Here is a 67534-nt window from a genome sequence, read left to right as displayed (position 1 = left end):
CCAGTTTCTTACGCAATAGGCCTCAAAGGACCGCTGTCGACAACAAACACTCTGAACTTTTGCTGTAGTAGCAGACATGAACAAGAAGGTCAAGTTTGACAGAGGTCAGATGGAGGAGAGGATTGTGGATATCTACGTCAGTGCAAACACCCTGAGAGACGGTGAGACCAGCACCAAGAGAGACGAGACAGCAGACACCGTTACAAATAATTTACCAACACAGCACACCACAAGTCTCTCTTATTTGTCTACAGAGCCTGATAGCTCAGGGAAGAGACCCTTCCTAGTTGCTACAGTGTGTCTGGGGATGCTGTGTGTTCTCCTACTGGCTGGGATCATAGGCATGTCTGTCCACTATGAGTATAAGTCCCTCATTACATTCACTAGACTTGTTGCTGTGTGTTCTCCTACTGGCTGGGATCATAGGCCTCTCTGTCTACTATGAGTATAAGGCCTCATTACATTCACTAGACTTGTTGCTGTGCCGTCTTCTTCACAGATCAGCAGATTTTCAAATTTTCTATTTACATCTTTGCCTTACATTTGGATGTGGCTTGGCAATGTGACATTCTTGCTGCGCAGCTCAAATTTACTGTAAATATTATAGATATTGTTCTTACTATTTTAGCAGTTCTGATGTTATCTAATTTTGTGAGCAACTTCTCTTTTTTTAGTTGTTACAGATAATGTAGGTCTTAAAGAGATTCTTAGCTTATGAAAACAAATGTAGTGCAGAGAGAGACCAACTACAGACAGAGAAATGTTCTCAGCGGGAGGCTAGTAAATCTACAGTAATACATGATTATGTCATTAATCACACACACCTGAGCATGTGTCTGTATTCGGTCATTAAGTGTACAGTGTAAGAAGTTGGACGTCAATTCATGTTTTCATCTTTCACAACAACCCTGTCCTGAAACCTGTCACAAGTTTGAATCCAGTTGGTACTTCCTGTCTACTGAGAATAAAACCTGGAAGGAGAGCAGAGAGGACTGTCTGGAGAGAGGAGCAGACCTGGTGATCAAAAGCCGCAATGTGGAACAGGTGAGAGAGAGAGAGAGAGAGAGAGAGAAAGAGAGAGAGATGATATGGGTGTGCAGGGATTAGATATAATCAAAACAGAATACGTACATATGTTTATCTTTTTCAAAAACAGAAAATTATCTTCAACCTCAACAAGAGAGTCTGGATTGGTCTGACTGACTTTGTTACTGAGGGGACCTGGAGATGGGTGGACGGTATCCCACTGACCACCCCAAGGTAATACACTACTGCTCTAATAACACTGACCACAGTGTAGGTCCTCCATTCACAAGTGGTTGACCAAGACTGACCACAGAGTAAGATCATAAAGAGCAGAGAGGAACAGGTAAAAGAGAGAGAATACATTTTAGTAGATGCTCTTATCCAGAACGACTTACAGGAGCAATTAGGGATAAGTGCCTCGCTCAAGGACACACCAATAGATTTTTCACCTTGTCGGCTCAGGGATTCAAACCAACAACCTTTCGGTTACTGGCCCAACACACTTATCCGCTATTCTAACTGCTACAGACATTGTATTGAATATGCATTATAAAGGTTTTGTATCATTTCAGCCAGTAGCTTTGATGGTAGCGCTCACTAGCCAAGACAGGTCCCCAAAATGTGGTGTCCATTTCGTATGATATGGATCAGATCCAAATGGATGAACCTGAATATATATCTTTTTCTGTGTAATTCCACCTTAGAATTCCTCCTGTTTATATAGTTCCTTAAACAGCAATGCAGAGAAAGTACCAGGCTGCGTTTACACAGGCAGCCCACTTCTGATTATTTTCCACTAATTGGTATTTGACCAATTAGATCAGATATTTTGCCACTTATTGGGCAAAAGATCAGAATTGGGTTGCCTGTGTAAACGTAGCCAGAGAGGCCTATTTCTCACAGATCCAATGAATTGCCCTGAGATGCTCAACATCCCACCATACTCTTTGGCTGACGAGAAGTAAGAAATATACCCACAGTTCTCCACTCCACCAATGTTACTGCGGGAACCTGGAAATGGGTGGACGTCACCCCACTGACCACCCCGAGGTAAAAGATTACTGCTCTAATAACACTGATCACAGTGTAAGGAGTAGGACGGATTCTCTGTGTTGTTCATACTCTAGGTTCTGAGAGGGTGACCAGTATAACTCTGTGTAGGTTCTACTGCAGGTACTGGGAGCGGAGAGCGTAATGGTGGTGGAGTGGAGAACTGTGGGTTTATTTTCTTACTTCTCATCAGCCAAATTTACATTTTAGTCATTTAGCAGGCACTTTTATCCAGAGCGATTTACAGGAGCCATTAGGGTTAAGTGCCTTGCTCCAGGGCAAATCAACCGATTTTTCATCTAGTCGGTCTGAGGAATCAAACCAGCGACCTTTTGGTTACTGGCCCAACACTCTTAACCGCTAGGATGCATAGAGTGAAGAGTTTTATGATGATATTGTTGTAGGGGGGCTCTGTTTTGATGAGGAATCCATGTTTGAAATATCCCTCTTGATTAATATCTTGACAAGGATTTGTAAAATGTACTATGTGCCTTGACAAAATGCATTTGTATATGTGTCATATTTGTCGTAATGATCGGACCAAACTGCAGCGGGTATGTGAAACATCTTGTTTTATTAAAGAAATGAACACTGAACAAAAGAACGACGAAAACAGTCCTGTAAGGTACACTGACTGTACATGGAACAACCACCCACAAACACAAGAGAAAATAAACCCACTTAAATATAGCCTCCAATTAGAAGCAACGACAACCAGCTGCTTCTAATTGGAGGTCGTTCCCAAAACCAACATAGAAATAGAAAACATAGAACATAAACCAAAACCCCCGAAACACACTAAACAAACACACCCTTGCCGCGTCCTGACCAACTACAATAACAAAATGACCCCTTTACTGGTCAGGACGTGACAGTACCCCCCCCAAAGGTCCAGACACCGAAGGCACCGAAACAAAAAACCCAACAAAAATAACCCCAAACTAAAGGGAGGGAAGGGAGGGTGGCTACCGTCACAGACGGCTCCCGTGCTACACCCCCCCCCCCCCCCCAATCCTCCATCTACGGAGGTGGCTCAGGCTCCGGCCTTAGTCCCCATCCTAACCTGCCCACCCCCCTTGAAGGCTCATGGCTGTAGACCACTGCTACAGGCTCTGGGCTAAGGTGTGTCGCTGGAGACCTCGGCTGAGGCGCGTCTCTGGAGACTCAGGGCTGAGGAGCGCCTCTGCAGGCTCCGGGCTGTGGGACGCCTCTGCAGGCTCCGGGCTGTGGGACGCCTCTGCAGGCTCCGGGCTGTGGGACGCCTCTGCAGGCTCCGGGCTGTGGGACGCCTCTGCAGGCTCCGGGCTGTGGGACGCCTCTGCAGGCTCCGGGCTGTGGGACGCCTCTGCAGGCTCCGGGCTGTGGGACGCCTCTGCAGGCTCCGGGCTGTGGGACGCCTCTGCAGGCTCCGGGCTGTGGGACGCCTCTGCAGGCTCCGGGCTGTGGGACGCCTCTGCAGGCTCCGGGCTGTGGGACGCCTCTGCAGGCTCCGGGCTGTGGGACGCCTCTGCAGGCTCCGGACTGTGGCACTGTCGCCGGAAGCTCTGGACGGGGCACTGTCGCCGGAAGCTCTGGACGGGGCACTGTCGCCGGAAGCTCTGGACGGGGCACTGTCGCCGGAAGCTCTGGACGGGGCACTGTCGCCGGAAGCTCTGGACGGGGCACTGTCGCCGGAAGCTCTGGACGGGGCACTGTCGCCGGAAGCTCTGGACGGGGAACTGTCGCCGGAAGCTCTGGACGGGGAACTGTCGCCGGAAGATCTGGACGGGGAACTGTCGCCGGAAGATCTGGACGGGGACTGCGCACTGAAGGCCTGATGCGTGGGGCTGGCTTTGGAGGCGCCAGACTAGTGACACACACCACAGGGCTAGTGCGAGGAGCAGGAGCAGGACGAACTGGACTGGGCAGGCGCACTAAAGGCCTGGTGCGTGGGGCTGGCTTTGGAGGCGCCAGACTAGTGACACGCACAACAGGGCTAGTGCAAGGAGCAGGGACAGGATACACGGGGCCTTGACTACGCACTGGAGGTCTGGAGCGTACAGCCTGCACAAGCCGTCCTGGCTGGATTTCTTCTGTAGCCCGGCACAGGTGGAGTACTGGCACAGGGCGAACTGGACTGTGCTGAGGCAAAATGGCTGCCGTGTGTAGAGCAGGCGCAGGGTAGCCTGGACCCAGGAGACGCACTGGTGGCCAGATGTATTGCGCAGGCATACTTCTCCCTGGCTGGATGCCCACTCTAGCACGGCACCTGCGGAGGGCTAGTATCGCTCGCACCAGACTGTGCGTGCAGATGGGCGAGACCGTGCGCACTTCCGCATAGAACGGTGCTCTTACCGCCAAACGCTCCCCATAATAAGCACGGGGAGTTGGCTCAGGTCTATTGCCTGACCTAGCCAATCTTCCCGTGTGCCCCCACCCAAATTTTTTTGGGGGCTGCCTCTCAGACTTCCTTGCCAGCCGTGTTCCCGCATAACATTCCCGGTCCTCTCCAGCCTTCCTCCATGGTCCTTCTTCTTATACTCCTCCTGCTGCTCCTTCCTCCGCTGCTTGGTCCTCTTATGGTGGGTGGTTCTGTCATATTCGTCATAATGATCGGACCAAACTGCAGCGGGTATGTGAAACATCTTCTTGTTTTATTAAAGAAATGAACACTGACCAAAATACCGGCAAAAACAGTCCTGTATGGTACCCACAAACACAAGAGAAAATAAACCCACTTAAATATGGCCTCCAATTAGAAGCAACGACAACCAGCTGCTTCTAATTGGAGGTCGTTCCCAAAACCAACATAGAAATAGAAAAACTAGAAAACCCACATAGAAATAGAAAACATAGAACATAAACCAAAAACCCCGAAACACACTAAACAAACACACCCCTGCCGCGTCCTGACCAACTACAATAACAAAATGACCCCTTTACTGGTCAGGACGTGACAATATGTATGTTTTTACAAAATAGAAAATAAAATAAACTTTGAATTAAAAATATATACACTGCTCAAAAAAATAAAGGGAACACTAAAATAACACATCCTAGATCTGAATGAATGAAATAATCTTATTAAATACTTTTTTCTTTACATAGTTGAATGTGCTGACAACAAAATCACACAAAAATAATCAATGGAAATCCAATTTATCAACCCATGGAGGTCTGGATTTGGAGTCACACTCAAAATTAAAGTGGAAAACCACACTACAGGCTGATCCAACTTTGATGTAATGTCCTTAAAACAAGTCAAAATGAGGCTCAGAAGTGTGTGTGGCCTCCACGTGCCTGTATGACCTCCCTACAACGCCTGGGCATGCTCCTGATGAGGTGGTGGATGGTCTCCTGAGGGATCTCCTCCCAGACCTGGACTAAAGCATCCGCCAACTCCTAGACTGTCTGTGATGCAACGTGGCATTGGTGGATGGAGCGAGACATGATGTCCCAGATGTGCTCAATTGGATTCAGGTCTGGGGAACGGGCAGGCCAGTCCATAGCATCAATGCCTTGCTCTTGCAGGAACTGCTGACACACTCCAGCCACATGAGGTCTAGCATTGTCTTGCATTAGGAGGAACCCAGGGAACCCAGGGTCTGAGGATCTCATCTCGGTACCTAATGGCAGTCAGGCTACCAGCACATGGAGGGCTGTGCGGCCCCCCAAAGAAATGCCACCCCACACCATGACTGACCCACCGCCAAACCGGTCATGCTGGAGGATGTTGCAGGCAGCAGAACGTTCTCCACGGTGTCTCCAGACTGTCACGTCTGTCACATGTGCTCAGTGTGAACCTGCTTTCATCTGTGAAGAGCACAGGGTGCCAGTGGCGAATTTGCCAATCTTGGTGTTCTCTGGCAAATGCCAAACGTCCTGCACGGTGTTGGGCTGTAAGCACAACCCCCACCTGTGGACGTCAGGCCCTCATACCACCCTCATGGAGTCTGTTTCTGACCGTTTGAGCAGACACATGCACATTTGTGGCCTGCTGGAGGTCATTTTGCAGGGCTCTGGCAGTGCTCCTCCTGCTCCTCCTTGCACAAAGGCGGAGGTAGCGGTCCTGCTGCTGGGTTGTTGCCCTCCTACGGCCTCCTCCACATCTCCTGATGTACTGGCCTGTCTCCTGGTAGCGCCTCCATGCTCTGGACACTACGCTGACAGCACAGCAAACCTTCTTGCCACAGCTCGCATTGATGTGCCATCCTGGATGAGCTGCACTATCTGAGCCACTTGTGTGGGTTGTAGACTCCGTCTCATGCTACCACTAGAGTGAAAGCACCGCCAGCATTCAAAAGTGACCAAAACATCAGCCAGGAAGCATAGGAACTGAGAAGTGGTCTGTGGTTACCACCTGCAGAACCACTCCTTTATTGGGGGTGTCTTGCTAATTGCCTATACTTTCCACCTGTTGTCTATTCCATTTGCACAACAGCATGTGAAATTTATTGTCAATCAGTGTTGCTTCCTAAGTGGACAGTTTGATTTCACAGAAGTGTGATTGACTTGGAGTTACATTGTGTTGTTTAAGTGTTTCCTTTATTTTTTTGAGCAGTATATATTCTTAACATGTGTGGTTGGCCTCAGTGAATTACCATTCAGGCTTTCCGACTTGTTGATCTTCTAGTAAAGATACTGAAGGAAGGTCTTGACATAATTAAAGTACTTTACACAGGGCCGGAGTTGGTGGGAGTCATATCATGTATTATAATATCAAACTAAGACTGGTGGGAGTCATTGCATATATTGTATTATCAAACTAAGGCTGGTGGGAGTCATATCATGTATTATATTATCAAACTAAGGCTGGTGGGAGTCATATAATGCATTATAATATCAAACTAAGACTGGTGGGAGTCATAGCATATATTGTATTATCAAACTAAGGCTGGTGGGAGTCATATCATGTATTATATTATCAAACTAAGACTGGTGGGAGTCATATCATGTATTATATTATCAAACTAAGACTGGTGGGATTCATATCATGTATTATAATATCAAAGTAAGACTGGTGGGAGTCATATCATGTATTATATTATCAAACTAAGGCTGGTGGGAGTGATATCATGTAGTATATTATCAAACTAAGACTGGTGGGAGTCATATCATGTATTATATTATCACACTAAGACTGGTGGGAGTCATATCATGTATTATATTATCACACTAAGGCTGGTGGGAGTCATATCATGTGTTATATTATCAAACTAAGGCTGGTGGGAGTCATATCATGTTGTATACTATCACTTCAATTGAATCACATGTTTAAAACAGAAGAGCACTTTGGGAAAGTCACATGGTGGCCAGTTTTGTGTTGATTTGACAGTTTCCTCTTCACTCTGGTTGAATGTTAAAAACATACTGTAACTACAGTGTCACACAGACGCAGGACAGTCCAGTGACAAGACACAGGAACACAGACGTATATTAGAGTTGAGGTTAGAAGTAGAAGTTACTGTATTTGACCACAAGTGTGTTAAGATGTCAGATAGGAGTCTATGAAAACCCAGATGGATTTGAAGATGATGAGCCTGATGCAATGAAGAACACAGACATTGATGGCCAATTATATTCCAACATAAGAGCCTTCAAGCCCAGTCCAAGAGATGGAGTTATTGCTTCAGGTAAGATTGCACGAACACACACACACACACACACACACACACACACACACACACACACACACACACACACACACACACACACACACACACACACACACACACACACACACACACACACACACACACACACACACACACACACACACAGAGGGAGAGAGCACTCCGGGAGTGGCAGCAGGTCAAGGAGACACAGGATGAGCAGTAGAGGGCGTTGCAGGAGCATATGTGACACACACACACACACACATAAATTACACACACAATAAATGAAACAGATTACCCTGTAGTACTATAGCTTTATTTGTCCCAATCCTGGATCATACAGTAAAACACATTACCAAAGATCTTACTTTTGTGATTCAGTACATTTTCAGTGGTGGAAGAGACCCTCTGGAGTTGCTGCAGTGTGTCTGGGGCTGCTGTGTGTTCTCCTACTGACTGGGATCATAGGCCTGTCGGTCTACTGTAAGTTTAGTATGTTGTCACTGAGACTTATATAGCCTACTTAAACATACTTAATCACCAATGGTGTGGTAGTTAGATGTTTGAATAACTCTTGCCTTTTATAGATGGAGTCATTGGTCATCACAACACAACAGAGGGAGACCAGCTACAGACCAGTTACAACACCCTGACTGAAGAGAGAGACCAGCTACAGACCAGTTACAACACCCTGACTGAAGAGAGAGACCAGCTACAGACCAGTTACAACAACCTGACTGAAGAGAGAGACCAGCTACAGACCAGATACAACAACCTGACTGAAGAGAGAGACCAGCTACAGTCCAGTTACAACAACCTGACTGAAGAGAGAGACCAGCTACAGTCCAGTTACAACAACCTGACTGAAGAGAGAGACCAGCTACAGTCCAGTTACAACAACCTGACTGAAGAGAGAGACCAGCTACAGTCCAGTTACAACAACCTGACTGAAGAGAGATACCAGCTACAGACAGAGAGATGTTACTAGCGGGAGGCTTACCAATCTCAGTGAGTAAACCTACAGTAATAAATTATCATTAATCCCAAGCACCTTATTGTATTGTATTGTATTCTGTCATTGTGTCCAGCATGATACATTGAAGGAAATACATGTTTTCATCTTTTATAACAAACCTGTCCTGAAGGCTGGCAGAAGTTTGAATCCAGTTGGTACTTCCTGTCTACTGAGACTAAAACCTGGAAGGAGAGCAGAGAGGACTGTCTGAAGAGAGGAGCAGACCTGGTGATCATAAACAGTGATAGACAACAGGTGAGGGTGAGAAAGACAGAGAGAGAGAGAGAGAGAGAGAGAGAGAGAGAGAGAGAGAGAGAGGGAGAGAGAGAGAGAGAGAGAGAGAGATACAGAAAGAGAGCGAGAAAGAGTTACAGAAAGAGAGCAAGAGAGAGAGAGAGAAGATATGGCTTTGCAGGGGTAGATATGATGAAACGTATAGGTATATTTTTTATCTTTCTCGATTTTTATCTTTCTGTCTTTCAACAGGAGTTTCTCTTCAAACTCAACAAGAGAGTCTGGATTGGTCTGACTGACTTAATGTGGGGACCTGAAGATGGGTGGACGACACCCCACTGACCACCCCAAGGTAATATACTACTGCTCTAATAACACTGACCACAGTGTAAGGAGTAGGACAGATTCTCTGTGTTGTTCATACTCTAGGTCCTCCACACTCAACTGGTGGACCAACACTGACCACAGAGTAAGAGATGATGACTACTCTGACAATAAGGCTCCAATTTTCAGTTCATCCAATTTTCAGTTCATTCAACCTCTATCCATACAGGTTATTGTCATTGATGGTAGTATTCAACAAAGTTGAATTTAAGCTGAAAAATGTCAGTATATTATTTAGGATTCTGATGTTCTAACCATGATATCTGTTTTTAACCCTGTAGGTACTGGTATTAACCATGATATCTGACTGTTTTTAACCCTGTAGGTACTGGTATTAACCATGATATCTGACTGTGTTTAACCCTGTAGGTACTGGTATTAACCATGATATCTGACTGTTTTTAACCCTGTAGGTACTGGAATGACAAACAGCCTGATAATACAGGTCCTACTGGGCAGAAGGACTGTGTTGAGATACACAAAGATCAGTGTCCTCTGGAGGCATGGAATGACTTGTCATGTGACAGCAAACTCAACTTGATTTGTGAGAAAGTGTTTTAACATCACAATGACAGCATACTGTAACACATACAGCAGCCTACAGTGTACACAACTTCTTCCTTCTCTCTCTCTGTCTCAAACCCATGAACACACGTTGTAATAGTGTATTAATATAAGTCTGACTTATTTCCAAACGTTGTAGCTTCTTGTTTAACAGAGTCAACATGAAGTTAGTACATTTGACTTAGTCCACACTCTGCATTCAGTACATTTCATCAATTCCAATTATAATACATTCTTCTCACTTGCTACAGATATTTACATTCTCCATTTTAGGCCTGGTGCAAACATTCTAGACTGTACCAAACTACCGTTACAGTCAACTCCTATACAGTGATTGTATCAGAAAATCAACGAGTGTAGTAGTGATATCAAAGGATGTTACTTAACTTGTTATGGATAGGGGGCAGTATTTTCACGGCCGGATAAAAAAACGTACCCGATTTAATCTGGTTATTACTCCTGCCCAGAAACTAGAATATGCATATAATTAGTAGCTTTGGATAGAAAACACTCCAAGGTTTCTAAAACTGTTTGAATGGTGTCTGTGAGTATAACAGAACTCAAATGGCAGGCCAAAACCTGAGAAGATTCTGTACAGGAAGTACCCTGTCTGACCATTTCTTGGCCTTTGTCATCTCTATCAAAAATAGAGGATCTCTGCTGTAACGTGACACTTTCTAAGGCTCTCAGAAGGCGCCAGAACAGGGAATGATGACTGAAAAACAGTAGCGCATTTGGATAGTGGTCGATCTGAGAACAATGAAACGGGTGCGCGCATGCACGTGAAGAGTCCATTTTAAATTTTCAGTCTTTGAACGAAAACGACGTCTCCCGGTTGGAAAATTATCGCTATTTTACGAGAAAAATCGCATAAAAATTGATTTTAAACAGCGTTTGACATGCTTTGAAGTACGGTAATGTAATATTTTGACATTTTTTGTCATGATACTCGCCGGCGCGTCACCCTTCGGATAGTGTCTTGAACGCAAGAACAATACGCCGCTATTTGGATATAACTATGGATTATTTGGAACCAAAACAACATTGGGTGTAAACTAGAAGTCCTGGGAGTGCATTCTGACGAAGAACAGCAAAGGTAATCCAATTTTTCTTATAGTAAATCTGAGTTTGGTGAGTGCCAAACTTGGTGGGTGTCAAAATAGCTAGCCATGATGGCCGGGCTATCTACTCAGAATATTGCAAAATGTGCTTTCACCGAAAAGCTATTTTAAAATCGGACATAGCGATTGCATAAAGGAGGTCTGTATCTATAATTCTTAAAAGAATTGTTATGTTTTTTGTGAACGTTTATCGTGAGTAATTTAGTAAATTCACTGGAAGTTTCGGTGGGTATGCTAGTTCTGAACGTCACATGCTAATGTAAAAAGCTGTTTTTGATATAAATATGAACTTGATTGAACAAAACATGCATGTATTGTATAACATAATGTCCTAGGAGTGTCATCTGATGAAGATCATCAAAGGTTAGTGCTGCATTTAGCTGTGGTTTTGGTTTTTGTGACATTATATGCTAGCTTGAAAAATGGGTGTGTGACTATTTCGGGCTGGGTACTCTCCTGACATAATCTAATGTTTTGCTTTCGTTGTAAAGCCTTTTTGAAATCGGACAATGTGGTTAGAGAAAGGAGAGTCTTGTCTTTAAAATGGTGTAAAATAGTCATATGTTTGAAAAATTGAAGTTTTGGGATTTCTGAGGTGTTTGTAATTCGCGCCACGCCCTATCATTGAATATTGGAGCAGTGTTCCTCTAGCGGAACATCTAGATGTAAGAGGTTATTAATCTTTGACAGTCAGTCTTTCTTGTCAAGTTACATATAAGCACAATATCAAATGCTCATACTTGACCGTGGTTCCCCTATAGGGGTCCCAAAATAGGGAAGTGAAGTTGATCTTTATGGTGGTTCAACCAGCTGTCACTCAACAACGCCTCAACCAATCAGTTTCATTAAGAGAGTGGAGAGCCTTGGTGGTTTCTGTAGTCATCTCATCCTCATTGGTTAAGGCTACCCACCCTCAATATCCACTTGGAGCTGTTTGTAGTGTCAAATCTATTGTCTGGACATTATAATGACCCATGTTTGTAGTCCTGGACCTCCTGAACATGTTGATGTATATTTGGGAGTAAACAGAGGGTCCAAATCAGCAGATAGGAGAAAGGAACGGGGAGTTCTGGAAACTCCCTGAATTATCTTGGGGCTGTTACATATGATATTTAATATATATTAACAGCTAGCCTCTGTTCTCCACTTCCCCTGTATGATCTATATCTTCCTGGTATGATAGTGTCCTGTCCATCATTAGAAATAGCAAGTCCCATTCCCTGGGCAGGAGGACTGTGTTGAGATATATTCTGGACAAGATGACCATGTAGAGACATGGAATGATTTATATTGTGCCGCAGAAAATGGTTTAACAATAACCTCTGTAACAATGTCTCACATGCACACAAATACGCACACAAGTATGCAAATGTGTTCTATTTTTTGTATTACCATAGCCACAATTACCCATGTAATTTTTGGGATATTTCCCTAGATTTAACCTCTCTTGGGTAGGGGGCAGTATTTTCATGTCCGGATGAAAAGCGTGCCCAAAATAAATTGCCTGTTACTCAGGCCCAGAAGCTAGGATATGCATATATGGTAGATTAGGATAGAAAACACTCTAACGTTTCTAAAACTTTTTAAATGATGTCTGTGAGTATAACAGAACTGATATGTCAGGCGAAACCCCGAGGACAAACCATCCAAAAAAAGAAATATCAGCCTTCCACTGTTTCCAATGGAAAAATTAGATAGAAGTTGTAGTTTTTGTAAGTGGCTCCCATTTTGGCTGTAGTGTTTCCATGCGCGTGGGTGAAATCGCGTTCTTTGATATTTATCTCCATTAATGAATATACTATTCTCCGTCTTAAATTTGATAGTTTATTTACGTATTAGGGTACCTGAGGTTTGATTATAAATGTTGTTTGACTTGTTTGGATAAGTTCATTGGTAACGTTTGGGATTCATTTTGTATGCATTTTGAAGGAGGGAAACCGGTGGATTATTGAATGAAGCGCGCCAGCTAAACTGAGTTTTTATGGATATAAAGAAGGACTTTATCAAACAAAAGGACCATTTGTGATGTAACTGGGACCTTTTGGAGTGCCAACAGAAGAAGATCTTCAGAGGTAAGGCATTTATTATATTGCTATTTCTGACTTTCGTGTCGCACCTGCCTGGTTGAAAAATGTTTTTCATGTTTTTGTATGCGGGGCGCTGTCCTCAGATAATCACATGGTGTGCTTTCACCGTAAAGCCTTTTTGAAATCTGACACAGTGGCTGGATTAAGAAGAAGTTAAGCTTTATTTTGATGTACTGTATAATACTTGTATTTTCATGAATGTTAAATATTTATATTTCTGTAATTTGAAATTCGCGCTCTACCGTCCCACCTGCCCATTACCACCTACAGCAGTCACACAGACAGAGACACACAGATGACTCCGAGACAGAGATATCACTAGAAGCAGAGACTAAACATATAGAGGACTTGCAGTTGACGTACGACACCTCCTGGCAGTCATGTTGGAAGACCACCACATTAATTCTAGAAGCAGAGACTTAATGTATAGTTGACCTACATAGAAAGAAAGACCCAGGCATTGTTAAAGATGTCAAAGTTAATCTATGTTGAGCCAGATGTGAACAAGAAGGTCAAGTTTGACAGAGGTGAGATGGATTTGAGGATTGTGGATATCTACTTCAGTGCAGACACCCTGAGAGCCGGTGAGACCAGCACCAAGAGAGAAGAGGCAGCAGACACTGCTCCTAATAATGGACCAGGAGACCAGTACTCAGGTAAAACACACACACACTCACAAAACATAACAGTATGTTCTATGTGTCCACCGAGCCTGATAGCTCAGAGAAGAGACCCTTCCTAGTTGCTGCAGTGTGTCTGGGGCTGCTGTGTGTTCTCCTACTGGCTGGGATCATAGGCCTGTCCGTCTACTGTGAGTTTGTGTCCAAGTTCATTGCGTATCACCTAGTTGTAAGAAGTGTAGGTTACCAAGCCTATTTAACTGATGTTTTAGCTGGTAACTATATGTTTATACTTTGTAGATAACAGAGCCATCAAAGATTCTGAGGATAAAAGGAACAACTTGTCACAGAGTTGTTCCCTTTATAAGACTAACGCAACTGCAGAGAGAGACCAGTTACAGACCAGATACAACAACCTGACTAAAGAGAAAAGCCATATTCAGGCTAAGCTTTTTGTGATAGGTGAGATATAAACCGTGATAAATTAGAAGTAAAATCAACAATAATTATGTATCAATGGGTTTATGAGTTTAAAGATACTGGCTAAGTTTCTCAATGTGTTCAACTTTGCGCTTCACAGAGCAGCATTGTCAGGAGGGATGGAGATACTTTGACTCCAGTTTGTACTTCCTCTCTACTGAGGAGAAAACCTGGGAGAAGAGCAGACAGGACTGTCTGGAGAGAGGAGCAGACCTGGTGATCATAAACAGCAAAGATGAACAGGTGAGAGAGAGAGGGAGAGAGAGAGAGAGAGAGAGAGAGAGAGAGAGAGAGAGAGAGAGAGAGGGGGAGCAAGTATACTTTTCATCAGTACACTAATATGTGTGCAGTATTTTATAAATATATTAAAAGTTACAGTTTTCTTTATCTTTCTCAACAACAGACATTTCTCTTCAACCTCCACCTGAGAGCCTGGATTGGTCTGACTGACTCTGTTACTGAGGGGACCTGGAAGTGGGTGGACGGCACATCACTGACCACAGGGTGAGAGATTTGACCATTTACCTTGTGATATGGAGATAAAAAACAACAAAGATATATTGCTTCCAATCATCTTCATAAAAAGGTATGTTTCCACACATGAATGTCATTCATGAGAACTATTGATTATAGAAACAAGGTAATATTTACATATGAAAAGGTAATTGAAATGTATTGATGGCCCATTCTTGATAATGGTATGATCATCTTACAGAGTGTGTCTTTAAAACATAGGACTATGTCTATAATTGAGGAGGATGTTTGTACCACAGTGTCTGACTGTCTGGTTCTCTGTGTTGTTTAGGTACTGGAGGGGAGGACAGCCTGATGATAATGGGCAAGAGGACTGTGTTGAGATATACTATGGACAAGATGACCCTGTAAAGACATGGAATGATGAAAATTGTGACAAAAATCATGACTGGATATGTGAGAAAGTGGTGTAACAATAAGCCACAGTAACAAACATTCTCTCTCTGTGTCTCTCTCTCTGTGTCCCTGTGTGTCTCTGTGTGTTTCTGTGTGTCTCTGTGTGTCTCTCTCTCTCAATTCAGTTCAATTCAGGGGCTTATTTGGCATGGGAAACATATGTTAACATTGCCAAAGCAAGTGAAGTAGATAATATACAGAAGTGAAATAAACAATAAAAATGAAAAGTTAACATTACACTCACTGACGTTCCAAAGGAATTAAGACATTTCAAATGGCATATTATGTATATATACAGAGTTGTAACAATGTGCAAATGGTTAAAGTACAAAAGGGAAAATAAATAAACATAAAATGGGTTGTATTTACAATAGTGTTTGTTCTTCACTAGTTGCCCTTGTCTCGTGGCAACGGGTCACATATCTTGCTGCAGTGATTGCACACTGTGGTATTTCATCCAGTAGATATGGGAGTTTATCAAAATCGGGTTTGTTTTCAAATTCTTTGTGGATCTGTGTAATCTGAGGGTCTCTAATATGGTGTGGTGGCTAATTTCTGCATTACCAAATGAGGAGAGTTACAAACTTCACACACCAGTCAGAGTTATACTTAAACTACATCTTTAATAATAAGAGCTCTGCAAAAGTCCTTGACTTTCAATGATGCACTATCTCTAATGAACCATTGAAAAGTGTCTACACAAAAGTACAAAGATCTTTTATAGCCAAGATACACCCCTCTCAACGTACATGATGAACCACAGATACATAGAATGGTCACAAGGTTAAGATTTGTATGAAAGATATCTATAAAACATAGCAGACAGCAACTGCTGTGTCAACAGTTTTCATTGTATAGACCAGTGTCTGGTCCTCCTACTCCAAACTGGAACCATCTCTCCCTGGTACGGTATAGAACAGAACCATTAGCTCATGTTCTCTGGAATGCTCTTTTAGGCTTTATTACCCAAATACATCGTAAATCTCCTCTGTTAGTGCTATCTCATAGAGGCCCATCCTCAGTAGAACACACACACAATAGTTAACATTATAATACAATACAAGCCTTATAACATAATCTTGCAATTTTCCACGGCAATGGTCATACATTTGGCAAGAGTATAGGAAGTGCAAGTCAGTTTCCACATCATTTTGTGGGCAGTGTGCACATAGCCTGTCTTCTCTTGAGAGCCAGGTCTGCCTACGGCGGGCTTTTTCAATCTGTACATAGTCAAAGCGTTCCTTAAATTTGGGTCAGTCACAGTGGTCAGGTATTGTGCTCTGTTTTTTTGTTAATTCTTTCCAGTGTGTCAAGTAATTATCTTTTTGTTTTCTCATGACTTGGTTGGGTCTAATTGTGTTGCTGTCCTGGAGCTCTGTGGGGTCTGTTTGTATTTGTGAACAGAGCCCCAGGCCCAGCTTGCTTAGGGGACTCTTCTCCAGATTCATCTATCTGTAGGTGATGGCTTTGTTATGGAAGGTTTGGGAATTGCTTCCTTTTAGGTGGTTGTAGAATTTAATGGATATTTTCTGGATTTTGATAATTAGCGGGTATCAGCTTAATTCTGCTCTGCATGCATTATTTGGTGTTTTACATTGTACAAGGAGGATATTTCTGCAGAATTCTGTATGCAGAGTCTCAATTTGGTGTTTGTCCCATCTTGTGAATTCTTGGTTGGTGAGCGGACCCCAGACCTCACAACCATAAAGGGCAATTGGTCCTATAACTGACTCAAGTCTTTTTAGACAGATGTTAATTGTTATGTCAATTTTATGTTCATTTTGATGGCATAGAAGGCCCTTCTTGCCTTATCTCTCAGAACATTCACAGCTTTGTGGAAGTTAACTGTGGCGCTGATGTTTAGACCAAGGTATGTACACTGTATAGTTTTTTGTGTGCTCTAGGGCAACGGTGTCAAGATGTAATTTGTATTTGTGGTTCTGTCAACTGGACCTTTTTTGGAACACCATTATTTTGGTCTTACTGAGATCTCTCTCTCTCTCTCTCTCTCTCTCTCTCTCTCTCTCTCTCTCTCTCTCTCTCTCTCTCTCTCTCTCTCTCTCTCTCTCTCTCTCTCTCTCTGGCTACTGTACTGACGTTACAAGCTTGATTCAGAAGATGGGGAGAATGATTTTTATTTGGCTCGAGAAGAATGGATGAACTTTTTCAATGCTAGTTAAGGATAATTTAGGGTTAGTTATCAAGTGTCACGTTGGATTTATTAACTACAACATAGTAAGATGTGTTTATAATTCTGGTGCCGCTCTGCACACACAAGCTTGTTAGCTAGCTAGCTCAAACGACATTCAAAGTTCCTCCATAGAAGCTGCTCCTCTTACCGCTCCGATCCCGTTAGCGGGATCAACAGCCAGTGAAAAATCAGAGCGCCATATTCAAAACCAAATCTAATCATTTCTGTTTCTCAAACATAGGACTATTTTACACCATTTTATAAATACACTTGTCCTGAATCGAACCACGTTGTCCGATTTCAAAAAGGCTTTACAGCGAAAGCAAAACATTAGATTATGTTAGGAGAGTACATCGACAAAAATAACTAGCATGCATCACAATACCCAAAACACAGCTAAATGCAGCACTAACCTTTGATGATCTTCATCAGATGACACTCCTAGGACATCATGTTACACAATACATGCATTTTTTGTTCGATAAAGTTCATATTTATACATCAAAAACAGCATTTTACATTGGCGAGTGACGTTCAGAAAATATTTTCCCTCAAATACTGCCGGTGAATCAGCGCCACAATTTACAAAAATACTTGTCATAAACGTTGATAAAAAATTAAACTGTCATTCAAAGAATTATAGATGAACATCTCCTTTATGCAAACGCTATGAAAGATTTCAAAAAAGCTTCACGAGGAAAGCACTCTTTGCAATAATATGAGTACTGAGCTCAGAAAAATATACTAGGCTGTACAGATAGCCGCCATCTTGGAGTCATCTAAAATCATAAATTGCATTAGAAATATTCCCTTACCTTTGATGATCTTCATCAGAAGGCACTTCCAGGAATCCCAGGGCCACAACAAATGTTGTTTTGTTCGATAAATTCCATAATTTATGTCCAAATAACTCCTTGTTGTTCGTGCGTTCAGTAAGCTACTCCAAATGTAGGAAGCGCGCGGACGATGTCACGACGAAAAGTAAAAAAAAGTTGTATTTACATTTGGAGTAGCTTACTGAACGCATGAACAACATGGAGTTATTTGGACATAAATTATGGAATTTGGTTTAACAATAACCACTGTAACAATCTCTCACACACATGCATGCACAAGTATGTACATAAGTATGCAAACTTGATCTATTTTTTGTGTTAGCATAACCACAACTGCTTTCACCAAAAAGCTATTTTAAAATCGGACATATCGAGTGCATAGAGGAGTTCTGTATCTATAATTCTTAAAATAATTGTTATGCTTTTTGTGAACGTTTATCGTGAGTAATTTAGTAAATTGTTAGTAAATTCGCCGGAAGTATGCTAGTTCTGAACGTCACATGCTAATGTAAAAAGATGGTTTTTGATATAAATATGAACTTGATTGAACAAAACATGCATGTATTGTATAACATAATGTCCTAGGTGTGTCATCTGATGAAGATCATCAAAGGTTAGTGCTGCATTTAGCTGTCTTCTGGGTTTTTGTGACATTATATGCTAGCTTGAAAAATGGGTGTCTGATTATTTCTGGCTGGGTACTCTGCTGACATAATCTAAGGTTTTGCTTTCGTTGTAAAGCCTTTTTGAAATCGGACAGTGTGGTTAGATTAATGAGAGTCTTGTCTTTAAAATGGTGTAAAACAGTCATATGTTTGAGAAATTGAAGTAATAGCATTTCTAAGGTATTTGAATAACGCGCCACAGGATTCCACTGGCTGTTACGTAGGTGGGACGATTTGGTGCCACCTACCCTAGAGAGGTTAACTAAGTCAGTAGCCACGCCCATGTGAATAGGCATTGGTTGGAAATTATGAACCAACCCCTTTTCTACGTTTCTATAAAAGCCCATTGCCCCAAAGTCACGTCAGTTCCGAATACCGTGATGCTCCTGTCCTCATGTTTTTAAAAGGGCTAATTCTAATGTCAACCAAACAGGCCAGGAAACGTGGGAGCTTGCTCTATTTGTGAAATGGTATGAACTCTAAACTACTGATCACTCAAGAAGAAGTGAGTCCTAGAGTCCTAATTTTATAATTTATTTACATATTAGGGTACCTGAGGATTGATTAGGAACGTTGTTTGATATGATTGGAAGAAGTTTATTGGTAACTTACGGGATTCATTTGTATGCATTTTGAACAAGGGAAACTGGTGGATTACTGAGTCAAGCGTGCCAATGAAACTTACTTTTTTGGGATATAAAGAAGGACTTTATCGAACAAAAGGACCATTTGTTATATAGCTGGGACCCTTGTGATTGCAACCAGATGAAGATCTTCAAAGGTAAGTGATTTATTTTATCGCTATTTCTGACTTTTGTGATGCCTCTGCTTGGTTGGAAAATGTTGTAATGCTTTTGTGTGCGGGGCGCTGTCCTCAGATAATCGCATGGTGTGCTTTCACCGTAAAGCCTTTTTGAAATCTGACAAAGCGGCTGGATTAACAAGAAGTTAAGCTTTTAAATGATGTATGACACTTGAATTTTGTTGAATGTTTAATATTATGATTTCTGTAATTTGAATTTAGCGCGCTGCAATTTCACCGGATGTTGTCGAGGTGGGACGCTAGCGTTCCAATGATCCGTAAGAAGTTAACCCTTTGAATGAAAGAAAATTGTATTCCCTTTAAAGTTTAACCAAGTCATTGGCCCGCCCCCGTGAGCACAGACATGATCTGGCGTCATGGAACAGCCATTTTCTGCTTTTACGAATAAAACCCCCACCTGAAGAAATCCTTTTCAGACCATGCGTACCTCGATCACCGAGGGGGTGACGGTTTGAGTAGAGACCACAAAAACCTCAGTTTAAGCGAAGGTTGTAATGGTTTTTTAATTCCTAACCATACCACGTGGAGCATTGGCTACACGGCGGGAAATTGTTAAACTCTGAGACTATCGATCCCGACAGAATAAGAGCAAATCTTAGATAATAATTACTAGTCTGCAGCTAGAAATGTTAACCTGGGATGCGAAGACCGACAACCGCCTGAAACATCTAGGCTATAAGACCATTTCTGAATGGTACTCTGAACTATCCATTCTAACCACGAAAGACTTCAGGGAAGAAGAGAGACGGTCGGATGAACTTTCTAACAGAAGGACTGACTATTCCAACAGAGATCACAACGACACACTGGGCGTAAATATTTATTGATTGCAATTATTCCCGAATGAGTAAGCGTTCATGTGCAAAGCTTTAGCATTTCAATTAATATAATTATCAACTGTGTAGTAATTATTTTGTAATTCCCACCCTTCTCAGTCCACACCCACTTCCCTTAGTCCACCAAGCCGTCATATCGGCTTAGCCCACTAGGGAACCTCCCCTATAATTTCCTTGTAACCATATCTACTGTTTGTTTGTTTATGCATTTCTGTGATTATTTAGTTAGTTAGTAAATAAATGATTAGGACAATTGTTGTATGGCTGGGTAAAGGCTGGGTTTGTGCAGATAACCAACAATTTCCGACGTTTGTAATGAGACTAACGTGAGGTAAAGAATAATTCATTAATTAGAAGACTAATTGATGAGATATTAAAATATCTTCAGTTTTGCATTAGGAAAATTACAACTTTGTAATCTGAAGATTTTCCTTTGTGCCCCGACTTCCTAGTTAATTACATTTACATGATTAGTTTAATCACGTAATAATAATTACAGAGAATTGATTTGATAAAATAAGTCTTCACTTTAATGATGCCAAAGTCATGACACATGATTAGTTTAATCTGGTAATGATAATTACAGAGAATTGATATGATAAAATAGCAGGTCTTCACATTTAATGACAAGCCAGATTCACTGGCTCTTTCCCCGATGAGTCACCAGCGGACAATTTCTACACTATGTTTTAATTACGTTGTTTTTAATTTGCTTTTTTATTTACATTGTCTTTTTTTTTTACTACCTTGTCGTTTTTTCTGCTTTTTTTGTCAGAAAAAGTTCACGTCAATCCATGGAGGCAGAAATCACATTTTCAAAGTTTAATTCGATAGACAAAAGCTGCGAAAGGAGAGTTGAAAATAAAGCGAAAGCAGGGCCAGAAAAGTAATGTTTGGAAAAAATTTGGTGAAGTGGTAAAAGAGTATGATAGCAGTGTTATGGTATGCTATGTTATATGTGATGATTGTGACATGCTCCACAAATGTGTCAGTCACAAAATGGGACTTCAAATAGGCCAATGGCACATCAAGGGGAACTGTAGCCTACTGTTTAGATGGGTTAAATAGAAACTGAAATCTGGACACTGACCGTAGGTCTATAACCTCTCATATAGCCTTAATATCAACTCCTGCAGAATTAAACACTTATTGCAGTAAAATGATACACCAAATGTAGGCAAAGCTTGGACTTGGGAACAGGAGTGGAGAAATCTGATTTATTTATTTCTGCATTTTGACAGAATGCAATGCTTAGTTCGATACTATCTGTAGAGGTGCTGTCTTCATCGTAAAAGCAACATAAAAGCTGATCGTATTTTAACCACAAATTATGCATCGAAGCCGAAATGAAATCTCATCAGAAACACTTTGGGTCATTTTCACAGCTTTATTTTCCCTTACAACCGGTCAAACTGATTTAATTTGGACATTTTGAACAGAAAATATTTTAAAAAATTTGTTGCATTATTGTATTTTCTCCACAGTCCCTAAACGGTTTTGCTCGGTGAAAGATTACAGAACTTCACCAATGTCAACTAGCATTCATTCTATTGATCTATTACGTTATTCTGTTGAGCAAGAGTTTATTTATTCTTCTAGGGCAACATATACTATTTTTTATTTATTTCACTTTTATTTAACCAGGTAGTCAAGTTGAGAACACGTTCTCATTTACAAATGCGACCTGGCCAAGATAAAGCAAAGCAGTTCGACACATATAACACAGAGTTACACATGGAGTAAAAACAAACATACAGTCAATAATACAGTAGAAAAATAAGTCTATATACAATGTGAGCAAATGAGGTGAGATAAGGGAGGTAAAGGCAATAAATAGGCCATGGTGGCGAAGTAAATACAATATAGCAATTAAAACACTGGAATGGTAGATTTGTCAGTAGATGAGTGTGCAAAGTAGAAATACTGGGGTGCAAAGGAACAAAATAAATAAATAAATACAGGAGGGGAAGTGGTAGTTGTTTCGGCTATTTATAGATGGGCTATGTACAGGTGCAGTGATCTGTGAACTGCTCTGACAACTGGTGCTTAAAGCTAGCGAGAGAGATAAGTGTTTCCAGTTTCAGAGATTTTTGTAGTTCGTTCCAGTCATTGGCAGCAGAGAACTGGAAGGAGAGGCGGCCGAAGGAGGAATTGGCTTTGGGGGTGACAAGTGAGATATACCTGCTGGAACGCGTGCTACGGGTGGGGGCAGCTATGGAGACCAGCGAGCAGAGATAAGGCAAAAAAGATGCTACATGTATCTAATTATTTACAAGTTGTCTAACAAACAGCCTACCAAAATGTTGGAAATTATAAGCAGGAACATATCTAAATCAAGCAAAACAAAGTGATGCACCCCATGTCAAAGAAATATTGAGTGTGGGGGTCAGATTTTCACCTTATCACATAGTCAGGTGGTTGCGGATGGGTTATTAGCAATTGCGGGCGGGTGTGGGTGAACAAACAGATGACCCTCGCACCACTAGTGTGCGTATGTAGTATATCTTAATGTGTCGGCGTGTGCTTGTGTAAGAAATGGAATTCACCCTGGCACTCCTAATAATGCACTTGTTTCTAACTTTCACAAAAGGTCAAGTCTTCAGAATGTTGTGTACACGCTGTACCACATGGAGACAGTTTGAAAACAGAGCATTCCATTGCTCTATTTGTATACAAATAACAGACCCAGACCGAATTCCAAATCAATCTGCATGGAATTTAACAAAGCAGTTCAAGATTCTGCACATATGACATTCAGGTACCATGCATTGCATTTCTACCCGACTGATGCCATTCAGATTCTTAGAGCAAGACAAGAGACATGTAAAGAAACCTTTCACAGAACCAACAAGAAGTTTGATCTGAGTGTTCTTGTAACGGTTGTCGTCGGGAATAGATGACCAAAACGCAGCAGGAATGTGGATGCTCATCTTGATATTTATTTTAAATAACGAGAACACCAAAACAGTCTTGTCAGGCACACTCAGCAAACAAGAAACAATCTCCCACAAACACTAAACCAAACACTTATATAGGACTCTCAATCAGAGGCAACGAGGAAACACCTGGCTCCAATTGAGAATCCAACCCTAATAAACAAAACATAGAACAGTACCCAAAAACCCGGAAATAATAAATCAAACACCCTACTAACTAAACCTCCACCCCGAACCACATAAAACAAATACCCTCTGCTACTTCCTGACCAAACTACAATAACAAATAACCCTTATACTGGTCAGGACGTGACAGTTCTCAACCACGAGATCCGTTTCGGCACCTTCGCCACAAGCTCTTTAAGATCCGACTTAACCAACTTTGGGAACGTGTCTTGCTTTGAGATCCACACTTGCTTTGGATCTGAGCTAACTTCTTACTCAGCCTTTCCTGAAGAGAGAGAAGCTTTAATTTCATCATATGAGATTTTCAAAGTCACCAAAATCCAGACAAAGTCACCAGTGAATAACCTGTTGTGTTAAGTCATCTACACACTAAAGGGCAAGGGAGTAGACAGTGATCTGAATTGCAAATTGATTTTGAATGGAGGAGAATGAAACATCATCAGAGCATTAGATACAGGCTACATAATACTCTATATTATGTTGATAACTACTGTATATTACTGATCATTACCAACGTACGATGAGAAGTAGCCTGAATTGACACAGCTGCCCCTGTTACAATGATGCTTGTACAAACTCAAACCCAGTCACAGAGAAACATAGCAAGCAGAAGTAAGGGTAAATCCAGATCTTTACTTAAAATCTAGGCAGAAATAATGCATCAGCACCAGCGTGCACTAAACAAAACATAAGATCTCAGCAACGCAGCAGGCCAAATGAGGAACCAAAATTGCCAGGCAACCAGGTGAACAGAAAAGGTAATTAAACACAGGTGAAAATAATGAGAACAATCAGGGTAACCTGGGAACTAGAAAACAAGGCAAGGATGCCCTCCAGCGGCAACCCAAGGAAACACACTCAAAATAACTCAGGAACTGTGACAGCCCCAGCTTTACAGTGTAGAGATTCTGGCTGTGTTCCAGGTCAGCTACATTGCAGACGCATGCCTAATCTCACGCCTGGATAGGCCTTTAACATATCAACTAACCAGGTCATTTAGCAATCTGATGCACACTACGCTGTCGATGACGTGGCACACAACCATTGGCTGATAAAATGCAACGTCTGCAATGTATTCGGCCTGTAATGCAACCCCTGTTAAAGCTTGTTTTAACCTGCATTTACTGCTACTGTATTACAATTGTTGAGATTAAATGTCTTGGTCATGTGTAATAATTTCTTGACATTTGCTGTCATGTACACCTTGACCACGGCTAGCTACAGTACACATGGCAGCTTTTTACTTTTGGAAGGGGAGGGATTTTTCGGCCACACGTTGCACAAGACTTGCAAAGAAAGGGGGGAGGGGCGCTACCAAAGATGATCCTTCCTGGTTCCACCACTAGTCCAAAATCTCAATCCCCCACAACCAACACTAGTAACTGTCCAGAGGCCAGCGCTCACACAATAATTGGTTCTGAGTTGTCGAGATGAAGCCAAGGAGGACCAGCCACTATCATCACATACACATCTGAGTGACATTGTGGCTAACATGATAAAGCTTCTTTCACTTTAAACCATTTTCAAAATCGTTAAAATCACCTTATGTGCCTGACTGTCATGCCTAATGGCTGTACAAAGACATGACATGTTAGTACTGGCTTTAAAGCTTCCTTCACATCACATGGTTTACAAAATCCTACAGTTTACCTTTCACACTATGCGAGTCTTGACAGGATTGCGCATGTCCCGTTATGTCTAATCTGAAATTAATTATACCAGACAAGCTGACTCAATTGAACCTAAGGTCAGTTCGTAACTGGTTGGAAGAATAACAAGAGTGAGGAGAAAATAAAACTTGGAGGGCTCTCTGAGGCTGAGTGAGAGGGTTGGGTGAGAGAGCACTGAGAAGGGTAAGTCGTTTCCTGTGTCTGTGAGGTCAGGGGCCGTACGCCTCTCAGAGTAGGAGTGCTGATCTAGGATCAGTTTGGCCTTTTATATCATAACAAATAATATTACAAGGACAGAGGTTCCTAGATCAGCCCCTGAGCTCCCTACTGCTCAATCAACTAATCACAACCAGCAGAGAGAGTGGGAGGAGGAGACAAAACAAAGATGAATGATACAGCACAGTATCAACCATAAATACCATGCTAGCCTTTTCATGCAAGTGATATTCTGTCGGTTTCATTAAGTACATTGTTCACCTGGAAAAACTGGTTTGAGAGACTCAGTCAAGCATAACCGACATACGTTGATAACGTGTAAGAACAATATAGGCCATAGGTTAATAGAGAGAAAGGACTATATGTAGGGTTCTGTCTGGTATGTTGTTCTACCATATGACTAAACACACTGGCCACGTCCAACTCCCCATACTAACTAGTAGGCTGATGGATATGAGAAAATACAATGTTTTATAGTATGTGAAATGTCTTCTATTGAGTCACAATCATTTCAGTTTTGAATTAATGTAGTGTCCTTCACTACATGCTATTGAGGAAGAGAATTGTCACTTCAGACCCAGATAATAATTAGCTGAAAATCAGACATGTGGATAGACTGTAGAAGACACATTCTCAGTATGGGTGAGTCTAGTACGTTAATATTTGATGCTTACTGCATACATTTTAACTAGACTGTACATTGTAAATAGCATCGTAATAACCAGACAGATAACCATGTAGAGTAATATTAATTTAAGAGATCCGGCCGGCTCGCCAGGCTACATTCTAAATAGTATGTAGTATGATTAGAACACAGTAGTTTTAGTCAGTAGTAGTCAAGACAGATGTTGGACACAGTCTAGGTGGTTTGTCTAAGAGGGAGGTTGACAATAAACATCAAATAGTACAACAATCAAGGATATATTTTAGTCATTAACCTTTTTTTAATTGATCTGATAAAGGGGTTTTCATATTCACATGACTATCTCACACCTGTTAATGGGCCACACACTTATTTAGGAGTTGGATTCTGGGGAACAAACGTTTTAAATAGAGGGTGACAGATGCTTCGGTCTAGGTAGGCTGTGGTGACATGGAGCATTATTCACAGTTACCAGAAGAGGGAAACATTTCACTTAACCAGCAAAAGGAATGCTTGACAGAGAAAGCTTAGACTAGGGTTATTCAAATCCAGTCTCACACAGTTGGGGTCAGATCCGTGATTGCCTAAATTCAACACACCTGGTCTTCTCTGTGGCATTCCAGGACCACGGTTGCCTACAAGGTGCAGTACTTCCCAACCCTCTCCTCTGGGACGACCAGACTGGCACAATTGCATCAATTAGTCAAGGGGTTGATGGTTAGTAGAATGAATCAGGTTTGCCAGTTTAGGGCTAAAACCAAAATGTGAAACATCTGGTGGTCCTGAGATGAGTGGACTGGACTGGGGGCCTCAATCTTCACTGTTCACTTCCATTATTCTTGGTAATTGATTGATTAAAGTGGTATATTGGCTATTAGTATTCCAGGCCTGAATCAGTCCATGATTAGAGGAGAAGGATGATGATGAGGTTTAAGGGTCTTTCTGTACTGTTACTATGGGAACCTTTATTTAGTACCAGCAGTGGTGTTGCTGGTGTTGGTCATGTTCACACGTAGATCAGTATGGAAGAAGTGTGAACAAACAATTCTCAGAAGCCATGTGTTGTTTCCTGCCTGTGTCCGTGCTTTAGAATGTGACCTCTATTGATCTGTGCAAACTCTATCAACCTACCAGGTCTCTCACATATCACTCATAACAAAGGAATGGAACCCTGTCAACCTACCAGGTCTCTCACATCTCAGTCATAACAAAGGAATGGATCCCTGTCAACCTACCAGGTCTCTAACATATCAGTCATAACAAAGTAATGGAACCCTGTCAACCTACCAGGTCTCTAACATCTCAGTCATAACAAAGGAATGGAACCCTGTCAACCTACCAGGTCTCTAACATCTCAGTCATAACAAAGGAATGGCACCCTGTCAACCTACCAGGTCTCTAACATCTCAGTCATAACAAAGGAATGGAACCCTGTCAACCTACCAGGTCTCTAACATCTCAGTCATAACAAAGGAATGGCACCCTGTCAACCTACCAGGTCTCTCACATCTCAGTCATAACAAAGTAATGGAACCCTGTCAACCTACCAGGTCTCTCACATCTCAGTCATAACAAAGGAATGGAACCCTGTCAACCTACCAGGTCTCTAACATCTCAGTCATAACAAAGGAATGGATCCCTGTCAACCTACCAGGCCTCTCACATCTCAGTCATAACAAAGGAATGGAACCCTGTCAATCTACCAGGTCTCTAACATCTCAGTCATAACAAAGGAATGGAACCCTGTCAACCTACCAGGTCTCTAACATCTCAGTCATAACAAAGTAAAGGTAACAACCATAACCAGCAGTACTAGAATATTGGGATACTGTCTAAATCATACCCTGGACTCTGGTGAGAGACCACTGAAAACCAAACACACACTAATATACCCAGAGGCCTTTAGTGCAGTGTTTCCCAAACTCAGTCCTCTGGACCCAAAGGAGTGCACTTTTTGTTTTTTGCCTGAACTCTACACAGCTGTTTCAAATTATCAAAGCTTAATGATTAGCTGAATCAGCTGTGTAGAGCTAGGACAAAACTACCCTTTGGGGTCCCGTGGGCTGAGTTTGGGAACCCTGCTTTAGTTATTTGACATGGTTCATTCTGCACAGCAGCCAGAAGAGGGCAGTATTTAACTCCACCAGCAAAAGGAAGGATTGGCAGACAAAACTCAGACTGGAAAAACCTGTTTCTGGAGTGCTGCAGGTACTGCAGGATTTTGTCACAACTACAGACCACACTGAGCTACTTAGCTAATTGATCAGTTCAGTGATTGCCTAAATTCAACACACCTGGTCTTCCAGGTCAGTTAAATGAAAAACGGGAAGTGCCTGCAGCACTCCAGGACCAGGTCTCCATACTACACTGTACAGTAGGTGCAGTACTTCCCAACCCTATCCTCTGGGACCACCAGACAGGCACACCTGCATCAATTAGTCAAGGGGTTGATGGTTAGTAGACTGAATCAGGTGTGCCAGATTAGGTCTAAAACAAAAATGTGAAACGTCTGTTGGTCCCTGAGGAGAGGGTTGGAAAACCCTGTACTGGGGGCCTCAATCTTCACTGTAGTGCTGCTTTCCATTATTCTGGGGTATTGATTGATTCAAGTGATATATTGGCTTTTAGTATTCCAGACCTGAATCAGTCCCTGATAAGAGGAGAAGGATGATGATGAGGTTTAAGGGTCTTTCTGTACTGTTACTATGGGAACCTTTATTTAGTATCAGCAATGGTGTTGCTGGTGTTGGTCATGTTCACACGTAGATCAGTATGAAAGAAGTGTGAACAAACAATTCTCAGAAGTCATTTGTTGTTGTGTGTGTGTGCACGTGTTTACTGTGCTATGGTGTTTGAGGCCTGTGTTTGTGCCTGATCTTAGCAAGAGAGTTTACAAACTGAAGAGTACTAAGAAAGAAAAAAGTGACCTGAAATGCCAGATGGTTAATAAAACACTCCGATGGTTTAACCACTCCAAGGAGAATAAAATCAAACCAGCAACACAGATTTTCTGCATTCAGTCAAATTATGACATTTTGTGTTGTATTGTCGATTGTATTGTAACCCTTGGCTTCCCCATCCATTGTTGCTCTCTCCCACAAATGCTGGAAATAATCAGTAATAAAACATTAGCAGAACATTCCCAACTTTCAGATTGTCAGATCTGTCCTATTGTAAATGTTACATACATTGTTTGTTAGATTGTTAACATTTCTTCTGCCAGTGAATTGGCATTTGCTGTCATGTGCACTGCAGCTTTTGCTAAAAACCTAGAATGAAAAGCATTGAGCAATATTACATCTCCTGTCCTATTTATCCACTACCTGTACATCTGTTATAAAGATTTTAATTTCAGCTCACTTGAAGAAAATGAGTTTGTTCTCAGTTTTATAATTAGAAAAGGCTACAAAGATATTTAGATTTAAACAAAAATTCAAACATTGACAAAGATGAAGAAATAGTTGTAGAAATAAATGACACTTATTAATGGCTTCGAAATAAACTTGATGGAGAGCAGAAGCAGGGTGAGGTTTAAGGGTCTTTCTGTACTGTTACTATGGGAACCTTTATTTAGTATCAGCAATGGTGTTGCTGGTGTTGGTCATGTTAACACGTAGATCAGCATGGAAGAAGTGTGAACAAACAATTCTCAGAAGTCATTTGGTGTGTGTGTGTGTGTGTGTGTGTGTGTGTGTGTGTGTGTTCACTGGTACTTGTGCCTGTTCTCAGCATGAGAGGCGGGACTGTGAAAGTAACCACAAGCGCACTGGTGAGCACTGGCACAAGGCTCCTGAAAGTTTAACATTTGAATGCTGATTCTGTATCTTACAAGTTGCCCCTTGACCAATACATTTTGACATCATGTCAAGACATAAGATCCTAACCATTACTGTGATGTATTTCATCCAGGCTTGGATTTTGGGTTTGGACTCCAAGATGGTAAGATACTACACTATTTTGAGAGAGAGAGAGTGAAAGAGCAAAATAACAGGTAACATTTCTGTATGGACAAAGTTATGTGTCACGGGACTCGTCTGAAGGTAACCGATACCGGTTTTAAAAAGATGAATCGAAGAATGAAGGTAGTTTTGTGCATACCCCAAAAAAGGCGTTATATATGTGTAAAGAAATATATATATATACATACACATTTCCTGAGTTTTCTTATATCGCCTAGCTTTAGGACCGACACTTTAGAACCTTGTTTTTTCGGAATAATTTTTTGACTGTGCTTTCTGCCATTGATGAATGTGTTATCCAATGTGTTTCTATGGGGTTAGCAATGGCCAATTATTTTATTTTTCATCAAATTATTATTACTTTTTTATATACCTAACGGGGTCCTAAAATTCAAAATCAAATAGCTAAATGATCCATAGTATGACCATCTTAAAACAATTCCATGTCAACTCAGCACCTCCCACCCACCCACAACATCTTAAACATCTTAAATAACTAACAGACTTACAGCTGTCTCTCATCATAATAATATTATCTGCATTTTCTTGTTTCATACCTGTTTGTCTATTTTTCTTTCTTCCATTCACTAAAGGTCAGTCTCCCTCTGCATGGTCTAAAATCCAACATCCCTTTAAACATGGCTCCAGACTCTGTTGATGACTCCTACAAGGGCTGTGAGGAGAAGATGTTCAGGAAGGTGATAGACCTTTACCTGCCAAAAGAGAGACAAGAGAACAAAGATTTCAACCAGGCTTGGACCGCTGCTGAGAAGCATTACAAAAAAAAAGGAAAACTGTCTAAAAACTATTCCCTGGCAATCCAGGTGTATGTGAATGCAACATCCAACATTTACAAGTCATTCAACGAGGCCACTCGTAGCCAAAAGAAGAGCTACAGCACAACATTCCAGTACCACTCCCTGCACTTCCTTCTGACCAATGCCTTACGAATCCTGAACAACAATTTTTTTAAACGCTTTATTAAAAAGCATTTCTATACCTTCCGTGGAACCAATGTGACTTTCCACCATGACCGAAATCCTACAATAAGATTCGGACAGTTCACCTCGAGCTCTTTAGACAAGGAAATTGCTAAAGGCTTTGGAACTAAATCCTGTTTTGAGATCGCTACCTACTTTGGTGCCCCACTGGGGAAGTACTCTCAGCTGCCACATGAGAAAGAAGTGTTGATTCCCCCCTACGAGGTGTTCAAAATTACAGAGGTGATGAAGAGAACAGACAAGAAAGACCTGTGGTGTGACGTCGTTTACAAACTGCAGAGTACTAAGAAAGGAAAAAGTGACCTGAATTGCCAGATGGTTAACAAAACACTCCAAAGAGAATAAAATCAAACCAGCAACACAAGTTTTCTGCTTTCAATCAAATATGACAAGCAGATTTTATTGCAACCCCCAGCGTCCCCATCCATCATCGCTCCCGCCTACAAATGCAGGAAATATTTAGTAATAAAAGCAGAACTTTCCCAACTTTCAGATTGTCAGACCAGTCCTGTAATAAATGCTACACACATTGTTTGTTAGATTGTTAAAATTTCCTCTGCCAGTGAATTGGCATTTGTTGTCATGTGCATTGCAGCTTTTGTTAAAACCAATAAAGAAAAGCATTCAGCAATATTACATCTCCTGTCCTATTTATCCACTACCTGTAAGGACAGCAGAGATGAGTAATAAAAGTAACTTTACTCAACATTACCAAATACATGTAGATATACCAAGCCCACACAAAAGGACCGAAATACATAAAACAAACCCCCACAAAAATCATGGGGAAAACAGAGGGTTAAATAGTGAACATGTAATTGGGGAATTGCAACCAGGTGTGTAAAACAAACACAAAACAAATGGAAAATGAAAAGTGGATCGGCGATGGCTAGAAGGCCGGCGACGTCGACAGCCGAACGCCGCCCGAACAAGGAGAGGGACCGACTTCGGCGGAAGTCGTGACACTACCTGTACATCTGCTATAAAGATATTAATGTCAGCTCACTTGAAGAAAATATCCCAGATATAATTAGAAGTGGCTACAAAGATATTTAGATTCAAAGAAAGATTAGGGAGGGAGATCAGTAGCAGGGTTAGATGTTTTCTGTAAGTCAGAGCTCAATCTATCAACCATAATGAGGAGAGAGCTGTCTCGTTCCAGGCCAACCATATTGCAGTTGAGTTGCACGCATCAACAAATGAGCATCAGAATGCTATACCACATGATTTGGTTAACTGATATGTTAAATACCTATCCAGAAGTTGTGAGTTCTGTCAGGTGTTTGCAATGTAGTCAGCCTGGAACCTTGCCAATGTTATGAGAGGCGTGGGAGGAGAGAGGGGCCGGGGTTCAGTAATCGAGAATCCTTTCAGCCGCCATTGTGTTCACTAACAGAGACAACAGAGGCCACAGGGAGGCAGTGAACAATCATACAACCTACTATCTATCCACTTTGACACACTAAACTGTTGCTTGACAACAGTTGCTTTGACAACGGGGGTGGGGCTCAGTTATCAAGAATCCTTTCAGCAGCCATGTGTTCACTGACAGAGACAACAGAAGTCACAAGGAGGCAGTGAACAATCACACAACCTACCATCTATCCACTTTGACACTAAACTGTTGCTTTGACAACTGTTGCTTTGACAATGGGGGGGGGGGGGGGGGGGTACTAAGGTAACATACTGCAGTTAATTGTAGCTATTTGATTTGGAACTTTACTACTATAGTCCACAGAAACACATTGACTAACACATTCATAAATGGCAAAGCTTTTAAATAAAAAGGACATCTAAAGGAAAAAGGTTTGGAAGTGTCTGTCCTAGATATTGTCACGCCCTGACCTTAGATATCTCTGTTTTTCTATATTTTGGTTAGGTCAGGGTGTGACTAGGGTGGGTACTCTAGTTTTTGTATGTCTAGGGTTTTTGTATGTCATGGGGTTTTTGTATGTCTATGTTGGCCTGATATGGTTCCCAATCAGAGACAGCTGTTTATTGTTGTCTCTGATTGGGGATCATATTTAGGTAGCCATTTTCCTCATTTGTGTTGTGGGATCTTGTCAATGTATAGTTGCCTTCGTGGAGCTACTGATGTGCACTTTTCGTTTGGTTGTTTGTTGTTTTGTTCAGTGAGTTTGAATTTATAAAAATTATGTGGAGCTTTACTCACGCTGCGCCTTGGTCCGATCTTTATGACGAACGTGACAGATATAAGAAAGCTCAGAAGAAAAAATAAATATATATATAACAGACTTGCTGAGGCGTCATAAAAATAAAATCACTCCCTTCCACAACGTAAAAAAATATTTACACGTGACCCTCACCTTGTACTGTCAAAAAATGTGCAGACCCTCCCAATATTAAAATTAATAAAACAAATTGTAGCAATATGTTTTTCAACATATTGCTAGTTATTGCAATTTGTGGTGGTAATACATTTCTTTAGTTAATTTTAATATTAGGAGGGTCTGCACATTTTTTGACTGTACAAGGGGAGGGTCATGTGTAAATATTATTTTACGGAGCATCAGATACAGCTTACTTAATACTCTTTATATGTTCATATTTTCTGTATATCACTGATCATTCCACAACCCCAACCAATGTACCATAAAGTAATCTGAACTGTCCTTCTTTCCGTTGTAATGATCCAGTTATAACCAGTTTGACCCGTAATAGTTAGTGATGTCCTCTTTGGTCATTTTTTGACATCATTTATATATTTTTTATTTTTTATTTAACCTTTATTTAACTAGGCAAGTCAGTTAAAAACATTCTTATTTACAATGACAGCTTACCAAAAGGCAAAATGCCTCATGCGGGGAAGAGGGCTGGGAAAAAAATAATAAAAAAATAATAATATATATATATATAGGAAAAAACACACATCACGACAAGAAAGACAACACTACATAAAGAGAGACCTAACACAACAACATAGCTAGGCAGCAACACAACATGGTAACCGCACAAAATATGGTACAAACATTATTGGGCACAGACAACAGCACAAAGGGCACGAAGGTGTTTCTGATTCCCTCCATCAATATTGTGTTTATATTCACCATTATGTTACTGATTCCCTCTACCGCATCAATATTGTGTTTATATTCACCATTATATTACTGATTCCCTCCACCCCATCAATATTGTGTATATTCACCATTATGTTACAGATTCCCTCCACCCCATCAATAGTGTGTTTATGTTCACCATTATGTTACTGATTGGTAGGTGGTTTAAATTTTGCACATATTCTGCCATCAATCCACGTTTTTTGGTTAGAGATGGTTTTAATAGTTACAGCAGGTACAACATCTCCTATACACTTCCTTATAAACTCGCTCACTGAGTCAGCGTGTACGTCAATGTTATTGTCTGAGGCTACCCGGAACATATCCCAATCCACGTGATCGAAGCAATCTTGAAGCGTGGAATCAGATTGGTCAGACCAGCGTTGGATAGACCTAAGCACGGGCATTTCCTGTTTTTGTTTCTGCCTATAGGAGGAGAGCGAAAAGATGGGGTCATGGCCAGATTTGCCAAAAGCAGGGCGTAGGTGGACCTTCAACGAATTGAGTTAGTGTAACGCCCTGGCCATAGAGAGGGTTTTTTTGTTCTTTATTTTGGTTAGGCCAGGGTGTTACATTGGGTGGGCGTTCTATGTTCTTTTTCTAGGTTTTTGTATTTCTGTGTTTTGGGCCGTGTGTGGCTCCCAATCAGTACAGCTGAAGTTCGTTGTTGTTGATTGAGAGTCACACATAAGGAGCATGTTTTTCCTTTGGGTTTTGTGGGTAATAGTATTTTGTTAGTGTGTTTTCCTAACAGAACTGTTTGCTGTCGTCTTTTGTTAATTTTTGTAGTGTTCTCTTTTTTCATTAAAACACTAATGATGAACACATCCTCCGCTGCGTATTGGTCCACTTTTTCCGATGATGACTTCTCTGTTTCATCTGACGACGAAGACAGCCGTTACAGTTAGTTAGAGTAGCGGTGGTCGACTGTGTTACTCGCTCGTGTAGTGCAATCAATATGCTGATAGAATTTAGGTAGCCTTGTTCTCTGATTTTCTTAGTTAAAATCCCCAGCTACAATAAATGCAGCCTCAGTATATATTTAGCATAAAGTCCAGTGAAGTTCCTTGATGCCCTTCTTGGTATCCGCTTTCGGGGGAATATACACGGCTCTGACGATAACCCATGCAAGTTCTCTTGGGTGGTAATACGGTCTGCATTTGATTGTGAGAAATTCTAAGTCAGGTGAACAAAATGACTTGAGTTCTTGTATGTTGTTACAATTACACCATGAGTCGTTAGTCATGAAACATACACCCCCGCCCTTCTTCTTACAAGAGATATATTTGTTCCTGTAGGCGCGATTCCCACGTGGGGCCAGTACAACAACAACAAAAAATGCATGAAATGTATGCATTCACTACTGTAAGTCGCTCTGGATAAGAGTGTCTGCTAAATGACTAAAATGTAAATGTAAAGATACAGCTGCTCACATTAACAGGAAATATAGTGACCAGTTACAGTTAACCCCTAGCCTTGCTAACGTTAACCATTTAGCTAATGTAGAATTCATGCTATATCATATGTTTAGCAAATTCACAACATTTTGTAAGTTTATCAAATTCGTAACATATCAGACATATTGTAATTCGTAACATATCATACACATTGTAATTCGTAACATATTATACAAAATGGATGATGGTTATCCACAAATTGATACATACCATATGAAAGGTAACATGTCATACTAAATGGTGTGTCTCGGATTTACATACAGGATAATACGAAATGTTCTGAGACCAGGTTGGAAATACACAGTGGTGAGTTACATAGGACTTTATGAACATGATAATGAATGTTTCAGCAGTTAGTAAACATCCTAAAATACAGAGCCTCGAACATTTCAGAACATTTAACCTATAGTCTTAAAGGAACAACCTTCCTTTTAGGAGATGTAGTATTTAGCATTTTATGTATTAATTTCCACAAGTATGTCATTTCTGTAACGGTCGTCGTAGTAAGTGGACCAAGACGCAGTGGGAATGTGTATACTCATATTATTTTTAATAGGCAGAAAGAAGGAAAACCGAAACAAAACACACATATACAAAAACGACCGGACGACAAACAGTAATGCAGGCTACACACAGCTATGCAAAAACAACCTCCCACAAAACCCATACAAAACACACCCCTCTATATAGGACCTTCAATCAGAGGCAACGAGGAACAGCTGTCTCCAATTGAAGGTCAAACCAATTAACTAAACATAGAAATAGAATAGAATAGACAGAACATAGAAATACACTAACATAGAACATAGCCCAAAAACCCCGGAACACTCTAAACAAACACCCCTCTACAGAAACACATTGCCCAACAAACCCCAAACCACATAAAACAAACACCCCCTCCCACGTCCCGACCAAACTACAATAACAAATAACCCCTTTACTGGTCAGAACGTGACAATTTCAAAAGTTTTCCTTTGTAAAGTAAGGTACCTTCATTTGGAAGACACACTGTATTCTGTTTTTGAATATTAATAATCTGTTTGTTACAGTTTATTTTACTCAGTTGACTTTGAAGACTTGGGGCATCGGCCAACCTTATCACATTAACATAAGCTAAATTGTTAGTGTGGCAATCGGAAGAATAATAACTGTTGGTTTACACTTCCATGTGTGTGTCTCTATGACTACGGTGAATTTACCAGTGTCCTCAGCTTGAGGTTGTTAATTTATGCTCCAGTTCACAGAATCCTGTCCACGGCTCTTCCTGTCAACATTAGCATAAATCTCCTCAGACTGCTCCATATAAAGGCTCATTCTAATTGCCCCCTTAAAATATACTTTGGTACTTTATGGATCTGCACACAGTACAACAAACAGTATATTATGTTGTATATCCTGTTAAACAGCTGCTTTAGTTTAACAGTCTGTTGTGCCTGAGAGCGTACAGTGTTATAGATGTAGGGAGGACTTCACACCTCATACATCCTGTTAAACAGCTGCTTTAGTTTAAAAGTCTGTTGTGTCTGAGAACGTACAGTGTTATAGATGTAGGGAGGACTTCACACCTTAACCAGTGGTTGAGCAGACAGCAACCTCCAGGAAGAGACACAACAGCAGATAGACACCATGGTGAGTGTGTGGGTATGTAGCAGGCAGGTCCACTGGTGCATTGTGTTTCCATTAGTCACGTACACGTTGTCTCTTGTTTAGTGAAGGTTGTGAGTCATTATCACCTTCCATTAGCATAGTTTTTTGTGTGTGTGTGTTTCCTCTCAGTACTGTTCTGCCCTCTGTGTGTGTCCAGGTCACACTGTTTTAATAGAAACATGTTTGTGTCCCACCGTGCAAGTCCGTTTGAAACATTCAGTATGATTCAAGATAGAATTTAAGTGATCATATATTTTAGCAGATAAAAGATTGGACTCAGTGAATTTGCACATAGATCACACAGCATTACTGAGGCTTTGACACCCCAGCCTTTAAACAGAGTTCACGTTATGGCTTGTACTCTGTGACCAGCCACCTATTTCATCACATACATCACCAATGGCCTGATGACATATAGGGGCATTTTTTCTATATATACTGTTATTCAGAAGTGTGTGGGGGAAATCTATTATGGCATCTTTCTCATTAGTTTAAAAGGGGAACTTTGTATGTGTGTGGTGTGTGTGTGTGTGTGTGTGTGTGTGTGTGTGTGGGAGCCCTCTGCGTGTGTCCAACTGCAGGTCTGTTATGAGAATTTTGTTCCCAATGTTCATAAACTGAACTTCAATTAAACTACTCAGTCTGCACCCCAGAGTTTGTAAGGTTCTGGTTAAATGACACAGACGGAGGCCCAGCCTACAATAGTCAACCAAGTGTATTCACGAGAGCTCTGAATATCATACAATGTACACAGCCTTTTATACCTAACATTTGGTCATACCATATGTCATACCCCTTACAAACACCCCTCTTCTTTAACCATTCAGCATGACCATCAACATGATAACTACTAGACATCATCACTTAACCACTCAGCACTGTTTCCAACCATTAACATGATAACTACTAGACACTACCAGTAAACAACTAGAAAAGAGAGTGAGAAAGAGAGAGAGACAAAAGCATCTTAAGCCTCACAGGGATAACCAATAATTACAGTTTGATTGGTTTCTCACAGACCCAGTGTTGTTCAACACATGGTCCGTCCTTCCAACTCTTCAATGGGTCTGTTGCTGTCTGTGAGATCTCAACACAAGCCACCTTGTCATTCAAGTTGTTAGGTTCCCCTTCCATCCAATAGCTATAAACCACACAGTGAATCAGAGTTGAAAATCATCTAAAACATCATAGAGAATCAGTTCGTTAATTAACCTCGTCACAAGGCTTAATTGCTACCATGAGAGAGAGAGAGAGAGAGAGAGAGAGAGAGAGAGAGAGAGAGAGAGAGAGAGAGCTGACTTTCTTTACTGAAACATTCTCATTTCATTTAAAACTCACCACCCAACCTCCCCCTTAAAAATACATCCTGTAATGCATACATGTACCATACTCGCCTTTCCAGCAACCACATGATACAAGCCAACATCAAAATACTCAAGACAATACCAACTTCTACAACCGTATATCCAAGACATCTTCCCCAGCTATACAGACAGCCCCCCCAACACACCATATCTCCTGAAACATCTCCACACTTTTTATCATTTTATAGAACTCAAACTCAACCCTAAGGCGCGCAGAGACCATCCAATTAAACAATAATAAAGGGTCTGTTATCCCCCCACCTTTGACCCTGTTCCTCCTTGTTAGCCAAATAGCTAACTTTGCCTGAGCAAACAGAAAATTCAACAAAACACATTTTTCCTTCTCCTTACTTGAATACCTGTATCCCATTATGAACACCCCAACAGTAAAGACCACCCCCAACCTCTCACACAGACATTCCAACAGAGACATTAATGGCATTAATCTGGTGCACACAGAAAACACATGAATCACAGTTTCTTTCATTTTACAGAAAGGACACTCCTGCCCGACTCCCGGTTCAACCCGTGCCAACCAGCTGTTAGTGGCCAGAACTCCATGTAAAACCCTCCACTGGAGGTCCCCTGACCTCTTTGGTACTGGGGGTTTGTAGAGCCCCCTCCATCTAAAACCCACCATACTCTCCACCCCACATACCCCCTGCCACTGATGTGCCTTCACTCCTGTTAGGCTCCTAATGTTCCTCACCTTAACACATAGGTTGTAGAAGGCTTTACCTCCCACCCCTTCAAACTCCCCCAGGCTCGGAGTGTTAAAATCTAACAAGTCCTCCAGACCCCCTTGCCAGTCTCCAGTCACTGCCGTCACCTGCAGTGGCGGAAACATTGGTGGCCCCTCTCCCTTTGGCTGCTCAAACATCCCCCTTACCGGCTCAGACAGTGCCTCCTGGACCTCCTCCAGGAATCTCTCCAGCAGCCTAAGAGACGTTATTCCTGTTTGCTGTGCCAAGACTTCCGGGCTTTTCCACCCCTCCTCTCCCAGGAGTCTCAAGTCACCCAGCCTTTTTACACCCCCTGCCATCAGTTGCCTCTGCAGGGTGGCCGACTGGACCGATCTCAAAGGGATGGCTGGGTTGTGGAAGATAGGCTCCTCCCACACCCACAGCCCAGGCTCCACACCCCCTTCTCGTGTGTGCCTTAGCAGCTGCCAGGCCCTCAGCACCGCAGAGTAAAAATCTGAGAGACCTGCTGTACTCAGCCTCTCCAGCTTCATGAGGAACAGCTGCCGGTCCAACCCTAAATCTCCAGCTCTCCTCAGCAGCGCGCATGCTGGTTCCCTCCAGCCAACATCAGTATGGTACAGCAGTCTCTGCACCGCCTTTAGCCGGAAAGCAGCCATCCTGCTCTCCAGTTCCACCAGGCCCTGTCCTCCTTCGTGGACGGTCATATACAACACTGCCGCCCTCAGCCAGTGATGGCCTGACCAGAAGAAGTCCACCAGCTTGCGTTGCAGGTCTGCGAGCAGACCGGCGGGGGAGTTGAGGACAGCCAGTTTATGCCACAGGGAAGATGCCACCAGGTTGTTAATTATCAGCACCCTCCCTCTATATGACACTTGGGACAGGAGCCACCTCCACCTGGCCAGTCTTGACACCACTGCCTGTGACAGCCCCTCCCAGTTCTTCCTGACCCACCTCTCCGAGCCCAGGTACACCCCCAACACTTTAAGCCCTTCACAACCCCACTGCAAACCCCCTGGAAGCAGAGGAGGAGCCCTATCCCCCCATGCCCCACATAACAGAGCTTTGCTCTTGCCCCAGTTTACCTTAGCTGATGAAGCTCCCTCGTACACCTTCAGACTGGTCTCCAGTGCCTGCATATCCTGACCATCCCTGACCATCACAGAAACATCATCTGCATATGCTGACACTGCTATGCCTGTCACCACACCCATACCTGTCCAGCACACTCCCTGCAGTCTCCTGCGTAGCAGGCCTAAAAAAGGCTCAATGGCTAATGTGTATAACTGCCCAGATAGAGGGCATCCTTGTCTAATGCCCCGTCTCACCCAGACTGGCCTACTGAGCCCCCCTCCCACCTTAACCATACATGACGCCCCAGCATACAACAGCTTCACACAGGTCAAAAAACTCTTCCCAAACCCAAACATCACATTAAACAGATACCCATGGTCCACTCTATCAAAAGCCTTCTCTTGATCTAAAGAGACCAGTCCAAAGTTCACATTACAACCTCTCGACAAGTCCAACATGTCCCTAATTAAGAACAAGTTGTCCATGATTGAGCGTCCCGGTACACAATATGTTTGGTCCTTATGTACTATCGAGTCCAAGTGGGACTTCAGTCTGTTAGAGAGGACCTTGGCAAATATCTTGTAGTCCGCACAGAGCAATGCCACAGGCCTCCAGTTCTTAAGTTCACACAAGTCCCCTTTTTTGGGCAGTAGAGTCAGAGCCGCCCGACGGCAGCTCATCGGCAACTCTCCTACCCCGACGCATTCACGCAACACGCAAAAGAAGTCCTGTCCAATTATTCCCCAGAATTTTTTATAAAACTCCACTGGGAGTCCATCGACCCCCGGTGCACGACCGGGGGACATCTGGGTTACGGCCTCTGCCAGTTCATGGGACAACAGAGGAACGTCCAAATCGTCCCTCTGTGCCAGAGAGAGTTTAGGGAGTCCTGTGAACAAGACCTGAGCACACAAAGGATCACACACTTCTGCCCTATACAATTCAGTATGAAACTCCACAGTCCGCTCCCGCATCTCACCCACCACAGAGGTCACCCGCCCATCAGACAGCCGTAGACAATGCATACCCTTGGCTTCACTGCTCTGTCTTTGCAAACCAAAGAAGAAGGAGCTGGGAGCATCCATCTCCTTGAGCATGGAGAATCTAGCTCTTACAAGTGCTCCCTTTGCTTTAACCTGGAAAAAACTGCCCAGGTCCCTACGTAATTCAGCTAAATTAGCCTGGAGGCCTACATTGCCTTGCCCCACCATCTCTACCTCCATCTCACTAATACACCGCTCTAGTTCCCCCAATACTCTCCTAGCCTCTGAGGATGAGAGAGCTGTGTATTGTTGACAGAAAAGCCGAATTTGGACTTTCCCCACATCCCACCATTAGCTCAGAGACTCATACTCCTCCATTTGCTGCCTCCACCTTTCCCAGAAGGTCTGGAAACCTGCGCAAAAAGTGGCATCTTGTAAGAGCTTTACATTGAATTTCCAATAGGATGCCTGCCGGGGCCCTGGTGAAATAGACAGCCGAGCCATGGTTATGTGATGATCGGAAAACCCCACCGGGAGAATGGTAGCGCCCAACAGCCTATTGCTCCGATTCCTAGACATATAAAACCGATCAAGTCGGGCTGCACTCACCCTAGCCCCAAAAACCTTCACCCATGTGTACTGTCTTGTGTTCGGATGTTTAGTTCTCCAAACATCCACTAAGTCGAACTGATTAATAATGTCCCTTAACACTCCCACTGACACTGAATGAGGCTCTTCCCCATTTCTGTCTTTTGTAAAATCCATTGTGCAGTTCCAGTCCCCTCCAACCACCAGTGTCTCCTCAGGCGCTACCTGTGAGAGTTCCTGTCTAAGACTCCCAAATAGAACCCCTTTTTCTCTCCCTGTGTTAGGCGCATACACATTTATAAAGACAAAACCCATGTTGTTAATTTCTGCTTTAACAACAAGGAGCCTACCCCTACACACCTCCTTTGAGGAGCACATTTTTACAGACAGACCCGGTGCAAAAAGGACTGCCACTCCTGCACTAAGATTTGTCCCATGGCTCAACACACTTGCCCCTTTCCACCAGAGCCCCCAATCGACTTCATTCAACACATCACTATGTGTCTCCTGCAGAAACAACACCTGTACTTTTTTTTGTTTTACATATTCACCCAACACACTCCTCTTTCCCGCATCTCTGGCGCCATTTATATTGAGCGAGCCTACCCGTAGAGTCTCCATAAGAAGTGGGAGAAAAGCCAGCAGAGAAAAAAGACCAATAGCAAAGCTCAAAAACCCCAGTGTCAGAAAGAAAGTATACATCTAAACAGTGTCCGAAGGTAAACCCTTACGCACTGTTGTGACCCACTTCCTCAACCTAAACCGTTTCCTGGGTGAGAGGACACCATGCCCCTCATTTTTCACAGCATGTTGTACTGATCGTACAAACTTTCTTGAATCAGGGAAAAAAGCCTCAAGATTAACTTTTTTCCCCTTTGTCTCATTCAGGAACCTTGTCAGTTCTCTCAATGTGTACTTAGACCCCTCTGCTTGACTGGCTGTCAGCTCCGGGCCTATTGAAGAGGAGTCTGAAAAAAATATCTCCTCATCCTCTTCCTCAGACTCACTTTCCTCCTCATCTCTATCTCCCACCCTGACCACCTGCTCTTCCTCTCTGGTCATGGCATCCCCCACAGCAACAGGCAAAATTTCCATTGTACCTTTAACCACACCCTTTTTCCTTTTCCGCTTGGCACCCTCCTCCTCCCCCCCAGTCTCTTACACTTCCCCACTATACTCTCCTCATCCACTAGCATAACCTGACTAGACCTAGCATCCTCTACACCACCCTCCATAGCATGACTAGGCCCAGCATCATTTACACCATCCTCCATATCATAGCTAAGCCCAGCCTCAGCTACCCCACCATCTCTAGCCTGACTAGACCCAGCCTCCGCTACACCACCATCTCTAGCCTGACTAGACCCAGCCTCCACTACACCACCATCTCTAGTCTGACTAGACCCAGCCTCCTCTACCCCACCATCCCTAGTCTGACTAGACCCAGCCTCCTCTACCCCACCATCTCTTGCCTTACTAGACCCAGCCTCAGCTACCCCACCATCCCTGGTATGACTAGGCCCAGCCTCTGCTGTCTGCATCTCATTTCCCCCTGCACTTTGACCTCGATTTCCCCCACCGGCGCTTGTACCCTCACTTTGTCTACGGCCTTTATGTGGGCACGCAAAGCTCTCATGCCCCAAATCCCCACACTCAAAACACCGTAGACTGTCTGTGCTGGCAAACCCTGCATAGAGCCCCTCCCCATGCCTCACTTTAAAATGCACATTTAGCTGTTGCTCATTGTTGTTCAGAAACATAAACACTTGCCTCCGGAACGAAACAACGTGCTTAACAGCAGCTGCCTGAAAACCTGCCGACAGTACACGAAACCCGCTAGCAAACTTACCAAAACGACTCAGCTCTTTCCTGATTTGATCGTCCGTAATAAACGGAGGTAAATTTGCAACAACTACTCTTGTCGAAGGGGTAGAAAGAGGTAAAACTGGCACCAACACATCCCTTACAAATATTCCGCTAGCAATTAGCCTACCAACCAAATTTTCTCTTTTCATGAACACCACCACCGCTTTGTTCATTCTAGAAGCAGAATGTATAAATTCAGCTCCTACCTGTTCGCCGACCGCGAGCAGCACCTCCTCCACCTTAACTCCATTCTCAGGAACACACCTGAATCCATGCCGTATCGACAGCGTCTCCTCCGCACTAGGCTGAGAAGCCATCGCGCATACCACACCTTGCAAACCCCAGAAACCTTACTCTGTCCTCTTCCACCCTAACTCTGAAAAAAAACAGTGGATACCGCTAAAACAAATATTGCATTAACCGTACACCATAGAAAATAAAATGTAAGAAAAAGATCAAGAAAAGAGTCTAGAAAGTTAGTTAGGACAGAGTCCTCCGCACCAAACACTCAAACTCCAAAAAACTCCCAGCATGCACAGAGAGAGAGAGAGAGAGAGCGAGCTGACTGGGGATGAGATTCCCGGACTGTAAAAATGATCATTACGACAACAGAGAAACAGATGGTAAAAGTAATTCAGAACTGTCAATCACTCACGTAGTTGTAAATGGTGTGTTGTCAACCCACTGCCAGATTCCGTCTTTTTTATAAGTACCAATCCAGACATTCTTCTTAAATCCATGAATGAATATCTATAATATGATTTTGGCAGAAAAACAATGGCCATTATTTAATCTCCACTTCAGAGACTTACATAATAGTAGTAGTATAATATTAGTAGTAGTAGTATAATAGTGGTAGTATAATAGTATTATTATAATAGTAGTAATATAATAGTAATAGTGTAATAGTACTTTTACTTCACTACATTCCTAAAGATAATTATATACTTTTTACTCCATACATTTTCCCTGACACCCAAAAGTACTTGTTACGTTTTGAATGCTTAGCAGGACAAGAGAATTGTCTAATTTACACACTGATCAAGAGGACATCCTTGGCCATCCCGACTGCCTTTGATTTGGCAGACTCACTAAACACATGCTTGTGTTGGAGCATGCCCATGGTGTTGGAGCATGCCCATGGCTATCCGTAAATTAAAAAAACAAGAAGATTATGCCGTCTGGTTTGCTTTATATAAGGATTTTAAAATGATTTATACCTTTACTTTTGATACTTAAGTATTTTTAAATCAAATACTTTTAGACTGTTACTCAAGTAGTATTTTACTGGGTGACTTTCACTTTTACTTCAGTCATTTGCTATTAAGGTATCTTTACTTTGACAATTGGGTACATTTTCCACCACTGCTGGAAAAGTAAGTAGAAAGTAAAAGTACACATACCACAAAAAACTACTTAAGTAGTACTTTCAAGTATTTTTTACTTAAGTACTTTACACCACTGTATAATAGTAGTAGTATAATAGTCATAGTATAATAGTCATAGTATAATAGAAGCAGTATAATAGTAGCAGTATAAGAGTAGTATAATAAAAGTAGTAGTATAATACTAGTAGTATAATAGTAGTAGTGTAATAGTAGAAGTATAATGGTAGTAGTATAATATTAGTAGTATAATAGTAGTAGTAGTATATTAGTATAGTAGTATTATATTAGTAGTAGTATAGTATAGTACAGTATAGTAGTAGTTTCATGATAGTAGTAGTATAATAGTAACCAAAAAATAAATGAATTGAAAGTGTTAGATATTACATATCACGAAAACAGCTGAACGTTGTCAAGCTTTACCGTGTTAAAATTGGAGTAGTCTGACGGGGGGTTTCTACTTTGAACCATTAACTTCTTGACACCTATGACTGTTGGCTGTGTTTCTTCTTAAAACAACTACATTGAGGTAGTATTTTGTCAAATGTTACAATGTACAGTTGAAGTCAGAAGTTTACATACACCTCAGCCAAATGCATTTAAACTCAGTTTTTCACAACTCCAGACATTTAATCAGAGTAAAAATTCCCTGTCTTAGGTCAGTTAGGATCCCCACTTTATTTTAAGAATGTGACATTTCAGAATAATAGAAGAGAGAATGATTTATTTCAGCGTTTATTTATTTCATCACATTCCCAGTGGTTCAGAAGTTGACATACACTCTATTAGTATTTGGTAGCATTGCCTTTAAATAGTTTAACTTGGGTCAAACGTTTCGGGTAGCCTTCCACAAGCTTCCCACAATAAGTTGGGTGCATTTTGGCCCATTGCTCCTGACAGAGCTGGTGTAACTGAGGCAGGTTTGTAGACCTCCTTGCTCGCACATGCTTTTTCAGTTCTTCCCACATATTTTCTATGGGATTGAGGTCAGGGCTTTGTGATGGCCACTCCAATACCTTGACTTTGTTGTTCTTAAGCCATTTTGCCACAACTTTGGAAGTATGCTTGGGGTCACTGTCCATTTGGAAGACCCAAACATAACAATGGTCATTATGGCCAAACAGTTCTATTTTTGTGTCATCAGACCAGAGGACATTCCTCCAAAAAGTACGGGCTTTGCCCCATGTGCAGTTGCAAACCGTAGTCTGGCTTTTTTATGGCGGTTTTGGAGCAGTGGCTTCTTCTTTGCTGAGCGGCCTTTCAGGTTATGTCGATATAGGACTCGTTTTACTGTGGATATAGATACTTTTGTACCTGTTTCCTCCAGCATCTTCATAAGGTCCTTTGCTGATGTTCTGGGATTGATTTGCATTCGCACCAAAGTACATTCATCTCTAGGAGACAGAACGCGTCTCCATCCTGAGCCGTATGACGGCTGCGTTGTCCCATGGTGTTTATACTTGCATACTATTGTTTGTACAGATGAGCGTGGTACTGTCACGTTCTGACCAGTAAGGGGTTATTTGTTATTGTAGTTTGGTCAGGACGTGGGAGGGGGTGTTTGTTTTATGTGGTTTGGGGTTTGTTGGGCAATGTGTTTCTGTAGAGGGGTGTTTGTTTAGAGTGTTCCGGGGTTTTTGGGCTATGTTCTATGTTAGTGTATTTCTATGTTCTATCTATTCTAGTATATTTCTATGTTTAGTTAATTGGGGGTTGGACCTTCAATTGGAGGCAGGTGTTTTCTTGTTGCCTCTGATTGAGGGTCCTATATATAGGTATGTGTTTGTCATGGGATTTTGTGGGAGGTTGTTCTTGTATTGCTGTATGTTGCCGTAAAGACTGTTATTCATCTTGTTTTGTTGTTTATCAGTGTTCACATTAAAAGTTTAATTATGAGCACTCAACCCGCTGCGCCTTGGTCCATTCCTCACGACGAACGTTACAGGTACCTTCAGGCGTTTGGAAATTGCTCCCAAGGATGAACCAGACTTCTGGAGGTCGACAAAGTTTTTCTGAGGTCTTGGCTGATTTCTTTTGATTTTCCCATGATGTCAAGCAAAGAGGCACTGAGTTTGAAGGTAGGCCTTGAATTACATCCACAGGAACACCTCCAGTTGACTCAAATTATGTTATGTCAATTAACCTATCAGAAGCTTCTAAAGCCATGACATACTTTTCTGTAATTTTCCAAGCTGTTTAAAGGCATAGTCAACTTAGGGTACAGTCGAATCGAAAATTTGAGAATGACCAAAATATTAATTTCCACAAAGTTTGCTGCTTCAGTGTCTTTAGATATTTTTGTCAGATGTTACTATGGAATGCTGATGTATAATTACAAGCATTTCATAAGTGTCAAAGGCTTTTATTGACAATTACATGAAGTTGATGCAAAGAGTCAATATTTGCAGTGTTGACCCTTCTTTTTCAAGACCTCTGCAATCTGCCCTGGCATGCTGTCAATTAACTTCTGGGCCACATCCTGACTGATGGCAGCCCATTCTTGCATAATCAATGCTTGGAGTTTGTCAGAATTTGTGGGGTTTTGTTGTCTACTCGCCTCTTGAAGATTGACCACAAGTTCTCAATGGGATTAAGGTCTGGGGAGTTTCCTGGCCATGGACCCAAAATATCGATGTTTTGTTCACCGAGCCACTTAGTTATCACTTTTGCCTTATGGCAAGGTGCTCCATCATGCTGGAAAAGGCGTTGTTCGTAACCAAACTGTTCCTGGATGGTTGGGAGAAGTTACTCTCGGAGGATGTGTTGGTACCATTCTTATTAAGCTTTTTTTTCCGGATACCCCAAACAATCGGAAAGGGGATTCATCAGATTAAATTACTTTACCCCAGTCCTCAGCAGTCCAATTCCTGTACCTTTTGCAGAATATCAGTCTGTCCCTGATGTTTTTCCTGGAGAGAAGTGGCTTCTTATCTGCCCTTCTTGACACCAGGCCATCCTCCAAAAGTCTTCACCTTACTGTGCGAGCAGATGCACTCACACCTGCCTGCTGCCATTTCTGAGCAAGTTCTGTACTGGTGGTGCACCGATCCCGCAGCTGAATCAACTTTAGGAGACGTCCTGGCGCTTGCTGGACTGTCTTGGGCGCCCTGAAGCCTTCTTCACAACAATTGAACCGCTCTCCTTGATGATCCGATAAATGGTTGATTTAGGTACAATCTTACTGGCAGCAATATCCTTGCCTGTGAAGCCCTTTTTGTGCAAAGCAATGATAATGGCACGTGTTTTCTTGCAGGTAACCATGGTTGACAGAGGAAGAACAATGATTCCAAGCACCACCCTCCTTTTGAAGCTTCCAGTCTGTTATTCGAACTCAATCAGGATGACAGAGTGATCTCCAGCCTTGTCCTCGTCAACACTCACACCTGTGTTAACAAGAGAATCACTGACATGATGTCAGCTGGTCCTTTTGTGGCAGGGCTGAAAAGCAGTGGAAATGATTTGGGGGGGGGGGGGGATTCAGTACATTTGCATGGCAAAGAGGGACTTTGCAATTAATTGCAATTCATCTGATCACTCTTCACAATATTCTGGAGTATATGCAAATTGCCATCAAACAAACTGAGGCAATAGACTTTATGAAAATTAATATTTGTGTCATTCTCAAAATTTTGGTCCACGACTGTATGTACATTTCTGACCCACTGAAATTGTGATACAGTGAATTATAAGTGAAATAATCTGTCTGTAAACAATTGCTGAAAAAATGCCTTGTGTCACACACAAAGTAGAAGTCCTAACCGACTTGCCAAAACTTTAGTTTTTTAAACAAGACATTTGTGGAGTGGTTGAAAAATGAGTTTTAATGACTCCAACCTAAGTGTATGTACATTTCTGACTTCAACTGTATGATATTAAATATGAAAATAATTTTTATTAAAACAACAACAGAGGTGGGTACACTTTCAGTTATTGTGAAATCTTTCATCATCACCTTTCAATGCCTTAGCTATGAATTACAAATGTTTATACATATTCAGATGGAGTTATCTTTCTAGAATGTGTAAATTATGCCAAGTTATTTAGCTACATTCCCACCACAGCATGCAGAAAGTCAAGAAGAAGCAGTGGAGACAGGTGGACATGTTCCATGCCATGGAGGACTGGGGGCAGGGGTGGCTATCTGCCAGGCTGCCAAGTTTAGGCATATTTTGTTTTTAGGAGATTACCACATGTATGTGAATTTTATCTGCTTGTAACAGTTTTATTTTCTTATCTACCAAGGTGCATGGTGTACCTCGGCAGACCCCCTGTCGGTTCAGCCATGGTGGTCGCAGTGGACCACCTACATTGCTTGCACGGAGGATGAAAATTCTCTGTAGCAGTATTATATCTACTGCTCCAGCCATGGGTTCCCCTTCACCAGACAGAGGCTGATTTAAATCTGTCGGTATCTGGTGTTCAATGGGTTTAGGTATGTAGAATGCTGGACAGACTGTTCTCAATGTGTGTGATGTAAATGTGGATGTGTATTGTGATGCCAAAATAAAAAATGTCATCCTGGATGGACAATTTACATTCTACTCTAGGTTTCGGCACCCAGGGAAGACAATCCCACCACTGGGGAAGAGGTGGTGGGAAATGTTCAGGAGGAGACACAAGAATCTGAGCATGAGGAGGCTGGACACCCTGGACAGGGTGAGATCTGAGTGTGCCACACGTCCGACCATGGACACCTTCTTCACTTCTTATGAGAAGCACTTGTAGGAGAGTGGGTTGAGGGAGAAACCCAGACAAATCTATAAGTATATACATCTGGATTTCGTAACGGTCAAAGCAGGCACAAAGTGCTGGCCCCCTGGGGAGTGAAACACATGTACCAGCAGGCTCTGGGGACCAAGGAGCACATCACCGAGCTGGACTTTTTCAGAGAGAAAGGAGGAGACAGAGAGAGATGACGTCCCCCCCCCCGGATAAAGTAATCCTTCTACCCCCCCCCCCCCCAAAAAAAGATTTAGATGCGCTATTGTAAAGTGGTTGTTCCACTGGATATCATAAGGTGAATGCACCAATTTGTGAGTCGCTCTGGATAAGAGCGTCTGCTAAATGACTTAAATGTAAATGTAATGTAAATGTTTATCATCTACCCCAAGTGTTTCCCCTGCGGCCACAACACACTGGGAGCCCCCCCCCCCCCCCCCAAGCCTTGTATGGACGGTCAAACAGAGGCTATATTGACGGGGACCTGTTCAGGAAGTGGTATGAGCACTTCAATAAGTATACAGTGAAAAAGCGCCCTCTCCTTCTCTTCGATGGGCACAGGATCCACATGGACCCGGAGGTGATCGCGGCAGCACTAAGGGAATACTTCTTTGTCTTCCACCACACTGCATCCATGCCCTGTAGCCTCTGGACGTTGCATAGTTTGGCCCTTTAAAGGCTGAGTTCTCCAAGGTAGCTGGAGACCTCAGCCATGTTGACCACTCCTACATGGTAAACAAATCAGAATTTGCCAGAGTATTACGTTACCCGTACCAGTGCAGCAAGGACATGCGCTATGTGGTGGAAGGGTTTAAGAAATGTGGCCTCTTCCTTTTTGACGCTTCAGCCATTGAATTGTCCCGTTTAATGCTGCCTTGGTCCCTCCGTGTCCCACCACCGCCTCTCCTGGAATAGCAGCACTGTGCCGTCCACCAGCACCTCCTCCCCAGCGACTACAGGACGACCCCCAGCCCCTGCTCCAGTCCCAGCCCTACAAGAGCACCCCCTAATAGAGGGGCTGATAGTGAAGGACCTGGGGCACATCCAAACTGTCCTGAAGTATCGGCTATACCAATACAGAAGACTCCCAGTGGTCGCGGCATGCCTCACCGGGAAGGAATACACGTGGCAGGAGAGGGGTGAGAGGGCAGAGGAGAAAGAGCATCGGGCAGCCCTCAGAACACAGAGGGCACAGGAGAGGGCTGCTATGGATGAGACTATTGATGCCATCGCCTCTGCTGGACGCCCCACAGGAATCCCTCCTGACAGCTGCGTCACCACCGACAGTGCCTCCCAGTGTGCAACACCTGTAGGAGCCGCCGGAGCCTCCAGCTGCAGAAATAGGCCACGTGCCTGCTCTCTCAGCCACACCATTGTCGGCCCCTCAGCCCCACCACCACAAACACTAGCTCCTCCAAGCCATTGTCGCCGTTTTCATCCACCACCACGATGCACACCACCCCCCCATCTGTCACCACCGACGCGGCCTCCTCTGTCTCCATCCAACTACTTCCTCCATCTCCCCTAGTCACACCACCACAGCAGCCTTGTCTGGTGTCCCTGCACCCTGCAATTTGACTACAGCCACCTCACATGTTAAATTACAAAAAAAAATGTTTAAACATTTTTCTCTCTTTACATAGCACCAGCCCTCAAGGCATATCCACCTCCTCCAAAACTTCTGCAGCTTCCTACAGAGGTATTGGTGTAAAAAGTTACATTGTTTTCATGAAAAATGCTCTGTCTAACACTACTTTTTCTCTCTGTAGCACAGAAAGGAAGATAACAGCTCAGCAGCCACCTGTCATGCCACCCATGGCTCCACCCTCAGGTACTTCATCATCTGGTTGTTTTTCTCTCTCAGTTGTGTCAATTACTAGTATTGCTCCAGTACTTCTACATTTACAAACCATGTTAATCAGTTTGAGTTTTTTATTATTATTTGTTTTTTAAAACAAGACACCACCTGCAGTGCTCACTGCGGAGAGCATTATCTGCCAGCAAGCTCCCCGCAGGAGTGTGAGTCCGAGGTGTCATGGGTGTGCTGTGACTTCTGACAACACTAGTTCCACTGCAGGTTTTATTGTGCTTTCTGCATGAAGGAAAAAAGGAAACCGCACACTGCTCTTGATAGTATCACTGATATTTAATAAGCTTACGTATCGGCCTAACGGCCTTCGTCAGACGAAAACCCATTTTTTTATAAAATCCTGAAGTGGTATCGATATATTGACGATATTTTTTTGCATATGGGAAGGAACTGAACAAGAGCTGTCAGATTTTATGGCACTACTCTATGACATTGATCCCAATCTCAAATGTACTATTGAAAGTGACACTCAACGCGTTCATTACCTCGATATGTGGATTGAGAAATCAAATGGAACCCTGTTTACAACTCTGTATAGAAAAGAAACGGACAGAAATACTCTATTACAGGGGGACAGCTTCCATCCTGAGCCATTAAAAAGAGGACTTCCTAGAAGCCAGTTTTTCAGACTGCGCCGTATATGCTATTCCAATGATGATTATCTAGAAAAAGCAGCGGAGATGCGCATTAGGTTTCTAAGAAGAGGCTATTCGCCACAATGTGTGGATGAAGCTCTTCATTAGGCATTGGGAAAAACACGAGATGAATTGTTACAAAAAAGACCCGCTAAAGCAAAAGAACACTCCGTAATGTTCACAACCACATATACTTTGAATTCGCGAAAAGTGGGAGGTGTGGTCAAGAAACACTGGCATATTTTATCATCGGACCCAGCTTTGCCGACTGAATTTAAAAATCCACCACTCATTGTGTATAGGAGAGGTCGCAATTTACGCGATAAATTGGTTCATGCCAACTGCCAGCCACGAAAGAAAATCAGCCAGGCTCTTTTACGCCCTCTACCAAATGGTAGCTATAAATGCAGAGGATGCGCACAGTGCAACAATATGATGAAGTGTGAATATTTCTGCCACCCACACACAGGAAAACGGTTTCAAATTAACGATATCATCACGTATACCACCACCCATGTTATTTACATTATTAAATGTCCATGTGGGCTCTGCTATGTCGGTAAAACCTCCCGCTCTCTCAAACAGAGAATTAGTGAACATAAAAGTTCAATCAGGAGAAACGACAGGGATTATCCAGTCGCAGTACATTTTAATGACCAAAAACATGACATTTCTACCTTTAGATTTTGTGGTATAGAGAAAGTTAAGATATCAGACAGGGGAGGTGATATTAATAATACTCTGAGCAAAAGATAATGTTTTGGGATTTTTACCCTCCAGACATTATTTCCTAAAGGACTTTTAATGATGAAATGCCTATGTATGTTATGTTGTGAATTTGAAATATGTCCCTATTTAAGATTACTCTGATGTTTTTCGTATGATGTACCCAATGATTAATGAGAACTTGCTATGTCCTCATTGTGGTTTTATGGACGTATTCAATGCGTCTTATTTATACACTTTTGTAATATTTGTGAAATGCCTCTACATAGAGGTGCTGTTTGCAGAAAATTCACAAAAGCTCTGACGAAGGCCGTTAGGCCGATACGTAAGCTTATTAAATATCAGTGATACTATCAAGAACAGTGTGCGGTTTCCTTTTTTTCCTTCATCCTGTTTCAACTGTTGCCATGCACCTGCAACAAGATTGCTCAGATGTGCGAGTGCCTTTTGAATATTGTGCTTTCTGCAACAATATAGGGATGGAGGCCAATATTTAATTGTTTGTTTTCATATGCAATTATTTATTAGGAAACATTTTTTCTAAATTACGTCTAAAATATAATATATATATTTACTCAACCCATCTTGTGTATTTCTTACTTTACTTTCCAAGTGCATCTCTGCAACAAACTCCAACAGTGTTTTCATTGTGCATGTCAATGCACATTACTGAAATTAAAGTTGTATTTTATGTAAATGAGTCATACTCATTTATATTTTAGTATTAATCTGTTATCTACTTTCTCAAAACAAAAGGTTAATCTGTAAAACAAATTGAGACATTATTTGGTTACAAAACTGAAGAGGATGTTGGTGAAGAACCCTTTCGAAGAGTCCACAGGAGGGTGCACTGGGCTATGCATTTAAAAGTTGATGGGCAATTCATTTTCTTCTAAACCAGTTGGCTAGCCAACTAGTCAACTATCTTGTAAACACTTCGGAGACGAAGTTGGTGTTTCTTTTATGAACAAAATTGAACGTATGTCTTGTAATTGAATAAAATAGTAAGGTGGCCAATAACTGGGGAACGTATGCCGATAATACGGGACGTATTTTTTTGCAAAACTGCTTATCGAAAAGCTGGTAGTAGTAGTAGTAGTATTTCCACTGAAGTGTCAAACAAGGTAATTGCTAACCCGTTAGCTAACATTTTACGACACCAATAATCACAAAATATTGATGGCTTGATCACAGGATAACACAGTTGAAGGTAATATATTTCTTAAACCCTGATGAATATGCCGATAATACGGGGTTCCACGCTAGTAGTATGATAGTAGTAGTAGTAGCAGTAATAGTAGCAGTAGTAGTACATTAATAGTAGAATAGTAGGAGTAGTAATAATATAGTAGAAGTACAAGTAGTAGTATAGTAGACCATAAGCAAATAATGAACATGAACCTGTGGAACGGTTGTTAAGACACTAACAGGTTACAGACAGTAGGCAATTAAGGTCACAGTTATGAAAACTTAGGACACTAAAGAGGCCTTTCTACAGACTCTGAAAAACACCAAAAGAAAGATGCCCAGGGTCCCTGCTCATCAGCGTGAACGTGCCTTAGGTATGCCGCAAGGAGGCATGAGTACTGCAGATGTGGCCAGGGCAATAAATTGCAATGTCCATACTGTGAGACACCTAAGACAGCGCTACAGGGAGACAAGATGGACAGCTGATCGTCCTCACAGTGGCAGACCACGTGTAACAACACCTGCACAGGATTGGTACAGTTGAACATCACACCTGCGGGATAGGTACAACTGCCCAAGTTACATCAGGAACACACAATCCCTCCATCAGTGCTCAGATTGTCCGCAATAGGCTGAGAGAGGCTGGACTGAGGGCTTATAGGTCTGTTGTAAGGCATGTCCTCACCAGACATAACCGGCAACAACGTAGCCATTGGGCACAAACCCACCGTCACTGGACCAGACAAGACTGGCAAAGGTGCTCTTCACTGACGAGTCGCAGTTTTGTCTCACCAGGGGGGATGGTCAAATTTGCATTTATCGTTGAAGGAATGAGGGTTACACCGCCTGTACTCTGGAGCGGGATCGATTTGGAGGTGGAGGGTCCGTCATGGTCTGGGGCGGTGTGTCACAGCATCATCGGACTGAGCTTGTTGTCATTGCAGGCAATCTCAACACTGTGTGTTACAGGGAAGACATCCTCCTCCCTCATGTGGTACCCTTCCTGCAGGCTCATCCTGACATGACTCTCCAGCATGACAATGCCACCAGCCATACCGCTCGTTCTGTGCGTGATTTCCTGCAAGACAGGAATGTCAGTGTTCTGCCATGGCCAGCAAAGAAACCGGATCTCAATCCCATTGAGCATGTCTGGGACCTGTTGGATCGGAGGGTGAGGGCTAGGACCATTCCCCCCAGAAATGTCCAGGAATTTGCAGGTGCCTTGGTGGAAGAGTGGGGTAACATCTCACAGCAAGAACTGGCAAATCTGGTGCAGTCCATGAGGAGGAGATGCACTGCAGTACTTAATGCAGCTGGTGGCCACACCAGATACTGACTGCTACTTATGATTTTGACCCCACCTTTGTTCAGGGACACATTATTCAGTTTCTGTTAGTCACATGTCTGTGGATCTTGTTCAGTTTATGTCTCAGTTGTTGAATCTTGTTATGTTCATATAAATATTTACACATGTTAAGTTTGCTGAAAATAAACGCAGTTGACAGTGAGAGGACGTTTCTTTTTTTGCTGAGTTTATATAATCTCATGCAAACTTTCGTTTCTGACAGGAAATCTATTTTATAAATTGACAGTGACATGAACATTTGCGATTCAGTTGGTTATACATGTTGAATACTAATCAGAGAAGTAGATGATAATAAAGAGACAGTAGCATTGAAGTATTAATAATGTATTATCTGTGACCTGTTCTTCTCTGCTGTTTATAACAACCAACTCTCCTCCCATTGTTCTGCACTGCCGCTGACCGGCCCCAGAGCTGTCCATCGTGGAGGAGACATAGTAACAGCTGGTGCCAAACTTCCACCATCCAGATAGACATGGTTTCTCTGAGATAAACACAACAGAACAGCAGGCATTCAAATGCCTACAAAGATACAACATCTCTTGTACTGTATGTACTAAATTAAATGAATGAACTCCACTCACCATAGAACCGAACCCTGGTCTGTAGCTGGTCTCTCTCCTCAGTCATGCTGTTGTAACTGGTCTGTAGCTGGTCTCTTTCTTCAGTCACATTGTTGTAACTGGTCTGCAGCTGTTCTCTCTTGTTAGTCAGAAGGCTGTAAATGGTCTGTAGCTGGTCTCTCTCTTCAATGGTGTTGTTGTAACTGATCTGCAGCTGGTCTCTCTCGTTAGTCAGAAGGCTGTAACTGGCCTGTAGCTGGTCTCGCTCTGTTGAGTTGCGATGACCAATGACTCCATCTGTAAAAAGGAAGAGTTAATCATAAATGTAATTACCACACCATTGATGATTAAGTATGATTAAGTAGGCTACATAAGTCTCAGTGACAACATACTAAACTTACAGTAGACAGACAGGCCTATGATCCCAGCCAGTAGCAGAACACACAGCAGCCCCAGACACACCGCAGCAATTCCAGAGGGTCTCTTCCACCACTGAACATGTACTGTATCACAAATTATTAAAGAAAGTAAAGTAATCTTTAGTAATGTGTTTTACTGTATCATCCAGGATTGGGACCAATAAAGATATAGTAATACAGGGTAATCTCACCTGTTTAATGTAGTGTGTGTGTGTGTGTGTGTGTGTGTGTGTGTGTGTGTGTGTGTGTGTGTGTGTGTGTGTGGTGTGTGTGTGTGTGTGTGTGTGTGTGTGTGTGTGTGTGTGTGTGTGTGTGTGTGTGTGTGTGTGTGTGTGTGTGTGTGTGTGTGCGTGCGTGCGTGTGTGCATGCATGCAATCTTACCTGAAGCAACAACTCCATCTCTTGGACTGGGCTTGAAGGCTCTTATGTTGGAATATAATTGGCCATCAATGTCTGTGTTCTTCATTGCATCAGGCTCATCGTCTTTAAATCCATCTGAATTTTCATAGACTCCCTCTGACATCTTAACACACTTGTGGTAAAATACTCTAATATACGTCTGTAGCTGTGTCTTCTCCCTGCACTGTCCTTCGTCTGTGTGATTTACTGTAGTGACACTATTTTTTAAACTTTCAACCACAGTGATGGGGAAACTGGTCAACACGTGACTTGCACCAGCCTTAGTTTCTAATCTGAACACGTTTGTTTCTCACAGTGCTCATCAGTTTTAAACATATGATTCAACTGAAGTGATAATATACTACATGATATGACTCTATATCATGCTATATGATGTATGTATGAATTCACAGGGTCCCAATTTTGGATAAATACACATATACCCTACATATATCCTGACTAAGTTTACAGCACCCCAGCCTTCAAATGGAGAGACAATTATGTCTTGCACTCTGACAGGCGGTGCAGGAGGAAGTTGCCACAAGACACTGATCTTTGGTCCGTTTTGAATTTCCACCACAAATGGTTAAAGTTAGGATTTGGGGAGGGAAACCTGCTTCTAGATCTGTACCATATTGGGTCTTTGTTCTATCTATGCTGACTGTGAAGAGATACTCAGAATGAAAAAGCAGAAGTTCTGATAATATCTCCATAGTTTCAGTTTGACAGACTTTATAGAAATAAGAATAAAAACTCTTCACATGTTAAGACAAAAAGTTAATATTTCCACCCTTTTATTACAACATAACATATACATACTGGTTACATCTAATGACAACTCCCTCTGCACTGACTCCACTGTTCCACATGACATCTACCTACATGAACTATTATACAACTCTATAGCTCTACTCTATTCCACTGGAGGAGAGAAAGCATCACAGAGATCCTTAAATACAGGGACAGAGTCAAAGGTGGCCCTCTGGTGGATGTAGTACTAACTACAGGTAGAGGGAGGTTGATTTTTTTTTACTTATCCATTATTTTACCAGGTAAGTTGACTGAGAACACATTCTCATTTGCAGCAACAACCTGGGGAATAGTTACAGGGGAGAGGGATGAATGAGCCAATTGGAAACTGGGGATTATTAGGTGACCATGATGGTTTGAGGGTCAGATTGGGAATTTAGCCAGGACACCAGGATTAACACCCCCACGATAAGTGACATGGAATCCTTAATGACCTCAGAGCGTCAGGACACCCATTTAACATCCCATCTGAAAGACAGCACCCTACACAGGGCAATGTCCCCAATCACTGCCATGGGGAATTGGGATATTTATTTAGATTTTAGACCACAGGAAAGAGTGCCTCCTACTGGCTCTCCAACACCACTTCCAGCAGCATCTGGTCTCCCATCCAGGGACTTACCAGGACCAACCCTGCTTAGCTTCAGAAGCAAGCCAGCAGTGGGATGCAGGGTGGTATGCTGCTGACGATGATGACAGAACGATGATGACAGTTGATGACAGAATAAAGGATGAAAGTAAAGCAAAGTAAAAGTAATAAAAGGATGGGAGTAAGGAAAGTACAGTTGAAGTCGGAAGTTTACATACACCTTAAAAAGATACATTTAAACTCAGTTTTTCACAATTCATGACATTTAATCGGAGTAAAACTTCCGTCTTAGATCAGTTAGGATCACCACTTTATTTTAAGAATGTGAAAAGTCAGAACAATAGTAGAGAGAATTTTTTATTTCAGCTTTTATTACTTTCATCACACTCCCAGTGGGTCAGAAGTTTACAAACACTCAATTCATATTTGGTAGCATTGCCTTCAAATTGTTTAACTTGGGTCAAACGTTTTGGGTAGCCTTCCACAAGCTTCCCACAATAAGTTGGATGAATTTTGGCCCATTCCTCCTGACAGAGCTGGTGTAACTGAGTCAGGTTTGTAGGCCTCCTTGCTCACACATGCTTTTTCAGTTCTGCCCACACATTTTCTTTAGGATTGAGGTCAGGGCTTTGTGATGGCCACTCCAATACCTTGACTTTGTTGTTCTTAAGCCATTTTGCCACAACTTTGAAAGTATGCTTTGGGTTATTTTCAATTTGGAAGACACATTTGCGACTAATCTTTAACTTCCTGACTGATGTCTTGAGATGTTGCTTCAATATATCCACGCAATTTTCCTCCCTCATGATGCCATCTATTTTGTGAAGTGCGACAGTCCCACCTGCAGCAAAGCACGCACACAACATGATGCTGCCACCGCCATGCTTCACGGTTGTGATGGTGTTCTTCGGCTTGCAAGCGTCCCCCTTTTCCCTCCAAAAATAACAATGGTAATCATGGCCAAACAGTTCAAAAAAAAATTCATCAGAATATAAATATTTAACATTCATAGAAATACAAGTGTAATACATCAAAATAAAGCTTAACTTCCAACAAGAATTTTGATCTGAGTGTTCTCAACCACGAGATCCGTTTCGGCACCTTCGCCTCAATCACTTTAAGATCCGACTTAACCAACTTTGAGAATGTGTTTTGCTTTGAGATCCACACTTGCTTTGGCGCTGAGCTAACTTCTTACTCAGCCTTTCCTGAAGAGAGAGAAGTTTTAATTCCGCCATATGAGATTTTTGAAGTCACCAAAATCCAGACAAAGTCACGAGTGAATAACCTGTTGTGTGAAGTCATCTACACACTAAAGAGCAAGGGAGTAGACAATGATCTGAATTGCAAAATTATTTTGAGTGGAGGAGAATCAATCATCAGAGCATTAGATACAGGCTACATAATTCTCTATATTATGTTGATAACTGTATATTACTGATCATTACCAACGTACGATGAGAAGTAGCCTGATCTGACACAGCTGCCCCTGTTACAATGAGGCTTGTACGAACTTGAACCCAGTCACAGAGAAACATAGCAAGCAGAGGTAAGGGTAAATCCAGATCTTTACTTAAAATCTAGGCAGAAACAAGGCTTCAGCACCAGAGTGCACAAAACAAAACATAAGACCTCAGCAACGCAGCAGGCCAACTGAGGAACCAAAATAGCCAGGTGAACAGAAAAGGTAATTAAACACAGGTGAAAATAATGAGAACAATCAGGGTAACCTGGGAATGAGAAAACAAGGCAAGGGTGCCCTCCAGCGGCAACCCAAGGAAACACACTCAAAATAACTCAGGAACTGTGACAGCCCCAGCTTCACAGTGTAGAGATCCTGGCTGTGTTCCAGGTCAGCTACATTGCAGACGCATGCCTAATCTCACGCCTGGATAGGCCTTTAACAAATCAACTAACCACATAATTTAGGAATCTGATGCCCACTACGCTGTCGATGACGTGGCACACAACTATTTGTTGATAAAATGCAACGTCTGCAATGTATTCGGCCTGAAATGCAACCCCTGTTAAGGCTTGTTTTAACCTGCATTGACTGCTACTATTAAAATTGTTGAGATTAAATGTCTTGGTCATGTGTAATAATTTCTTGACATTTGCTGTCATGTACACCTTGACCACGGCTAGCTACAGTACACCTGGCAGTTTTTGAGTTTTGGAAGGGGAGGGATTTTTCGGCCACACGTTGCACAAGACTTGCAAAGAAAGGGGGGAGGGGCGCTACCAAAGATGATCCTTCCTGGTTACACCACTAGTCCAACATCTCAACCAACACTAGTAACTGTCCAGAGGCCAGCGCTCACGCAATAATTGGTTCTGTGTTGCCGAGATGAAGCCAAAGAGAACCAGCCACTATCATCACATACACATCTGAGTGACATTGTGGCTCACATGATAAAGCTTCTTTCACATTACACCATTTTCAATATCCTTAAAATCACCTTATGTGCCTGACTGTCATGCCTAATGGCTGTACAAAGAAATGACTTCCTTCACATTACATGGTTTACAAAATCCTTCAGTTTTATTACGTTTCACACTATGCGAGTCTTGACAGGATTGCGCGTGTCCCGTTATGTCTAATCTGAAATGAATTATACCAGACAAGCTGACTCAATTGAACCTAAGGTCAGTTCGTAACTGGTTGGAAGAATAACAAGAGTGAGGAGAAAATAAAACTTGGAGGGCTCTCTGAGGCTGAGTGAGAGGGTTGGGTGAGAGAGCACTGAGAAGGGTAAGTCGTTTCCTGTGTCTGTGAGGTCAGGGGACGTACGCCTCTCAGAGTAGGAGTGCTGATCTGGGATCAGTTTGGGCTTTTAGATCATAACGATAAGATTATATGGACAAGGGATCCTAGTTCAGCCCCTGAGCTCCGTACTGCTCTATCAACCAATCACAACCAGGAGAGAGTGGGAGGAGGAGACAAAACCAAGATGAATGATACAGCTACAGTATCAATTCTAAATACCATGCTAGCCTTTTCATGCAAGTGATATTCTGTCGTTTCATTAAGTAAGTTGTTCACCTGGAAAAACTGGTTTGAGAGACTCAGTCAAGCATAACCGACACACGTTGATAACGTGTAAGAACAATATAGGCCATAGGTTAATAGAGAGAAAGGACTATATCTAGGTACTGTCTGGTATGTTGTTCTAAAATATGACTAAACACACTGGCCACATCCAACTCCCCATACTAACTAGTAGGCTGATAGATATGAGAAAATACAACATTTTATAGTATGTGCAATGTCTTCTATTGAGTCACAATCATTTCAGTGTTTAATCTAGTTTTTTTGCTACATGCTATTGAGGAAGAGAATTGTCACTTCAGACCCAGATGATAATCAGCTGATTATGAAGTTGTTTAGTTTGTCTGGGAGCAAGACATTGTGGTCCGTGACGGGGCTGGTTTTCTTTTTGTAGTCCGTGATTGACTGTAGACCCTGCCACATTCCTCTCGTGTCTGAGCCGTTGAATTGCGACTCTACTTTGTCTCTATACTGACGCTTAGCTTGTTTGATTGCCTTGCGGAGGGAATAGTTACACTGTTTGTATTCGGTCATATTCCCGGTCGCCTTGCCGTGATTAAAAGCAGTGGTTCGGGCTTTCAGTTTTGCGTGAATGCTGCCATCAATCCAAGGTTTCTGGTTGGGGAATGTTTTAATAGTCGCTGTGGGTACAACATCACCGATGCACTTGGTAATAAACTCACTCACCGAATCAGCGTATTCATCAATGTTGTTGTTCGACGCTATCCGGAACATATCCCAGTCCACGTGATCGAAGCAATCTTGAAGCGTGGAATCGGATTGGTCGGACCAGCGTTGAACAGACCTGAGCACGGGCGTTTACAGTTTTAGTTTCTGTCTATAGGCTGGGAGCAACAAAATGGAGTCATGGTCAGATTTTCCGAACCATCAATACTGATGGGGTGGAGGGAATCAGTAACATAATGGTGAATATAAACACAATATTGATGGAGGGAATCAGTAACATAATGGTGTATATAAACACAATATTGATGGAGGGAATCAGTAACATAATGGTGAATATAAACACAATATTGATGGAGGGAATCAGTAACATAATGGTGGATATAAACACAATACTGATGGGGTGGAGGGAATCAGTAACATAATGGTGAATTTAAACACAATAATGATGGGGTGGAGGGAATCAGTAACATATTGGTGAATATATATTGTATGTAGCTCGCCAACTTTTAATATGACATGGAGCAAAAATTCCTGTTAGCTAAATAAATGAATGATCCAGCTATGGTGGTCATTTGTGTCATGTCTGACTACAGCAGTGTTGCTTGTCCATGTGCTAGCTAACAGCAACAAACCGTCGACGAGTTAGCAAAACTTGGTGTCAGAATCCAGCAGTGATCAGCTGGTGGTTGCATAGTAACGGTGTCACCAGCCCGAATTCTAATAGAGCTGGCACCAGTTGTGAAACTGGGCTGCACTGGACCGGGTTTCCCACGTCCCAGTTCCAATTTGAAAATGTCATTCGATCCGGCTCTAATTTGGTCCTAATTTTAAGGGCCAGTGATAGAGCATCTACAGATGGACTATACAAAAAAGGTGTTACCAAATGAAATCACAGATTACAATGTTTACAGTATTTGTCATACTTTTTGCACTATGAAAATGTTGCACTTTTTCTGATGTCACCACTGTAATGATATGATAGACTATAATGATATGATAGTTGAATTTTCCAGACTGGAGCGTGATAGAGGTAGTTTTGCATTGTTCAGCTTCAGGACTTGAGTTTTGCAGACTGTAGCCTAGTGGTTACAGAGTTGGACTAGTAACCAAAAGGTTGCAAGTTCAAAACCCTGAGCTGACAAGGTACAAATCTGTCATTCTGCCCCTGAACAAGGCAGTTAACCCACTGTTCCTAGGCCGTCATTGAAAATAAAAATGTGTCCTTAACTGACTTGCCTAGTTAAATAAAGGTCAAAAAAAAATACCTGGTCAGATTTCTTTACAAGCAGACATAACCACAAACCATGTTCCCACACTGAAGCACCAAGATATGGAGATCTTTATGTCTGAAAATGTACACATGCATGAGGATGTGCACAGCTCTACTTTGGTTCACCACAGGGCCATTTGAAACTAAAAGTGATGCTGCTGACAAAGAGTTAACGCTCCCCCTTTATGTCTTTGACGCTGCCCTCGACCCCAAGTTAACCACTGCAGTGTGTCAGTCAGTTGTCATGGTCACCGTCTCTCATGTTGTCACTGGATGAGTTCCATCCATTTCTCAGTAACATTGGTGGCAGAATCAAGCATCCCATATTGAATACAATACAAAAAAATAGAACATGCTAATTGTTATACTAGTGTCAAAGCAAAAGTTATTGTTAAAGTAACCTGTGGATAGACAGTAAACGTTAAGACAGTTAACCTGTGGATAGATAGTAAACGTTAAGACAGTTAACCTGTGGATAGATAGTAAACGTAAGGACAGTTAACCTGTGGATAGACAGTAGATGTTATGACATAGATAGACAGTATATGTTATGACAGTTAACCTGTGGATAGACAGTACATGTTAGAAAAGTGAACCTGTGGATAGACAGTAGATGTTAGGACAGTTCACTTCCACCCTATGTCCTCTGTCTCTGCTAGTCAACATGATGGCTGCTGAATGCTTCTTTCATAACAAAGTCCCTCCCCATCTCTCATCCAACCCCAATCATGACGTTGGCCATGTTCCAGGCTGACTACATTAAAGTCGCCTTCCAGATTTCACAACTCCTGGATAGGTGTTAAACATATCAGTTAACCACAACATACGATATAGCAATCTGATGCCCATTGGTTGCTTTGGGCAGCCTGACAACAATATAGTAGGCCTGGAATGAGACCGCTCTCTCCTCGTTGTAGTTGATATATTGAGCAGTACTGAGCTCTGACCTCACAGACTCAGGAAACTACTAACCCTGCTACTGTTCTCCCTCCCATCTCACTCTGACCTCACAGATACAGGAAACTACTAACCCTGCTACTGTTCTCCCTCCCACCTCACTCTGACCTCACAGATACAGGAAACTACTAACCCTGCTACTGTTCTCCCTCCCATCTCCCTCTGACCTCACAGATACAGGAAACTATTAACCCTGCTACTGTTCTCCCTCCCACCTCACTCTGACCTCACAGATACAGGAAACTACTAACCCTGCTACTGTTCTCCCTCCCATCTCACTCTGACCTCACAGATACAGGAAACTACTAACCCTGCTACTGTACTCCATCCCATCTCACTCTGACCTCACAGATACAGGAAACTACTAACCCTGCTACTGTTCTCCCTCCCATCTCACTCTGACCTCACAGATACAGGAAACTACTAACCCTGCTACTGTTCTCCATCCCATCTCACTCTGACCTCACAGACACAGGAAACTACTAACAATACTACTGCTCTCCCTCCTTCCCTACCTCCCTCCTGACAGTCAGTTTCCTCTTCTCTCTCTGTTTAGCCTGCCTACCTGTTTCTCTCTGGCCTGAATTTTATTTCAAAGCCCTTGGTGCTGATCTGCAGTGAAGTTGCTTTCAATGTGATGGAATATTATCCTCTGTAGGTTTATTAAAACAGTGGATAAAGAGGACAAGAGATGTCATTATAATATTTCATGCTTTTCTTTATTGGTTTCAACACCAGGTCCAGTGCACGATAACACATCAGAAATCAACAAATGACCATACAATGTCAAGAGGCCAACAGTAATCATTACAGGTTAAACAAGATCATTGTATTACAATAGAAAAATGGATGTTAACAAATGTCAACAAATAACAAAAATACCATTACATTAAATGTCAACAAATAAGAGAAAAGCAACATTTGTATTGAATTACTTCTCTTTGTACATTGATGTGGGAGAATCAGTAACATAATGGTGAATATAAACCCAATATTGATGTGGGGGAATCTGTAACATAATGGTGAATATAAACACAATATTGATGTGGGGGAATCAGTAACATAATGGTGAATATAAACACAATATTGATGGAGGGAATCAGTAACATAATGGTGAATATAAACAAACACAGTGCACATACTAACAAATGTCAACGAATCACAAATTACAATTTGATTCAATGTCAACAAATTACTAAACAATATGAAGAAAAATAGCCTTGATCTTAATCTGAGGCAGCAATATGGGTTAAACAGTTTTCACAGGATGATTACAACTGAAAGAAGGAATGTAAACATTTTTAATTACTGTATATCACTGAATGATCAGTGATATACAGTAATTATCAACATAATATAGAGAGTAATGTAGCCTTTTCCTGATGTGCGGTTGAATGCAGAACAGCTGCTTCTCAGGTTTGATTTTGCTCCATTTTGCAACTTGCAATTCAAGTCACTCCGAACTCCAGTGCTCACTAATATGTAGATGACTTCACACCACCGTTTTTTCTCTGGTGGCTTCGTCTGGATGTTGGTCACTGTGAATACCTCATAGGGAGGAATTAAGACTTCTCTCTCTCTCCTGTAAATACAGAGTAATAAAATATGTCAGCTCCAAAACATGTGAAGATCTCAAAGCAGGACTTCGTTCCAAATGATCTAGTTATGTTTTTCTTCTCTAGAGCGCTCGAGGTGAAGGTGCCGAAACAGATAGTTTTGTTGACAGCGTTCTGATCAAAATCTACTTTGGTTCACGGTGGGTGGTCCTACATGTTGTTCCACTTTGTTTGAGCATTTGAATGGCCTCAGTTAGATAGAAGTGCAAGGAATGGTACTGGAACGTTGTCCCATAATTACATCTACATCTAAGTTGTCTGTTGAAGTCCGGGTAGATATTGGGCTTTCATTTGTGTACACATCGATAGATGGTTTGGCTTTTTCTTCTGCTTCGTTCCAGGCATTATTGAAGTCTGAATTGGTATTCTTCTCAAGTGGGAGGTAGACTGTGTTCACCTCATTGTGCATGTTGTTACTGCAGCCAACGTATTGATAATCAATAGATGTAGTGGCCATTTCCAGTGAGAAAGGCTTCTGTAAAAGTACAATTTAGTTTCAATACATTACTTCACAAGACTTACCAGTTCTCTTTTTCTCCCATTGAGAACAATGTCTGCTAACTCCTTTGTGCAATAGATTTGGGTCGTTCCATAAATAAAGTGCCTTTTATGTCCTTGTAACATTGTGTGTAAATTTTGATAAAACACTACATTTAACAGTTTAATCATATACAGCTACACTCTAACTAAACAGATTATATTTTTTAAATTCACATTCTCTTTCACACACAATAAGCTTCCATTCCCCCGTCACAAGTGGAGTTATGGCTGATTTAAGATCGTCCACCCTGTTACCTTTTAATTGTCATCTTTTATACAGGTTTTTATTACATTAACCTCTGGAGATGGGAAAACATATTTTTATGAAGATAAACATGTGTTCTTTATGACAGAATGTTAAAATTAGGTGAAATAAATAGTAATGTTTCATTGAATTACCCAAAAGGCCCTCTATTCATGGAACGACCCCTTAATGTACATTTTCTCATATCATATATACTCAACAGGAACTTGGGATATTGGTGATAATGTCAATCAGACCTGGGTTTAAAATACAGTTAAAAAAATAAGTTAAAATGTTTTATCTGTGTCATTTTGAGCTTGCCTGGCTTAATTGTGACAGCTGTCATTGGGAATGGATGACCAAAATGCAAGCGGGATGTGGATACTCATCTTTAATGATAAAGAATAACGCAAACACAGAAAACAATAAACAAGAACGACTCACGACAGGCTAACAGGCTATACGTACAAAATAATAGCAGTGCTAGCACAACAACCCACAAACCCAAGTGAAAAACACACACCTAATATATGACTCCCAATCAGGAACAACGATAACCAGCTGTCCCTGATCGGGAGCCACACAGACCAACATAGAAACATGCAACCCAGAACAAACATACACAGACATTTTCTGCCACGTCCTGACCAAAAACCTACACAACTACACCCTCTGCTCGT

At 42.1% G+C, this 67534-nt stretch overlaps 1 protein-coding gene and 1 pseudogene across 1 annotated transcript; one reads left to right on the top strand and one right to left on the bottom strand.

Annotated features, from left to right (window-relative positions):
• The first annotated feature begins 29905 nt into the window (after positions 1-29905).
• LOC106610447 (ecto-ADP-ribosyltransferase 5) lies at positions 29906-31700 on the top strand. Its single transcript, XM_014209827.3, has 2 exons — positions 29906-30046; positions 30660-31700. Exons 1-2 carry the CDS (start codon positions 29969-29971, stop codon positions 31410-31412), a joined length of 831 nt encoding a protein of 276 aa, XP_014065302.3. The 5' UTR covers positions 29906-29968; the 3' UTR covers positions 31413-31700.
• Positions 31701-65780: 34080 nt separating this feature from the next.
• On the bottom strand, positions 65781-66479 carry LOC145881471 (ecto-ADP-ribosyltransferase 4-like; annotated as a pseudogene).
• Between the last annotated feature and the right edge of the window lie 1055 nt (positions 66480-67534).

Source organism: Salmo salar, chromosome 08 (genome assembly GCF_965601325.2).
Source record: "Salmo salar chromosome 08, fSalSal1, whole genome shotgun sequence".
Taxonomy (NCBI): domain Eukaryota; kingdom Metazoa; phylum Chordata; class Actinopteri; order Salmoniformes; family Salmonidae; genus Salmo; species Salmo salar.
The sequence above is the reverse complement of the archived record's forward strand: the minus strand, read 5'-3'. Positions and strand labels throughout refer to the sequence as shown.

Coding starts and splice junctions, on each gene's coding strand:
- LOC106610447 (XM_014209827.3), top strand. CDS start 29,969: ATGTCAAGACATAAGATCCTAACCATTACTGTGATGTATTTCATCCAG. Junction 30,047..30,659: donor TGGGTTTGGACTCCAAGATG/GTAAGATACTAC, acceptor CATTCACTAAAG/GTCAGTCTCCCTCTGCATGG.